At 26.8% G+C, this 70976-nt stretch overlaps 2 protein-coding genes across 2 annotated transcripts in view; both read left to right on the top strand.

The window, feature by feature from the left end:
* Positions 1 to 10949: 10949 nt before the first annotated feature.
* On the top strand, positions 10950 to 64291 carry LOC100202061 (fatty acyl-CoA reductase 1). The gene is made up of 13 exons (XM_065791237.1): positions 10950 to 11225; positions 22197 to 22372; positions 26733 to 26805; positions 30723 to 30838; positions 31760 to 31937; positions 34713 to 34757; positions 34829 to 34944; positions 46899 to 47048; positions 51692 to 51781; positions 59013 to 59085; positions 59178 to 59234; positions 60562 to 60689; positions 63736 to 64291. Exons 1-13 carry the CDS (start codon positions 11013 to 11015, stop codon positions 63893 to 63895), a joined length of 1575 nt encoding a protein of 524 aa, XP_065647309.1. The 5' UTR covers positions 10950 to 11012; the 3' UTR covers positions 63896 to 64291.
* A 3679-nt stretch (positions 64292 to 67970) lies between these two features.
* LOC100215433 (zinc metalloproteinase nas-8) overlaps positions 67971 to 70976 on the top strand; it is a 10654-nt gene continuing 7648 nt past the window's right edge. The window contains exons 1-6 of the mRNA XM_065791236.1: positions 67971 to 68139; positions 69212 to 69271; positions 69353 to 69520; positions 69801 to 69918; positions 70058 to 70128; positions 70469 to 70573. Coding sequence (XP_065647308.1) covers positions 68028 to 68139; positions 69212 to 69271; positions 69353 to 69520; positions 69801 to 69918; positions 70058 to 70128; positions 70469 to 70573 — 634 coding nt within the window. The 5' untranslated portion in view covers positions 67971 to 68027. The remainder of the gene's footprint in view (positions 68140 to 69211; positions 69272 to 69352; positions 69521 to 69800; positions 69919 to 70057; positions 70129 to 70468; positions 70574 to 70976) is intronic.

The raw sequence follows: 70976 nt of genomic DNA, 5'->3' as shown, positions 1-70976 counted from the left end.
TATATATATATTATATATATATATATATATATATATATATATATATATATATATATATATATATATGAGTGCAAGAGCGGAGAAATGCTCTCCTAAAACAAAGATGGCAAACCATGCAAGCTACTCCTCTTAACACCTTTTTATGAGAGTTTTTTTTTTGTGCTTTTGTGCTTTTGTTTTTTGTGTGAGCTATCTGTTTATTTGTTAAAAAAATTACATATTAGATACTTATTTTGATTTTATACTCATTAAAAGTATATGCTTGTAACGTTAAGATTATAATATAGGTGGGAGTTTTTTAGAAATTTTTTTGCTAGTTTTTTAAGTATAATATTGTATGTTATATTGTACTGTATATCTTATTGTAGTTATCTGTTCTTTGGCATATTAAGAAGTTGTATTAAACATTTAAATTAAAAACTTTATAAAACCATTAGGGTAAAATGATATTAAAAGATATTTATGTGTTTAAATGTAAGCCAAATTGAAAATGAATGAAAACTGGAAATAAAAATGTTTTATCTGTTTAATAATTCCGAAATTAAAATCATTACTATTAATACTTATTGATGTGATTTTTGTCATTGATTTTGAGATATCGAAGAATTATTGTTGGTTACACCATATGCTGAGTTTACATTAGATAGGGATAAATCCTATCAAATAGGATTTTTTTTAAAAGCTTTTTCAAGTTTTCATTTTAAAATTTCGTGCTTTGATAGTTTACTTAGTTATATATAGTTAATATGTATGCATAATGAGATTTGTTTACAGGGCCCTGAAAATTTATAAAATAATCTTTTTAAAAAAAAATCTTCAGCCTTTTCTTTAGGCTTTTACATTAACTATCCATTTGTTCATTAACATCTTTACTAATTTGATAGAAAGTTTGAATATAATGTCATTAATGTTGAAGTAATACACAGTTTTTCACACCAAACGACTTTAAGAATAAAAGAAATCTCTTTGCACTGCATATCTGTGTTTGAAATGGAAAGAAAAAGGTCTTTTTTTTTAACTGATTCTATTATAATTTTATATTATTATTATGTAATATTTATTTTCATTTATATTACTAAAGTTCTGCTTTACCAAAACAAAACAAGTACTGTAGTGTAGAATAACATATATTATAAAGTTGATAAGTTGTTAGCCATGTGTATAGTTGAAATATAATCTCATTCAATACAAAAAAATCAGTGACTGTGCCAAAAAAATCATATTTTGTAAACAAAAAAAATCAATCCTTAATCATAATTTAAGTTATGTTGCATTTTTTTAAAATTTTTTATATTATTGTTGTTACCAATCTTTTTTTTTATTATTCTTTATTTTTTCTCTGTGTGTGTGTTTAGGTTTGTACTGTACTAATATATTTTGCACTCAATTAAATTTTAAAATAGCAACTTAAATCTAGTTTTTTTTGGAAAAAAATGAAAAATATTTATACAAAAAAACTTTTTCAAAAGCATTACCTTCAAAATCATTGTCATTTAAGATCTGATATTAACTAAACTTCTCATACACTTCACCAGGTTTGACACCATCAAGTAATAAAAATATTGAACATGTTCCCACTTAGAGTTTGCATGGTCTAAAACATTAACCCAAACAGAATTAAAAATCAAAAATATAATTAAGAGGAAATCTGTACCTAATGTATTTAATAGAAGACTTGAAAAAAAAATCAGTATACTGAATTTCTTTAGATTGTTATTGTGAAATATTCCTTATTTCCATGATTTGAGTTCTTGTTTTGTCAAAAATCTAACATAAATTTCCCAAGTATCAATGAAATTGTCCAAATCTTTAAGGTCTGTTTCTAATAAAGATGGAATCTTTTTTCAATTCTTAAATGTTGTGCTGATCAAAAAAATTTGTTAGGGATCGTCCATAAATTACGTAACGCAAAATTAAACTTATAGACAAAAGACAAAGGATTAAAAGTTTTCCTGGGCAGAGTCTTTAATACAACTAAGTATATAAACAACCTTTCAAGTCCAGGAAAAACCGCTGCGCAAAAGAGCAAAATAAAATAAATAAGTTTTGCGTTATGTAATTTATGGACGATCCGTTATCATGACTTCTGCATTACGCACTTGGTTATCTAATATGTCAGTTTTTTTTTAAATTTTTAAAGAAGTTTTTTTAATGCTATAACATTTGCCTTATGATCCCTTTTTACTAATGATTCCTCTATGCAATTTAAATATATAGCTCTTGAAATAAAAATAAAAATTAATTGAGAAGTTTCAAGAAAATTATTCTAAATTTAGCCTAATTAGTTTGTTGTCAAATAATCCCAATCTATTAGGTACTTTTTTATGTTAGAAAAATTATTACCTTGTACCTTGCTTATAATTCTACAAGAAAAACACAATTGATTCTCAAGTACGTATCACAGTCATTTGTCACTAAAACAATAGCTAAGTGGAAATAAAAAGGTAGCACATAAGATAAAATCAGATCCGGCAAACCCAGAAAAACATCTCTTAAAAATGACATCTCAAGACACACAGCAAATAAAAGATTAATTATTCGTAAACTATGATCATATATTGCTGCTAAAAAACCAATGCCTAAACAATCAGGTTAGCTCAAACGGCTACAATTTTGAAAGAAAATTCTCAAGATGAGTGATAATCAGATAGAAAAAATAATAATTTATCGATGAATTGAATTATACAGTTCTTAATAGAAAAAACAGAGTAATAGTTTGAAGACATCATAATGAGAAGTTACATAATCAATTCATTATACTTCGGTTACAAGGTGGAGGAGGTTCAGTTGGGATCTGGGGTTGTATCACATATGATTGACCAGGACTATGCTACTTGTACACTTGTAGAATGGACCAATACAGGTACGTTAAGATGCTTGAAAATTATTTTATTCCAATATGAGACCTAATTTTTAAAGGTGTGCCTGAATGGATGTTTCAGCAAGTTAATGGTCCTTGTCACTAAGCAAAAGCAATAATGGCTTGGTTTAAAGAAAACAAAATCAATGTAATCCTGTGGCCAGCTATATTGTCAGATTTAAAAGAGTTATATGATGATTTATATATTATATGATGTGTGCGTGTGTCAGTTGGCAGAAAGCTAGATCTACTGCTTTTAGTATAGGAAATGGTGTGCAACATGGCAGTATTTTAGCACTGTTACTATTTAGGCTTTACATTAGTATTTTAGTATTTCAAATTTCTAATATGTCATTTTCATTTCCAAAATTGAGTTTAACAGGTTGCAAACTGGAATTTACTGACAGCTTCAAATACCTTGGTCATATTGTGAAAACTGACCTATCAGATGATATGGATATAAAACAAGAGATAAAAAAATCTATATACTTAAACAAATATGTTAACAATTCGCTTTTACAGGTGTTCTTCAAGCTTAGTTAAAGTAAAATGATTCAATCAAATTGCATATGTTTAAATAAGATTTCCCTGTGAAACAGTTTTAACACCAGAACATTATCACTATAATATTGCTATAATAAATGCACAAATTTTTAAATATAAAAAATATTGCAGCCTTACTCGAATGTTTTTAGAATTACGGCTCCAAAATTTTGATACTATTTTGTCTAACTATAAGATCAATTTAAAGAAACAGCTTGTCTTGTGTGCAAAAAAGAAATTTCACTGGTTCAGTTAACTAAGTGTTAAAACTGTCTGAGTGATGGGTTGTTGTGTACTTTTTATTTACTTTTTATTTAATGGTATATATATATATATATATATATATATATATATATATATATATATATATATATATATATATATATATATATATATATATATATATATATATATATATATATATATATATATATTTATATATATATATATATATATAGGGTTAGTACTATTGTAATTGTAATGAAAACAATAACAGTAACAATAATTATTGTTATTGTATTAACTTAATTTAGAAACAATAACAATACTTGTGATTTATAACTATTGTAATTCTGTAATACAATGACAATAAATATTGTATTGCAATTCATCTTTATAAAACAATAACAATATCTGGAAAAAAAAGTATTGTAATGACCCACTACAATAACAATAAATATTGTATTGTAATTCGTCTTTGTAATACAATAACAATATATTGTTATTGTAATAAAAGAAATTAACATTTTTATTTAAGAAGAATTATTATGTTTAACTGTTTGTGTTACTAAAGTTAGTTTTCATATATATTTTAAGTTCCTTTGCAGCATTAAAATCAAGAGGAAAAAATAAAAGGGTTAAATAAAATAATTTATGAATGTTATTTTTCATAATAGTAAGGCTATCATCAGACAGGCAATATTTTGCGGCCATTTAGAGCTTAGAAATACATAACAAGATAGGTGATGCAAAATCTAAATAAAAAATTGCAAAAATAATAGTAAGTTCGTCAGAGATGAGTATAAGTACATTAAAATACATTAGCTTTTCTACTTTAATGTAAAGTAATATACTACAATAGTTATTGTAATTGTTTTCATCAAAACAATACAATAGTTATTGTAATTTTATTTCATTAAAGCAATACAATACAATAGTTCTCGAATTGTATTGTATTGTTTAGTACAATAGTTCTCGAATTGTATTGTTAGAAAAAAAACAATACAATACTTATTGTAATTAATTTTCATCACAGCAATACAATATCGAAATAAATTTTTTTTATTATTTTTGTAATATTGCAATACAATATTATTGTATTGTAATGTGTAATTGTATTTAATTTTTACAATTACGATTACAATAGTCCTAACCCTATATATATATATATATATATATATATATATATATATATATATATATATATATATATATATATATATATATATATATATATATATATATATATATATATATATATATATATATATATATATATATATATATATATATACCATTAAATAAAAAGTAAATAAAAAGTACACAACAACCCATCACTCAGACAGTTTTAACACTTAGTTAACTGAACCAGTGAAATTTCTTTTTTCCACACAAGACAAGCTGTTTCTTTAAATTGATCTTATAGTTAGACAAAATAGTATCAAAATTTTGGAGCCGTAATTCTAAAAACATTCGAGTAAGGCTGCAATATTTTTTATATTTAAAAATTTGTGGATTTATTATAGCAATATTATAGTGATAATGTTCTGGTGTTAAAACTGTTTCACAGGGAAATCTTATTTAAACATATGCAATTTGATTGAATCATTTTACTTTAACTAAGCTTGAAGAACACCTGTAAAAAGCGAATTGTTAACATATTTGTTTAAGTATATAGATTTTTTTATCTCTTGTTTTATATCCATATCATCTGATAGGTCAGTTTTCACAATATGACCAAGGTATTTGAAGCTGTCAGTAAATTCCAGTTTGCAACCTGTTAAACTCAATTTTGGAAATGAAAATGACATATTAGAAATTTGAAATACTAAAATACTAATGTAAAGCCTAAATAGTAACAGTGCTAAAATACTGCCATGTTGCACACCATTTCCTATACTAAAAGCAGTAGATCTAGCTTTCTGCCAACTGACACACGCACACATCATATAATATATAAATCATCATATAACTCTTTTAAATCTGACAATATAGCTGGCCACAGGATTACATTGATTTTGTTTTCTTTAAACCAAGCCATTATTGCTTTTGCTTAGTGACAAGGACCATTAACTTGCTGAAACATCCATTCAGGCACACCTTTAAAAATTAGGTCTCATATTGGAATAAAATAATTTTCAAGCATCTTAACGTACCTGTATTGGTCCATTCTATAAGTGTACAAGTAGCATAGTCCTGGTCAATCATATGTGATACAACCCCAGATCCCAACTGAACCTCCTCCACCTTGTAACCGAAGTATAATGAATTGATTATGTAACTTCTCATTATGATGTCTTCAAACTATTACTCTGTTTTTTCTATTAAGAACTGTATAATTCAATTCATCGATAAATTATTATTTTTTCTATCTGATTATCAATTGTGTTTTTCTTGTAGAATTATAAGCAAGGTACAAGGTAATAATTTTTCTAACATAAAAATATATATATATATATATATATATATATATATATATATATATATATATATATATATATATATATACATGTACATATACATATACATATACACACACATATATATGGATCTAGAAAACAAATTAGCAAACATAAAAATGATTCAAAAAATGTTTTTTCTGGAACAACACTAACTACAATAAATTCAGTAAAAATCCTTGGTGTCCCTAGATTTATTGCTCTCTATGGACAAGCACATAAACAACACTATTAAATCCTGCAATTACCTTGCACTTCCCCACATTCGTCCATGTGTGACTAAAGAAGCTGCAAATACAATTGCTTGTGACATTGTTAACTATCAGCTTGGCTATTGTAACAGTCTTTTATCTGGTACTTATCAAAAAAATATTTAAAAACTCCAACGAATTCAAAAAAGCTTATCTCAAATCGTTTTCCATTCTCCTATTCATTTAAATTCAGAAATATTGCTGAAATCTCTTCATTGGTTACCAATAAATCAAAGAATAATCTATAAGATATCAGTTATCACGTATAAAATTTTATAATATAAATCTCCTGCATATTTATTTGAACTCCTTGAAGTCCGAACTTCAAAACAAAATACTAGATCATTAGATAGTTGTCAACTTACACGTCAACAAAAAACTTCTCTGAGCTCAAATTCTTTTTGTATGACTGCACCTCGAATTTGGAATGGTTTATCTATGAACATGTGAAACTCAACCTCTTTAGAAATATTTAAAAAAAGACTAAAATATGAACTTTTTATAAATGCTTTTTCAAACTCATAGCTAACTTGTTTTAGTGCTTCTGAATTACTTCATCGCTAATGTGATTGTTATATATATATATATATATATATATATATATATATATATATATATATATATATATATATATATATATATATATATATATATAAATATATATATATATATATATATATAAATATATATATATATATATAGATATATATATATATATATATAAATATATATATATATATATAAATATATATATATATATATATATAAATATATATATATATATATATATATATATATATATATGTATATATATATATATGTATATATATATATATGTATATATATATACAGAAATATGGAGTCCCAAAAAAACTCCAAGTTTGAAAGTCTTAAAAAGATTACTTTTTCCTAGTTTTTGGTATACAGGAGCTCTAAGAAATATAAAAAAAAACTTAAGAAATCCTAGTGGGAAATAAGTTAGGACTTTTAAGTCAGAGAAACAATCAGTTTTTGAACCTAGAGTCTTTTGGTATCACGGCAGAAAGACTCATGGCTTGAAGACAATATGTTCCATGTCATTAAATCTCATGAATTTTTTTTCTTATAGCAGATCATAAGTCAACCAACATGTTTAGAGCTTATAAACACCAAAGACAAAGAAAATGTTAAAATATTAAGCTGTAGTCCTTTTTGGTCTTCATTCTGATATATATATTTTTCGATATATATATTTTTATATACATCAGGGACGCATCCCTGATGTATATAAAAATATATATATCAAGCCTTTTCAGGAGACATGTGAGATTGCATGCCTTATATGCTTAATAATTAAGCTTGAACTATTAATAGTTCAAGCTTATTTTAAGTTAATTATTTTAATTTAAAAGCATTTCAATTAATTAAGTTTAAAGCTTATAATTTTTCTTACATTACCACGTTGATATGGTGCTTAGGTTCTTTAATTGTGTTAATAAAAAGGCGTGACTATTAATGAGGACATTTAATGAGGGTTCAAATCCTACTAACGGATAATTTTTTTGGTTTTCTTTGTTGACATAAAAACATTAATTTTATGCTTTTATTTTTTCTGGTTTTATTTTATTATTTTATTATGCCTTAAAGTTTTTATTAATTTGTTTTATTTTTTTTAGTTTAGTTTTGAATTTTTTTTTTAAGTTTTATTTCCCTTTCCAGTTTATAGTTTGTTTATTTTTAATTTTAGTTTTAGTTTATAGTGTATTCAGCGCATTTCTTAAACAATCTAACTTAAAACATGGAGGAGCTGAAGCCAAATTGTCAAAATAAAGTATTTTGTGTGGAAAAATATTATATATATATATATTTGTTGATGAATATAAATTTAGATAAAAATAGTAAAGAAAATATTTTATAAACTCGTTGCTCCCACATTAAGGGTGGGCCCAAAAATTAGGGTTTTTTTGTTCCTAAGCTCCAATCACCCTAATTCTTTGCAAAACATTCTTTTTTAATATAAGCATAAACATACAAAAGTTTAGAGTTTGCACAATGCCTGTAAGTGTCAAAACTCAAACATCTAAAAATCCAGTGTACACCACTGATATACACATGTAAGTGTATATATATGAATAAAGAAAATATTTTTATATTATCATTTATAATATCGTATACTTAAAAGAGTGATTAATAGATAAACTTGAGGTATATAGTAAATGTTACTGTTACCCGCAGTATCAGGAATTAGCTAAATACTAATGTTTATAATATAATTTAATCTTGCAACTCTGAGTTTCATGTGTTATCACAATCTTCAGGCAAGTAGTAAAAATTTTATTTTGTTAACTATTTATATATATATATATATATATATATATATATATATATATATATATATATATATATATATATATATATATATATATATATATATATATATGTATATATATATATATATATATATATATATATATATATATGTATATATATATATATATGTATATATGTATATATGTATATATGTATATATGTATATATGTATATATGTATATATATATATATATATATATATATATATATATATATATATATATATATATATATTTAAACAATTTTAAAATGTATTCTACAAAGTAGAGTGCTCAAGTTCTTAAAAGAACTTTAAAATGAATGATCAATTTTAAAATGAATGATCAAATTAATAAAACTTCAATTTATACCAAAAATTAAATTACAGGAAGTCGCAAATGTCTTAACTACTGTAAATTTTTACGCATTTGTGGAATTTGCTGAAACTATTATAAAAAGAATTCTTTGGAAATGATTACTTATGCTTTTTTTAGAAAAATATTTTCTAAAAGGGGGAATCTTAATGTAACTATTTGAGCTCATTTATTGTTATAGTTTTTTAGGAGAAACTTATTTTTTTTGTCTGCATTTAGAAATTAATTCTGATTTTTTGTTTAAAAAACATTCTTGGTTTGCATGTGTAATTATTTCAAATTTTTCTTGTAGGCATAGTATACACTTTTTGGAAATACTGTTATATGCAGGCGCTATTTTAAGGATGTACCAATTCAGTATAAAATCATCAATATTTTTATCTTTTAATTCCTATATAAATTTTGGCAGCATGGTGTCTTTTGAATACTTTTTATTTCTAAAAGATTGCTAATGATTGGTAAAATGTTTTTCTATTCACCCTCTGTCATGCTAATATATTGTTTATCAGGTACATTCTTAGAGGAAACAACACATTTATATACCACATTTTTTGATAACTTTTGAACAACTTCCACTTATTGGACAATTGTTTTTTTTGTTTACAATTACAATTTTATGTAGTTTTTGCATTTAGAATTTCTTTTTTGTTTAACAAAGCATTATTGTGACCTTTTATAATACTTTAACCAAATTACATTTCTAGTTCTATTTCGCTTTTTTGTATTTTTTATTTCAGGGTCAAATTTTTGTTCAAAATTTTCAAAACCACTTTTTTTAAGGGCATCTTCAAATATTCATTTCGAGGAATTGAATACATTTTCATTAGAGAGGTTTTGGTTTAGCCTGTTATTAATTGAAATCGGAATTTGTTTTAGAATTTGGGGTGGATGATTTGAGTTAACATTAATATATAATAATTCATCGTTTAGTTTTTTGAATGGCTTATATGAATTTTCAGAGAGATTAAATGTGACATAAAGAAAGTTCACAATTTTTAAATTTATATTTATTTGATTTGAAAGTCGATGTTTTAAAATTTTTTTATATTTTTTCTAATTTTATTGAGCTGTGGACCAGATTTTTCTTCAGGAATAACTGTGTGTCTTTTTGCAAATTCAATCGTACATCTATTATATTTAAAAAATGAAATTTTTTAGTTCATTTATTATGAAAAGCAATTAACTCTTAATTTTCAAAAAACAAAAGTTAATTTTACCCTGAATGGATATTTTAAAATCTTTCTAACTTTTGAAAAAGCAAATTTTTTATATATTTTATTGTTATAGAATTTCTAGACATTTTTTTAAAATTAAGTTTCATAACGACTTTCATTTTTTTAAAACTATTGTTCAGTTAGTAACCGAACAACAATTACGTTGCGTAATTGCATAAAAAAGCTATTTCTTTTTAATTCATTTTACTGATCGAAAGAAAAAATAAAATAGCCAAAATAAACTGAAAATTATTTATATAATTACTGCATTTAAAACCGAATTTTTTTATTTTATTTTTAATAAAAAATAAAATAATTAAAATAATTTTTGAGCATCCATACTGCTTCAGCAGTACTAAAACAGGTCTGGGTTGTATATATATATATATATATATATATATATATATATATATATATATATATATATATATATATATATATATATATATATATATATATATATATATATATATATATTTATATACACATATATAAATATATTTATATTTGTATATACATACATACATACATACATACATACATACATACATACATACATACATATATATACATACATATACATACATACAAACTTACATACATACATACATACATACATACATACATACATACATACATACATACATACATACATACATACATACATACATACATACATACCTAAATATATGTAAACTTTTTTTTTTAGGTTTAAAAAAAAATAAAAAAACAGAAGATAAGTTTTGTAATTTAAAATTACTATCATGAACTTTCCAGACACATTTTTAAACCTTACAATCCCTCAGTACTATGCTGGGAAGAGTGTATTTTTGACAGGAGGAACTGGTTTTATTGGCAAGGTTTTAATTGAAAAGTTATTGCGTGGTTGTCCTGAAATCAAAAATATTTACTTAATGATCCGTCCAAAGAAAGGAATGTCCTGTGAAGAAAGGTTAAACAAAATCTTGAAATGCCCGGTAACTTTATTTTTATTAATGATCAGAATCAGTTTTTATGTTTATTTGTTAGTTTATATTTAACATTGTCATTTAAAAAAATTTTTATGTCAAGTTTATCAGAATACCAAAATCTGACTCTTTAAATTATTCATTGCCCTGCAAACTAAAACTTGTAAATTAACATGCTTTTAAAGGGTTATAATCTTTAAAGTCACAATGGGTATATGCAAAAATAAGTTAGAGATTTTTACATAAGATTAAAGCACTGCCTCTGTGCTTCTATTGTTGAAAAAAAAGCATTTTATGTATGTAAAGAGCAATTATATGTTAGTCTACACTAATTACGTTACACTAGAAACTTTTTTGTTTGATAATGTTTACAGATATTTTTAAGTGGTGTTTTTTTGAAGTAGTTATTTTTTAAAAGCATTTTAAAAGCCGCACACTGTTGTAACAAAAGTTTAAATTGCAAATACATAAAATATGATCATTATTTACAAATATAATAAATTCAGATAACTTTTTTATCGAAATATCAAAATTATCATATTATTCAACTACAGAAGAAAAACTCGTCTATTGTTTTAATACGGCGTAAATGAAAGGAATATTAAAAAAAAAAATTAAACATAATCTAAGAAATAACCTAGAAAGCATGTGAATATTTATTTAGACAATGTTAGTTTTATTAATAAGATTTGTTCAGGTGTTAGAAATACAGCAGCAACCAACAATAAAACATTACTTTAAAAAACTTTTCTTTTAATTAACTTTGCTTAAAAAGTTAATTAAAAGAAAAGTCTTAAAAGTTTAGTTCTTTACTTTCTATATAACGGTTGATTTTATCACTTGACAGGTGAAGTGTTCCTTTAAAGCATGTACACTTAAAATAAGCTATCCCAGACTAGTTTATTTCTATATTTACATATACTTGTATATAGCTATATACAAAATGTGTTTCTCATATTTAGTTATGTAATTCTTAGGTTTAACATAATTAGTTTTAAGTTTTAGCTTGACTATTATATATTGTTCATTAAGCAAATTTTATTTTTTTATAGGAATTATCTATCGTTTAAAGGGATGCAGAGTCCTAAATAGGATGCAGAGTCCTAAATAGGACTCTAGATTTGAAAGTTACAAAAAGATAACTTCTTCCTAGTGTTATTAAATAGGCTTGTGTTATTAAAATGTGTTGCTAACACTTTTTAATAACACAAGCCTATTTTTCAATCATTTTGTAAAAAAAAAAAAAATTGATTTTACTTTAAACTGCTGGTAAAAAAATTAGCTATTGCTTGTTTTGTTTTTCCTACAATATTTTTTAATTATATTTAAATAAAGTTTTTTATTACTCGCTGGCGTTTTAAAAATTAAAAATAATTTTTATAATCTGTTTATACCTATTCACAAAATAAAACAAAATCTTTTTTATTTATTTAGTCGTGTCAAATGTCGAGAAAGTAAACAAACATTTTTATATTAAAAAAAAAAGGAATCTGAGTAAGCATTTAATAACATTATTACATAATAATATTTCTACATTCTTATAAGTTAATAATTGAATTAAATTAGTTTAGTGGTAATTTAGTAATTTCCGGTAGTTTAAAAAAGTTAATGGCAATAAATATGAAAAGTAAATAAAAAAAACTTTATGATATCAAAAAAACCATTATGCAAATGCTTTAAGTAATTTTAAATCATAGGTTTCATAATTCAAGCCTGATATATATATATAAATATATATATATATATATATATATATATATATATATATAAATATGTATATATATATATATATATACATATACATATACATATACAGGCCTTGTTAAAAAGTGTTACGCTATTTGAATTTCACGTACGCATTACGCAAAAACTTTTTTCAATTAGTTTATTTAAACAGTCTTTTAGAACAGTTTATGCAGAAAAGATGATGTTGTAATTAACGGGTGATAACTAAAAAATGAGAATAATTCTAACCCTCTGAAATCAAACCGCAAAAGTCAAAAAAAGAAAAGTACTCCTATGTGAAACTATACTCTCTCTGTTTACAAACTTATTATATGTTTTGTTTTGCATCAGCTTATTCAGTTGTGTTTAAAATGCCGTCAAAACAAGATGTACTACGCGAGTGCATTGTGCAGTTCTATCAAATGTACAAAAATCTCGAAAAAAAGTTTACTGTGAATGATTTTTAGACTGAAAATGTTCCATTTTCAACTATTTACTGTATTTTGGCATCCCTAGCAACCAATTGTAAAAGTGGTAGTAAAAGACCAGCTAAAACAATGAACAAGAAGGGACTTCGTTTGCTTCTCGGTGCTTTCAATAACAATGATTCAATAAGTCAACGAGGTGCTACAGAAAAGTTCAAGTTTACGCAACCTTATATCTGCAAATCGATGAATAAACAAGGAATAGTCTGTCGAAAAAAAACAAGAGCACTGGAATACACTGAGCAACAAATATCAACCGTGAAATCTCAATGCCGCTGGATGACCCAAAATTACTCTGGAAAATGTTTTGTTTTGGATGATGAAAGTTACTTCCTCCTCTCCAAAACGCAAGTTCCAGGAAATGATCGATATTATGCAGATAGAAGTTCTGTAACACCTATAAAAGTAAAATACAAATATAATTGATTAATATATAATAAAAATATTAAGCCAAGTGGTTTGGCTATTAATCAAGAAGTATACCAAAATCAATGTTTGAAGAAAGTATTGATTCCATTTCTTCAAAAATATTATTCAGATTGCTATTACTTGATTTGGCCGGATAAAGCATCATCGCATTATGCCAAAAAAACACGTCTTCTTGGAATGCCAAAACATCTCATATGAACCAAAAAACTACAATCTAACAAACTTGCCTCATTGTTGCCCAGTTGAAGATTTCTTTGGATATTTGAGTTCGTTAGTATACAAAAACAACTGGAGAGCTAAGAATTGCAAACAAGTGAATACCCGAATCAAAAGACGCATTCGTCAAATCAATATAAATGATGTACAATGTTCCTGTTCAAACATCATGACAAAACTACGTTGAACTGCTGATGAATGACCATATTCGACCATATGTCCATTAATTTTTACTTAAAGATAAGTAGTGTACCTTCAATTAAAATAATATAATTTTTATTTTCTAAACATTTATTTTTGTTATAGCTCGATATGAAAATTTTTATTTTTGGTTATCACCCGTTATTTGTTGTAAAAAATATTTGTGGAGTATTTTTTTATTAGATAATAACAGATAAAGAAATAAACTTTTTTCTATTTTCTGTTTTTTAAAAAAAAAATTATTTTTAGTTTATTTCATTAAATTTAAATCAAATTTATTATTAAATATAAATTTATTTTATTAAATTTAATTAACATTCTTTAAAAATTTTTAAAATGCTCTGTTTTTCAACTTTTTTTACTGCTAAAATTTTCAAACTATGTTAAAGTAAAAAAAAAAAAATTTAATAAATTCAAGTTACTTTAAAATGTTTCTATTACATATAACTTTATTTATTTGAAATTGCTTTTTAACAAAAGTTTTTTCTTTATCATTAATTTTTTGAATTGATCATAGACTTAATGTCAATTAAAAATGATTAACCTGTTTATAAGTAACATGCAAAGATTTTGTTAAAGCTAAAATGTTAAAAAAAAGGTTAATAGTCTTTATTTATTTTTTGACCGTTAAAGTTAAAAACTTTATACTTTTTAATGCCATTTTTTTTTCTCGAAGGTTAGTTCCGGCTCTATGATTTTTTTTTTTTTTAAAAAAGAAAAATGCACTTTTATAGTTAATAAATGACGTCAATACAAAAAAGTTCTTTCAAACTAGAGTTATAAATATTATGTTTGGATTTTTCCTTTGCCGTTAAATTTTATGTAGAAGAATTTAATAAGTTTTTTTTAAAAATGAACCAAACTTTTATAATCGAATAAAAATAGCACGATCAATAAGTAAATGCTTTAAAAGACCAACTTATATTTATTTTATTTTAAAAACAAAACTAATACTAGTCCTATAAATATAAGATATGTAAATTTCAAAATTATACTGATATTTGTTAAAAACAAGTTTGTTAATTACATCTTAAAACTGAATTTTTTTTTTTTTTTGGAATTAGTAAGAAATAGTGAAAAATACATTAGGTTTCATGTGTGAAAACAAAATTTTTAATGGAAAAAAAAACAACAAACAAAGCAGAAAAGCGGTAATCTTTGTTTAACTACAATTTTTAGTTAAACTAAAGTTGAACCAGTTGAACTAAAATGTCTTAGATAGTACAAACGTTTTTTTGTAAAGGGGAAAACCCAATATAATTGTGTAATTGTATATATAAGTGTATATATAATTCGTTTGAAAAACTCAGTAAGTACATTTAAATCCCTTAAAGAAATTCAACCATAAACAAGTGTCCCCTCATTTAAAAGAAAATAAACATAAAACAAATGTTTTAGAGAAAAAAAAAAACAAGTTTAATTAAGTATAAGATTTTAAAAGGAAATTTTTTTTTTAAACAATATTTAATCTTTGTTTTATAATTTTTTTAATAAAAGTATTGTTTAATTTAAAGATACTTCATAAAGATAAAAACTTACAACAATATTTAATGTGATTTTAAATTTAATTGCAGTGAGGTAATACACTACTAACGTAGTTGAACTTTTACCGATGTAAATATTTTTATTGAGTAAATTTACATTTATTTGTGCTACGCTTTTTCGTTATGCAACAAAGTCTCATAACAAGGACTGTATATATATATATATATATATATATATATATTTATATATATATATATATATATATATATATATATATATATATATATATATATATTTATGCATATATATATTTATGCATATATATATTTATGCATATATATATGTATATATATATATTTATACATATATATATGTATATATATATATTTATACATATATATATGTATATATATATTTATGGATATATATATATATATTTATGCATATATATATGTATATATATATATATGTATGTATATGTATATGTATATAATATATATATATATATATATATATATATATATATATATATATATATATATATATATATATATATATATATATATATATATATATATATATATATATATATATATATATATATATATATATATATATATATGTATCGAAATAATGAACTTTTTTCTACTGGACAATTTGTCCAATAAAGACTCAAGTTTTACAGACATGTCTAATAAAAATTAAAGAAGTGCGATCGAACGCCATTCCTGACCATGCATAAAATGTTTTGTTTTTACAACTTGACCACGTAATTTGTTTTGACAGCGCTAGGCGTTTCAAAATATGCTGAAAATAACAAGAAAGTTTGTAAGATAAGTTTATTTGTAAGATAAAAAAGAAAAAATCTAAGCTCAAAAAATTAAAATTTGAAAAGGAGAATATATTTATACTACTTTTTTTAAAAATTACTATGCAAAATGCTTTGTAAATTATTAAATATATAAATTATTATGTAACTATTTATATACATAAAATATGTAATTATTAAATGCATAATTAAATATATATAATAAAAATACAAAATTATTAAATACATAAATTACTATGTAAATATATTATAATACATAAATTACATAATTACATAAATACATAAATTATTAAGTTTACTTATTACTTTATTAAATTAAGTAACAAATTAATTATAATTTTATAATAAAACCATTTTATTTAAATTATCATATTCTTTGATACGTAATTACATTTATATAAATAAGAATTTTTTTATAAATCTTTACAAACTTTCTCTGATTAATTTTATAAACACTTTTAATAAAGAAAATTTTTAGCGCAAATTCAAACATTACAAAACAACTCAAATTTAATAGTGTAATAAAAAGTACTGGTTTCTATAGGCATTAAAATAACTATTACTTTAAAATTTTTATAAAATAAATTTAAAAGAGGTTTTAAAAGCTTAAATATTTGTTTGAAATTTATAAAAACCATCGGACAAAAAATTAAGTAAATACTAAACTATAAATTTAAATCAATAACTAATTGCAACATTTTATTATGGATGATAAAAACCGGGTTACTTAATTCAAAAAAATGTAATGCTTTGGCAGGGCTCAATTAAACGATCGGATATCAGACATTGTCCGGCTAAAACCTCAGATTGTCTGATCAATTTACAAATTAATCAGACATTTTGACCTATGGGAATTAAATTCTACAAAATAAAGCTTGAAAAGTGAAATTAAATTATTGAAAAGAAAAAAATATAATATTTTTAAGTTGTAAAAACATTAATTTGTTCATTTACAAATGCAAAGGTAGAACAAATGTTTTCTGTATAAACCAGGTAAAATTACTACGTAGTCTTTTTAAAATCGTAATTTTTAATCATTTCATGCTTTCATTAGTAAGTCAAGTTGAAAAAAAAACTTTTAAACAATTGTTGTAAAAATAAAAACAAAAAAAAAATAAAGCAGTTAAATCATGGGAAGATTTAATTTAACTTTTAACTTATTCATAATTTAAAGTAACTTAAAAAGTTAATCTTTTAAAAGATTTTAAGAAAGACATAGAAAAATAGTTTCAAACGTTTAAATTTATCATTAAAAAAAAAAAAGATCAATGGTTAAAAATAGAAACTTAACTAAAAAAAAAAAAAAAATTATTCGTAATGTAACGATTTTTAATTGTAATTAAATTGTTAAAACATCAAAACACCCGTCATCAAATTGTAAAGAAAAAAAAAAAAGCGTTGTCAGTTACAGCGTGAAAATTTAAGTCTATCTAAAAAAACATACAATATTAAATTCAAACTATTTTATTAAAAAACAAAAATCTGCGATGAAATACTCTAAATAATCAGGAAAAAAACTATAACTTCACTAGGCTAACGTTAAATAAACTGAATAGCATGACAAAGATTTCGATAGTATAACTTGGTTCCGTAAAACTGAAAAAATCGTATTTTAAAAATTTGATTGGACACTGTCCAACCCAAACAACCAATCTAAAGATCGGACATTTTGTTCGGGACTTTTTAAAAAACTAAATTGAGCCCTGCTTTGGCGTTTTTAAAAAAATTAATTAATTCAAAAAATGATGTTTTTTATAAACGTAGCTGTGCGTTTAACATCAATTTTGTTTTGTATAAAAAAAAAGTTTATATACAATACTGAAATTATTAACAATTTTAAAACAACTAAAAAGGTTAGAAAATAAATGCACATAAAATATATATTGGACAAAATGACCGATAGATGTTGTTTTTTACCGGACAAGTGCCAGACAATGTCCGATGTCCGGCACTTATTTCGAGCTCTGTATATGTATATATATCAAGCCTTGTTTTAAAGCGTAAGCTGATGCGCCATTTATGTACGCGCTAAGCCATTTAATGTGAGAGATAAGCCATTTAATATAAGCCATTTTTTATCATTTTTTAATTTTAAAAAAGTTTAAAGATATCCTTTAAGCGGTAAGATAAAAGAATTAATAATGGGCATTATAAAAACCACTTATGAAGTTTGAATGATGATTATGTAAAAAAGTTTGCATAAAAATGTTTGATATTCACATTATTTACAAAGTTCATAAATAGTATTTGTAAATTTTTACATTTTTAAATATTTTGTAAATATTACATTTTATGTAATCAAGAAAAACGAAGAAAATTTCATTTTTATAATTCTAACTCTTCCATCAAAAATGTTCAGCAAAAGAAAAAAAAAATGTAATTAGCAAGAATTTTATTTAGACAACTTCTCATAACAAACAATAACAAAAATAATTACCAAATTAAAAAAAAAATTAAAACACAAAACAAAAAATTATTTAATCAAAAGTAGTATGTGCTAAATTTTATTCTATATTAGTGCCACTTTTGATATTTTAATTTTTTGTTTGTTTGTTTTGTTTTGTTATAATGATTGATTTTGAGTTTTTTTCTTTGCAACAAGTAATATTTTTTGTTTGTTAATAACTTTTTAAAAGTAAAAAACATTATTTGTGAAGCCGCAATTTTAACAAATAATGAAAAAAACAAAACATATTTTAATTCATTTATACAAATGTTGAGAAAAGAAATTAATTTATGTTAAATGATAATAAAAAAAGTAAATTTAATTATTTAAAATAAAAAAATTAAATAAATTGAAACAAAATAGACGTTCCACAATAACTACATTTACAAAATTTGTTTTTCTTAATTAAAAAAAACTTGTTTTGCTCTAATTTATTTTAATAATAAAAAATAAAGATAATTTTATGATGTCAAAATCACAAAGAGCTAATGAGCTAAGCTGTTTTTTTAATTTAAAACAAGGCCTGCAATTAGGGGTAATAAAAAAGTTTTAAAAATTATATAAAAAAGAGACAAGTTTCTTTAAACATTATAAAAACTTGATGCAAAAAAAATTATAGCATCTAAAGCGCTTGTTTGGACATAATACACTGACATGTATTATGTCCAAACAAAAGCTTTAGATGCTATAAGTCATGTTTTTGTATAAACTTTAGAATTGATAATGCAAACATTGTCATATATTATTAAACTTAATATTTTTGCAAAAACACGAACAAGTAAATCAAATAAAAAAATTTATATCAAATAAAATAAAAAGTTTATGTTTTCATAAAAATTTTTTGTTTAATTGTTTTGCTATAAAAAAAAAAAAAGCAAAAGAAAATAGTTTGGCCTAACAAATATTTTTTTTATTTCAGATTTTTTTTTTGAAAATGTTTTGACTAGATTTTCTGTTCAATCTTTTTCCTTTTTTCCAAATAACGTTGTCAATTTGTGGACTATTGTCTTACTTTATTGCTATACCATTTGTCCATAGCATTATCCACTTCAAAATCATCACTTTGTATTGTCTTCAATTATCTGAAATAGTGATTCCAAATCTTGCCCTAGACAGCTTCTCCAGTCATTTTTTCCTGGTTTATACAGAAAACATTTGTTCTACCTTCACATTTGTAAATGAAGAAATTAAAAATAGTTCAAATATATCAAGAATATTTCAACATTCCTTGATCAAATTTGATTTAGAAAAAATAATTTCTCAAATCTTAGTCTCAGGGGTATACACTTGAACTTTTGGTCAGTCAGAATGTGGCAACTGAAAGTCACTAGCTCTTTGATTTTGATGGTCTGCTGACTTTTTGAGTTGCCCGTCGCTATTTTTTATAAAATTTTTCGCATTAAGTGGAGTTCTTGCATATTCTAGTCCTTATAGGGCTAGGTGTAGAATAGAAATAATTTGCGTAAATAGAAGTAATTTAGAAACTATTGGTAACATTCATGCCAGTTGTTAACTTTTGCTATTAACTTACATAGCCAATTATGTATTTATTAATCTCAATTATGTATTAATTAATCTCAATTTGTGATACATGTGTAATTAATCCTAACATACAGGGTGGCTACTGGTCATGGAAATGTCATGGAAATCATGGAAATGTCATGGAATTTTATTTGGTCATATAAAAGGTCATGGAAATCATAAATTGGAGTATTATGAATAACATGCTCAAAAAATGACGTCGAACTTAATGTTATTAATCAATGAATTTGAGTGCCCTTTTTATGTTGTGCACTGCATAAATGCAATGCCGAAGAGAATTTTTATTGATATTTATGCTTGGTTTAATCCCGGTCATAGAAAACAACTTTGGTTTGTTCGCTTTTTGAATGGTTTACATAAGTTGCATCGTAATCTAATTACACCGAGCCCATTTAAATCATACTCCAACTTGCAATAAAATGTCTCTCCCACTTCTTTACTGTTGATAGTCTACTCTATGATCATTATTTTCATCCATTTATTGATCAAATTTAAAATAAGTAAATATATTAGAAGTGTTTTTTTATCATTAAAAAACTGTTAGAATTGCGTTGACACTATTCTTCATTTAAACAACATTAAAAAAATAGCCACAAAAAGTGTTCATAATAAATGATTAATATTGGAATAAAGCCCTTGAAAATTTGGGTTCAGAAATTCACTTTTCTATCAATTAAACATTTTTTCTTTCCTTTATCATTTTTACAACTTTACCAAAAGTATTTTAATTTTTTTCTGTATCTAAATATTTTTTCAAAATGGTTTTATTAAATCTTTCTTTTTTCTGTTTCTATATTTTCTGTTTTTAGAAAATCTGGTATTATGGACATCACAACAGTTTCTATTAAATTTAGTTATAATAATTCTAAAAGAAGGTTAAAAATTTCCAAAACTTTAAGACTTCAAATTTTCTTTTCAAATTTTTCAAAATTTCCAGATTTAAATATAAGATTATTTGAACAAGAGAATTTTAGAAGAGTTAAACAATGTTGTTCAAATAGATTTCATAATAAATGAAACCCTAAAACTAGACTTACATATTTCTAAAAAAAGTTATACCTTGATATCGTTTTAAATTAAATGAAAATATACAAAAAATGGTATTGTGTTTTTCATATTCTAACTAAAATTTCTTGTTAAAATAGTTTTTGGTTAAAAGCTTTTCATATGTTAATAACATATAAAATATAAATAGAAACATTCTTAAACTTTGAAATTTTAGTAATGTTTGAGCATATTAAGTATATTTATTAGCTAGGTTTAGTAACTTTACTTAATGGTTGTTTTGATTTACTTTTTAGGTAAATTTAGTGTGAAGTACTTTATTGATAAAGTACATTACACTAAATTTTAACTTCTAAATAGAATTAGGCAATTATTGGCTTCCACACAAAGATATAAGTAATTAAAATTCAAAAGCGCTTTACAATAAATGAAAATTTTAATATATAGTTGAATTAAAAAATGATTTTTTTTTTTTTCAAATCAGTTAATAATATATATACAACCAAAAATAATATATATAAATAATTATATATGCAACCAAAAATAAGGAAAATGATTTCTTATCTTTTTTTTTATTTTATTTTTAAAAATCAATTTTTTATGTCTTTTTTTTTCAGCTGTTCGATAAATTGAATTCAATTAATTCTGATGCAATTAATAAAGTGATTCCTATCCCAGGAGATGTGGTTCATAAAAGTCTTGGGATATCATGCGAAGAACGTAAAACCCTATGTGAAAATGTTGAAATTATTATACATTCAGCTGCTACTGTTCGATTTGATGAGCCAATTAGGTTTAAAACTTTTTTTTTTTTATGTTTTAATTTTGTTATTATTAATTTTATTTTGTATTACTATATATTTTGTAGTTACTTTTAAGTGTATACAGCAACTTAACTAAAACTTTGAGTTTAAATCACTTATTTTTTATCTACTATTAAAAAATTTAAAACATTATGTTGTCATAAATTAGCACCAAAAAGTTCAACATCCATAGTTCCACACACAGTGGGTATGTATGTGTGCGTGTGTGCCTGCATGCATATATGTATATTCGGATGTTCTGAAAAATTTTTTTTTTGAAATTATGAGCTCCCTGGTAATTTTCCCATTTGACTTGATAAGATATAACCATTATTCAAATTTCAGGTCAATACCTGCTGATTTGACATTGCCACCAGCCTTTTAAAGTTATCATGAATTATTAAAGTTTAATCTTAATGAATGAATGGGATAATAATGCAGAACATTAATTAATACTTTTAATTGATTACAACTATGAATCTAAACATAAAAATTGCTACTAAAACACAATGATATAATTAATTGATTTAGACCTTTATGCAATTTAAAAAATAAATGTTTGAGATTCTTGTAATTACTAGTTTATAAAATGAGTAACAAAACAAAGTTATAGAAACTTTAATTTCCTTATTATTTGTATATAACTAATCAAATGGAAACAATGCTACAGATATTAAATTAAAATGTTTCTATATTAGATTCAAATTCACAAAAACATATTTAGACTTGGAAAAGCGAGATAAAATTTACAAAAGAAAATTTATAATAAAATAAAAACTGTATAAATTGTAAAAATATGTATTTCCATTATAAAAGAAAATGTTGGTAACTGAAGTTCCAACAAGTCCAACAGAGTTATATTCATGCATTTACATACATATTTATTAAAAAGAGTTCTACTTTTTCATCAACATTGATGCTTTATCAAACTTTGGTATGTTCCTTCTAGGCTGTTCCACTACTTGGAAAAGGCACTGCTTTTGATTTTCATCCCGTGTTAGACTTTGATTAAAGTCAGTAACTAGTTTAACTGACCTTTCTGCTAAATCGTTGACAACTTTTAGGTCCTTTAATATCCTAGATATGTAGTTAAATTCATAATTTTTTGACCATTCATCGGGGTATAGTGAAAGCCACTTAGTATTTACTTTCAAAAGATCAAAAAGAAGCCTGGAATTTTTTCCAATTAGAGAGCTCACTTTCACATTTTGATTCATCTGTGGCATTACTGGCACTCCAGTTTCCATATTTTCATTGTTTATTTTTTTCAGAATTGTTGAAGCAATTTTCTTTTTTTCATGGGTAGACACAGATCCTGAAAAGAGGGCAAAGGGTGCAACTTCACTTAGGTACCATAGGTGTCTTGTTTGAGCTATCAAAGCTGCTTCTGCTACTCCTAAGTCAATTTTTTTAAACATTTGCATGTTCTTCCAAAACTGTAGGTCATTGATAGGAGCACCTATGGCGTTTGAAGATGTCAACCGAACTTTTACATAGAATAAGCTTGTAAATAGGCAAAAGCGATGCAGTTTCTAAATCATATTTTTATCATAACCCAAGTACTCACTGAATGCATACATTTTAGCTGCATATAGAATGTTTGCCATACATCTAGCGTGATGGAAAGCTCCTGGCTTAAGCCATTGTTCTCCCTTTTTCATATTTTTCTCACCAAAGAGTAACAACATGACATAAATGCATTCCCCTATAATCATCTCTTATAAATGTATGTTCTTGGAGGGACAGTTTAAGAAAGTTAATCATATCTTCTTTTGTGGATTTCAACGAACGTTCATTTACGTCCAGCAATTTAAAATTGTTATTCTTTTGAGGGATTGTGTCCCAAGAGTTCTTTAATTTTAGAAATTCAATATTGGTCGGGCCTGTCGTTGGGCCAAACAGGTGTTTCCATACGGACAACAAAATAATCTCAAAGATATGGTGGCGACATGGTAAATAAAACAGCTTAGAATTCAACTTTTTTTCTAGAATGACAGAAGCTCTATTTTTCCATCCTGAGTTGGAAGCTGTGGTATAAAATATCATACCAATGATAGATTTGTTCAACTCCCAGTCTTTAATGAGATTAAAGCTTGTCTCTGCTTGGACTAATCCTGTCCCATTCATAATTTTTGGAATGCCCAGCAACTTTCCTTCTACATAATTTGGTGCACCTGCAACTAAAACTGCCAATCATTCCCCATCCCTTTCAATAATTTTTCCATCCCAATGAATTGTTATAAAGTCCGGCTTGTTAAAGTCAGATTTGATGTTTTTCGCAATGTCTTGGCGATTATATTTACTGGCATTATAGGAACTTGTCTTTGATAGTGTAACACTACTACAGGAAGCACCTCCTTCCTTCGCAATAGCTCCAAAAAATGCTGTTCTTTGTCCCAAGAACAAGTTCAGCCTATCAGCGGTTTGGCAAATGTTTGGATTCAAGAATGGATTTTTTGGCAATAGTAGCTCAACCTTATTTTCAGTATCGGTTGTTTGATTATTTTTCAAGGTTTTTCATTGATCACTTTGCATTTTTTTCACAAGTATTTCACTGATGCTTGCTTTACTTGAGGATGAATCACAATCTTGATTTGCTTCACTTTCTGACGAACTTAAATGTTCAATATTTGAATTCTTTTGGCCTTTTTTTACCAATCTTGCTCTCTCTTGCTCTGTTTTGGTTCGTTCATCTTTCATTTTTAGTTTCTTTGCGTATTGATTATCTGGTGTTCCCAGTTTTACTCTTTTGTTATCTTTGATCGCGATTAAAAACTTAATGTCTTCACTTTTTTGTTTATCGTTCCGTAGTCTGTCTTTCCGAATGGTTTCTTCAGCGTTAATGTGGGCAATGAAAAAATAATTTTCAAGCATTGCTACAAAATTATTTTGTTTAGTTTCATTTGATTTTTGGCCTCTTTTTTTTTGAACATTCCTGTATTCATCGTGCAGTTTAGTTATTTTTTCTTTGATTTTATCTTTCCTTTGGATTTCAATACCGGTCTTATGCCAGACTTCTAGAACTGCTTCACATACTGCATCAGCAACAATTGAATTTAATTTTATTGATTTCTCAGTTTTGAATTCACAGTTCTTAAGGTGAAAAAATAATTTCAAAATATCCCCATTAGTAGGAATAATTGTTTGGCTCAGAGCATTAATAGAATTTCCTATCAACCTAATATTTTGTGACTGATGTCATCTTTTCAATATTGTTGATTCAGCCATGTCTAAAGCAATCACCAATCATATACTAACAATAAATTCAAGGTATATATATGTTTTATTCATTTATATTATACATATAAATTGTATTCATATTAGGTAGTTGTTTAAACTATAAAGATAAAACTAAACCCATCCAAAGGAAACAAACGTAATATTAAACCCATTTTTGGATTCAACAACGTAAAAGTATTTGCAAACAAAAGGCTGCCAACTATAATTTAAAAAGATACATCATAAACCTGAACAATGTAATAAAACACCCACACTTAACAACAGTCAACTTGTCAATGGAGTGTAGCACGAGGGGATTGAGTTGAGATGTCAATTCATGTTATAACACGATTTTGCCACATACAATCCTGTTAATTACTATACAATTCACTAACAATATGATATATATATATTCAACTTACCATTAATTCTGTTGATATATATGTTTGTTTAGTGTTTACCAACTTAAAATGTATGGTATAAAAAGTTACATTAAATATAGGCTTTTATATGGTAAAAAACCATAAAAATACATAAATTCTATTAATTCTAGCGCACGGTGGCAACCTTAAACATTAATTCAGGCTTAAAAAAGTTTAACAATATGTTTATATAAACAATAGAAATGGGAAAATTGCCAAGGAGCAATAAAAATCGAGAAAAAAAATTTCTCCATTGAATTACGGAACGCCTTAATGTATATATATATATTTTTTTTTTTGCATAGAATAGTTATATATAGAATAGTTATATATAGAATACCACACAAAAAACAAGTAGAGCAAAAGAGTTTAAGAGAAATTTTGAAAAACTGTAAAATGTCAGGAAAACATAAAGGTGCTAAAAATTCTGAAGCATTGATGTTCAAGAAAAAAAAGTAGATTATAACAAATACCAAACATATATAAAAAAAGGATTTAGTTTAACACTGCACAAAACATCGTTGATAATGCATTGCATTATCAATGATGTTTTGTGCAGTGTTAAACTAAATTTATGCATTGCAATATATGGATTATTAAATTTTATATTTATGTATACTATGCATAAGGTTTTTATTCAATAAACAATAAAATTATTAAATTTGATGTATTTTCTGACACTCATATTTTTTTAATGATTTTCTTTTAGGGTTGCTATGGAAATGAATGTCATAGGAGTCATAGAGATGCTTAAATTAGCAGCAGAAATGAAAAAATTGAAGGTACACTTGCAATTGTTATTAAAATAATTAAATATAAAAATATAATAATGATAATAAAATATAAATAATAATATAAAATAAATAATAATAAAATAAAAAAAAATAAAATAATAATGATAAAATAAATAAAATATAAAAATAAAACACAAATAAGAATAAAAAAAATATTGCTTTTTAAAGGTTTCCATTTCAATGTCACATGACTGTATTGTTTAAAAAAGGGAAAATAAGTAAGGCTTAAATTTAATTTTTGTTTTTCTCAAATTTTTAATTTGATGACCCTTGTTATCAGAGATAAGTTTTCAACGTTTAGACCAGTACATCAATGCTTTATTTATAAGTTCTTGAGGGATGTTCCTTCATATATCTTTTATATTTCAAATAAGCCCTGTAATATTTTTTGCTTTTCGTTTTTTTAATTGATTTAACATATAACCCTATGTAAAAAAGTCCATAGGTGCGTTTTCTGGTGATTTTGGTGACCATATTTCAGGATGAATAAATTTGATTTTTTGGTCAGTTAAAAATTTAATGGTCATTTTCGAAGAGTGACTAGGTATGGAGTCTTGATGGAAATAAAAGTCGTTTTTTGGATACAGTCTTTTGATGTCATTTTTAATAAATGGTTTTAAAACACTCTCTATATAGTTACTTGAATGAATTTTATCTCCTGATCTGACAAATTTTAGAGATGTTAATCCTTTTGTACAAATTCCTCCCCATACCATGGTGGATTTTAGAAAATTTTTCTTTTTATAATAGATTTCTCTCAGTGCTTTTTGATATTTATGTAAACATGTTTCGATTTTTGATCACAATAAGTAAGGTAGAATAGTATTTCATCAGTTGTAGTAATTTTTGTCCAGTTTTTCTTAATAAATCCGTAAAGTTTTTTTTGATTTTGTAAACTTTCTCTTGATCATATAAGGTGATAATGCATGTACACATCCTTTTAAAACTTTTTTTAAATAAAATATTTTATCATTATAACGTTTAATTAACTTTCTTGATATCTTAAACTTTCTAGACAATTCAGAAATAGTTGGTGGATTGTCTTTTTTCAATAAGTTTTTCATCTGAAAACTTTGCCATAAATTTTGTTTTAATGGTTGATGTCGACATTTAGCTTTTTTGCCATTTAATTTGTCTTTTCTTTTAATTCTCGCCACATTATTTTTAACTCTACTAATAGTGCTTATTGAAACTTTGATTGATTCCTTTTCTAATAATTTCTTAATCATTCTGTATGAATATCCAAGTTGTACCAACGATAAAATACATCCTTTAATATTTTCATGATTTTTTTTGTCAACATGCTTTGTTTACATAAATCTTTTTTTTGCTGCTAACAACTTAAAGTGTGTGGTTATGTAAACAACATACTTACATATTGTTTCATTAAAAAGTAATCAAGTTTTAAAAGTGTTTCCATTTCAATGTCACATGACTGTAATATATGGTTTTAATATAATTTTTCTATTATTTTAAATATTAGATTAAAAGATACTAGCAGTAAGCAACCCGTAATACGGATTATTAGTAATTAAATCATTCATAGCGATAAAAACACATTAATAACTTGATATACCATCTAAAAAATTAAATACAAATTTATCTATAATTAATATTTTATGTTTGACTCCCTATCAGCAATGTCATTGCTTATAGTTAATGACACAAAGACTGCATTAACATCAATTAAGTTCTTTTTAAAATCTGTCACAACACAGCAGGTAACAGTAAAGGAAAGTCAAGTAAAGCCTGCAAATACCTAAAAAAAAATTTAAAAAAATTACAAAAGTTTTTTATTACAAAAGTATTATTTGCATATAAGTATTTTATTGTTAGTAGAATTAGGATAATAATATTACAGAAAATATAAAGAACAAAAAAATAGCTATAACAGCCTAGTTCTATGAACGCAAAACACAGTAACAATAGCGCATAGCATAAAATATTTGTAAGCACACATTATTATGTCTCCAGAATAATTAAATAAGAAAAGATTATAAATAGGATAGACAACACAACTTAATAACACTGGCAAATAACACCACAACTTAATAACACTGGCAAATAACACCACAACTTAGTAAGATATTTTATTAACTAAAATACTTCAGCTAAAAAGATTTTATTTTTACAATATTTGAACAATTGAGAGACAATTATAGGTATTAATTTGAACAATTATATCATAAAATAGCAAGCAACTCGAAAGATATTTCTTATAAATGGTCTTTATCAAGTGTGGTTTTAAGAAATACATAAGAGCTCAGTAATTACATAAGTTTTATTAGTTCTTCCTCTCATCTAAGAAAGAGAGAGAGGGAGAGAAAAAAAGTGTTTTCAAAGTAGCATGTTGAAAAAAGTAAAAAAACATGCAATAGATAAAAGTATCTGGCTTTATTATGTTACCAATAAACAAAATTATTTTTACCTTGATTAAAAGATAAACTCCCAACATTTCTCAATTAAGTTCCGGCTTCTCTTTAACTGTTGACTAATGATTGATATAGTAAACTTCACATCTTATTAAATTTACAAAATTAAATATATTTCAACAGTAAGCAAACTAATCAAGCGATGACAAAGACAACTTTAAAAAAAAAAAAAAAAAAAGAACACAATTATGTTTGAAATTATAAAAAAATTTAAGATGGTTTATATTATTGTTTGTTTATAAATTGTTGTTATAAACTGTTATTAATCTAAATATTACTATAAATATATATACTATAAACCACTAAATATATTACTATAAATATAGAAATAATATTACTATAAATAGAAAATTCATACTTTGCTTTGTTATCAAGTGTTTAAAGTAAAATCAAATTAACAGACATTAACACTGCTTGACACTGAATTCTTACAAGTAAGTTTGCTTTCTAAAATTTACTGCTGCAAGTGGGTCAGAGATATACAGATGATAATGTTGAGGGAATACTTGATCTGGCCTAAGATTGCCTACACAATGAAATACTTGACCACATTTTAAAACATGGTGGCCTATGATAGGATAAACCACATTATCAGTAAATTAAGCAAAATAAAGACAGGCATATTAAATTCTAATATATTTCTAATATATATAAATATTTCTAATATATATAAATATATATAAATATTTCATATATAATATATTTCTAATATATATAAAAAAGTTGATATTAAAATTATGATATAACTTCCTGTAAATCTTGCAGAAATAGTGAAAATGGAAGCAAAACTACCTTTCTATTATGGCAACATAAAAAATGTATTTCATCAAGAAATTTTTTAGCATGCAATGCTGACAGATCTGGTTCATTTCTCCTAAATAATTATAATCTAGAATAGTATCACTTCTTGCTATACAATACATTCTGATTGTCTAGCAGCCAGGGATGCGGAGTCCCAAAAGGACTCCAGCTTTATATCTCTACAATTTTTCCAAGTCTGTAGTGTCCAGAAGCTCTAAACATGTTTGTTGACTTATGATCTGCTATAGGAAAAAAATTCATAAGATTTAATGACTTGAAACTTCTTATTTTTAGACCTGGAGGCCTGGAGTCCCGGAGTCTTTGCTGCCATTATACTTAAGGACTCTGGGCTCAAAAAATGATTGTTTCTCTAACCTAATAGTCTTAATTTTTTTCCAATTAGTAGTCCAAACACTTATTTATATTTTTAGAGCTCCTGGATACCAAATACTAGGATAAAGTAATCTTTTTGCAACTTTCAAATCCGGAGTCCTTTTTGGGACTCCGCATCCCTGCTAGCAGCATTTCGTACATTTTGAGAATCTCTTCTAGGCCTATCTCTTTCATTTATGTGATAATTACTTTCAATTCGTCTAACCAGTGAAATGACATTACTACTATTAAATTAGCGTAAAATATTTTAAAAAACAATTTTAAATTTTTTGTGTTTAGGTGTTTTGTCATATCTCTACTGCTTATTCACAGTGTAATTTAAATAAGGAGGATGAAATAAAAGAGCAATTTTATCCTGTGTTTGCAGAAGCGGAGAAAATTATCAATGTCATGCAGTGAGTTTTTTATTTTATTTTGATTTACAGTGTATACACATATGGTTTACCTGCTACAAATACAGTATTAAAAACCTTACATAGTTAATATAATGTGCATAATACTTGAAGTAACATATTTTCGTATACATAATATAATGTGCATAATATTTCAAGTAACAATTTAACATAAACAATACAAATATCAACATTCAGCTTTGAGTGCGTTTAGGAAAAAACTCAACCAATTATATACATAGTTTGCATTATATAACCAACACCCTGGCATTACATTATATATCTTGCTACAATTTTCTCTGTGAACTAATAAATAAATGATTTCAATGTTATTTTACGTTGTTAGAATTTTCAGATTTAGCTTAAGGGTTGTCCATAAATTACGTCACGCAATTTTTGGCCTTTTTTTAACCCCCCATAGAGCGTGACAATTTATGGACGACCCCTTATACTAAATTGCTTGCAAATGATAAATGTGTGATGATAAGAAGTATCTCTAGATTCCAGATGATTCTCCACAATGATTCCTGATGATTCTCCGCATTTCTACTCTGCCACTACTTATTGCTGTATAATCAATTAAGTTAGCAAAATCAGGACCTTGGGAAATGGATATATATCAATGTTTTTCTTTTCATTAATTTTTTTGACTTTTCCTATTCCCTTGATAGGATTTAATTTACTTTTTTGCTTAACTTAATTTCCTTGAAAACTTTTTTTTTCTCAAATCCTAAGCATTTTCAATTTTGTTGTTTTACCCAAAATTTAAAGGAGAAATTTTTTAAATTCACTACAATTTTTTGGAATCTTAGTATTGCATAGATTTAAAACTGCATTCTTTTTGTATATTTGATTGTTTCAATATTCCTTTTTTTTTTTTAAGGTGTCTTTTACTTTTTAATTATCTTTTAATTTCTCGTTTAGATGGATGACAGATGACATGTTGAACAGTCTAACAAAATCTTTACTGGGAGGTTACCCAAACACATACACATTTACAAAAGCTTTAGCAGAGGATTATCTAAAACGTAATGCTGGTAATCTCCCTTTAATAATTGTGAGACCATCAATTGTTACAGCATCTCTTTCAGACCCAGTCCCGGTATTTAACCTTTCTTCTTTAAATTAAAAATCAGTAAATTGTATTTTTAATTTTTTTTTTGAATATTTTTTTTATCTTGATCAATTTAGATGAGGGACAGTATGTGTCAACAAAATTTTGGACACCATTTCTGGCGCACTTACGTCAGAAAAAGATGAAACCATCCCATTGACATAAAATAGAACTGCCATTTTAAAAATAAGATATAAACAAACAAAACAAAAAAACTTTTAAGCTGAAGACTCTGGTCACAGCAATCCAGCAAAAATTTCTTTTAAAAAATCAATTTAATATTGAGAGAAATTCGTATTTATTGATGTTTATAAAATAATAATATATATATTATCAGTCTTGATCCCAAGTCATTATATATATACACCCAAATTATTTTTTTTATTGACAATTTGACCACAGCTGTTAAAATGTTTTGAAAAGTTAAACATTTCAAAAATGCTTTATTTAAAGACTTTAACTCAAAAAAATATTTTTTATTTAATCTTTACTAAAAAAAAACAAAAAAACGAAAGAGATAATAAAAAGAACTTAACTAAAACTAAAACACAAAAAATATAACTCAACTAAAAAACTTAAAAAATGAAACCAGTAAGATAATTTAAATCAAATTTTTAATTACATTTGGAATAAGCATTGTATCTTTTATCTTTTCTAATAGTTTTATATAAAAATGGGAAACCCTTTAAAATAAAGTTCTTTAAAATTAGGTTCTAACAATTGTTTAACAAATATGCACATTTAATTTAGTGTTTTTTTTTTACTAGTTTAAAAATAGTAAGTTTCCATATAAATATGTGATAGTAAATAATTACTAGGGCAACAAAAAAAAATGCTTTAAAAATTTTTTTTTAAGCATTTAAATTATGTCTTAAAAAATCAATTATAAAGCAGTTAAAATATAAAAATATTTTCTATAATTTTTATTTTACACTTTTCCTAATAATCAAAATTACTTATTTGCATTATTTTATTTTAGCATGGTGATAAGCATTAAAGGCAAATTACATTTGTAAAAATAAGTTACTTGTGTAACAAAATATATTTGCTCAGTTGAAATTTTCACTTAGATAAGAAACATTTTACTTACATCGGTCATATTGTTTTTACATCAGTTGACATAAACAAATAACAATTGCTAATTTTTTTTTTTGATGGTTTCAAAGATTTATACATTTCTATTAACATTAGTTTGGCAAAGAGTGGTGTCAGAAGGTACTTTTTGCACTGTATATTTTTGTAAGAAATCTATAATATTTTTGTTGCGAATTTTATATAGCAGTGATTTTTTTAGCAGTGGTTTTTTACTTTATTTAAAAGCATTTTACTAGTATTAGTAACATTAGTTACATTAGTAAAGATCGATATTATTAAATTATAACGGCTTTCTAAAACATTTGACATTTTTTTTCAATGCAATCTCTTTTAGTGTATCAACTTTTATTATTCTTATATAAAGTTCATTAAAGTGATTTTTGTTGTCAAAAAAGTTGTCGCTAATAAAATCGAATTTTTTTTTTTAATAATACTTATTATAAAAAATGCATACTAACATAATTTTTAAAGTATAAGTAAAAAAAACTTAATGCAACATTCATTGGTACTTTAAACAAAAGTTATTATCAGTAATTTGTTACTATATTTAAAAGTCTTGCTAATATAAAAACATTAGTTAAAATGTTTTGATGTTATTTTTAAAAATTAGTTTAAAATAATTATTCAAGTGTTTTTTCCTATTATTAAATCTTATGTGTTTGCATCTAAAGTTTTGAATAAATATGCTTAGTTATAGCACATTTTAATCTTTAATAATTGCACAGTTAAATGTGCTGTGTCAAAATAACATGTTTGTTTTCCTGAGATCACTTTTAATAGAACTTCTCTTTAATTTTTTTGTAATGAGTATTGAATTCACTACATCATGTTATAAGTTTCAATATGATTCACAATACCAATTTGCAGACATCTAACCTAAAAGGTGAAACATTTTTGTACATGTTTTCTTGCATAAAGTTAAATGGTGTTTTTACTTGTTTTTCTGCGTAACCTAAGTTAAATAGTCCTAAATAATTTTTGGACCATAGTTCACTATCCTTTTTTGTCTGACTCAGAACTTTTTAGTTTATTTTTTTTTTCAGACTAACAGCTTTTATACATAATTGATAAATTATAAATTGTTTTATATACATAAAAAATACATGCATTCATAAAAAAAACTTAAATGTAACATTATTTGTTAATTTACACAAAACGCGTTTATTTTAAACAATCACTATAATTAATTTTTTTATTTATTTAAAGCCTTCACGTAAAATAAACTCTTTAGAAAAGATCAACATAACAATTTTTTTTATAGCATTTAAATTGTTAAAACATCAAAACTTCTGTGGTCAAATTCTAAAGAAAAAAAATTAAAAGTGTGGTCAGTTACAGCATGCGTTCGCACGCCATTTGTGTCATGAAAGGGCATGAAACTCAGAGTTCCATCAAAAGTTGTTTTTATTCATTTTATATAAATAAATAGATAAATATTGCTCTACTATTTAATAATATTGAGCACTCTTAAACGCACAAGAGTATTTGTATTATTATTATTATACCATAATAATACATTATCTATTTTGTATATATTTACATATGTATATATTATATATATATATATATATATATATATATATATATATATATATATATATATATAAATTATACATACATTTTTGTTTTAGGTTTTTTTATAATGTATGTTTTAATTTTATTTTGAAGGGTTGGGTTGACAACTTCTTTGGCATAAGTGGAGTTATTGCTGCTGTGAGTTTTTTTAAATTTTTTTTATTTATTTAGATGAAGTGAGATTTTTGAATATTTCAAAATTTTTACAGGTCGGAAAAGGAGTTCTTCGTACTATACATGCCCCAAAGGTGAAAAATGACATGGTTCCTGTTGACTTAGTTTCAAATTGTATAATTTCAGGAGTATGGTATTATGGTGTAAGTCAGTAAGTTGTTATTTTTTATATTTAATTTTGGAATAATTTCATTAACTATCTAGAACCTTTTGTTTTAAGGTGGTTTAGTTTAATAAAAGGTAGGTTGTTAAATTAAATGTATGTGTGTATATATATATCAAGCCTTTCCGGGAAGCCCATGCGGTCGCACGCCTTGTTTGTCCACGTTTAATGTAAATTTTTTTAGACTAACTGACCACGGCAGTTTGCATCTTTTAGCTTATAAAACAATTCAATAATTCCTGGCAAAAAGCTAAACTAATTTACTAAGAAAAAAAAAAATTCTTAAATAAGGAAACAAAATTGTAACAAAATATCAAGTTTAATTAAATAAACTAGAAAATTTATTAATTAAAAAAAAATTTTTTATAAAATTTTTATACAACTTTTTTATTCTTTTTTTTGTCTTTATGTCTTTTCGCTTTTAGAAAAGTTTTTGCTTTATTTGACGCTTGTTTTCAATATTTATATAATAAGAAAATAGAAAAATAAATTGTTATTTATTTGTAAAAAGTATTATTTGATTAACAAATTTTGTTGAAGACGGAATAAGTTAAATAAAAGAATATTATTATGTATGAAATAGTTTCTTTTATATTGCCCGTTTTCTAATGTTAATACAAATTACTAGAGATAATGAACATAACGATTTCTCTGTTCAAAAAAATGCATTTTAAAAACTTAAACAAAAGGCTACATTTAAATAAGTTAAATAATTTAAATAGGCTCCTAAAAATTTCGTTATGAAAGTTCAGCAAATTATCAATGCATTCGCCCACAAAATTTTGCAGCATCGTTTCATTTTTTTACATGAAAAACTTTTTAAAAATAAATAAAATTTTTCACAAATAAATAGCAATTAGTTCTCTTGCTTTCTTGTCCATTGATAAAAACAGACATTTGAAAAACAAATTTAAAAACTGTCCGTGTTTCTAGCGCAATTTATAAAGTATTTCCTTTATATACTGACTAAAAAAAGTTGCAAAAAAATTGTAAACCAAAAAATAAAAATATAAAATTTTTATTTTCGTTATATTTTTATCTACATTTTTCCTCGACTTGTATCAATTTTGGTAGTGGAAAAAATAACAAATGCTCTAAAAAGAAGAAAATGAAAACAGTAAATATTTAGGTATATTATTTTTTTGACAACAATTTTCTTTTGTTTATTAATAATTTTTTTTAGCTTATTTTATTGAGATTTTCTATTTTGTATAGTCTTTGGTTCTTTTCCTCAAGTATTGCTGATTTATTCTCTAGTTTCTTATAGCTTTATTTTGTTGCGAATTCTTGAAACGCTTACTATATAAAAACGTGATCAAGTTGTCTAAAAAGAATACTTTAAAATAGATGTACAAGGCGTGCGACCGCACGCGCTTCCCGGGAAGGCTTTATACATATATTTTACACACACAGGGCATTGGAGCCAAGGTCTAAAAATTGGCTCCAGCTCCATTAGAATTTTTGGCTCCGGCTCCGGAGCAGTTACGCAAAAAATAAAATCAAAATAATTTTTTCTTTGTTATATGACAGTAACCAGTGATTATCTTTCTCTGAATATTTCCAGAATTCTGGATGTTCTTCTAACTTTTAGTTTTTCTGGATATCCCAAACCTTTTCCATACATACTAATTTAGTTATATTTTTGTAATATATTTGTTTTTTAAGCTTTTTCACTTATTACTCATACAAAAATTTTTAAAAATTTGGAAAAAAAATTTAAACAACTCAGCTAAATGCAAAATTAAGAAAATAAGGGAATTTACTGGATATTTTACCCAAACAATTTTCTGGATTTTTCATAATATGACCTGAATTTATAATTCAAAATCTTGATTCATCCTTAAAAATAAAATATTATCTAAAGTATCAGGTTTGAGTGAAGAATGCAGATCGCTGGATATAAACTTTTATTAAGCAATTAGTCCTTGATTCTTCTCTAGGTCAATTTTCAATTTCAACCATTCCTTGAGGAATTCTCCTGGAGTGATGGTCATTCCTTGAAATTTACTGTCACATCATATGGCTTTTTTAAAAGTTGGCAAAGATGACTCAACTCATCCCATATTTCAGGGCGTAGAAAGAATATCTGATCAACTGCAGCAAATTGCTCACAGTGGAAGCAAAAGTAATAATTGTTCAATAATCCAGAATATAGTACCCCAGCTTGTCTTGTTATCCAAAATTAGAACAACTTTGTATTGCTTCCTTGCTAAACATTGTATGTGAGTTTCTTAGTTTCTTAACAGCATGTTATGTTTTTTTAAGCACCACGAATAATATTGGTAGACAACTGTTGACACCATTATGGGAGGACTAAGGCTAGATTTTCTTCCCAAACTGCTACACTTTTTTCCTAAAAAGCTACACTTTCTTCCTAATTTGTATGCTGTTGTAATAACTCCTCTTATTCTTTGTCCTGCAAAGCTTTATCTAGAAAATTTTAATCACTTGAATATTTGTTTAAAAGTATGATTGCTCTAGTCATGTTGGCTTCATTGTCTACACTTGCACATGCTCTTTGATCTTTGCTGATATCAAATCTATATAGAGTATCTTTCACCATTTTTTTTTTGATAGAAAAAGAATCTAAAATTAGTTTTTTTAGTATTAAAATCTTGTGAAAGTGTTAAAAATGATTCTGAAGATTTTCTTTTGGCCATAAGGCTCATTTTTATATTCTGATAGATGTAATTATTCCAAATGCTATTTTGTATTTTAAACTTTTGATTTTCTTATTTGCATGCCACATGAAATCACTTTATCATTTATCTTTTCTGTAATCTTACATGTAGCCAGTTTTCTACTTTTATCAATTAATAAATACTTATCTAGAAACCTCAAAGGATTGTTTGAACTTGAAGTCTTTTTTTAAAAAAAAAAAATATTATGGAAAACAAAATAAATGACAATTAATCATTATATAGCACTATAATTAAGTTGCATTATTAAAAAAAAAAATTTTTTTTTCTTTTTAAATAACTAACATTTGGAATCATCTTCACTACAGAAAAAAAACTTTTGTTTAGAGTTGGTGCATTATTTTGGTGTATATTTTCTAAGAGTCCATTTAAAAACTTTATTATTCATTGATTATTTATAGTCTAATTTCGATTAACAAATTAAAATCAACACATAACTTTATGGACAACTCGCACAAACATAAATACCACTAATAAACATTCAATTAAAAAATCTTTTATATTTTCAAATAAAAAAAAAAATAAAGTATAAAAGACTTTTAAAGATAATATATAAATAATAATAAAAAAAGTAGTATAGATAAAAATAATATAAATAAAGTAAAATAATCCTAAAAAATGTTGAAATAAATTTATTTGAAATTAAATCATGTGTTTAAATCTATTTTTAAAATATTTCAACGAGTTATATTCATTCTATATACACCCTATATCAACCTAATATAGAGTGTGCTTATTACACACTCTTGTTTAATGTTATAAACAATTTTTGTTATAATTAATTTTAATTATTTTGTTAAATTTCAGCAATAAATAGTTACTATTATTATTATAATTAAAAACATTAAAATAAATCATGTGACTTAATACATGGATAAAGTAAATTTTTGTAAACTAATCATTGACATTGTTTAGAAGTATTGTTTTAAAGTAACTTATCATGTTCAACAAAATGAATCAAATGACATGTTAGGGTAATTCCATGTCAAATGACCCAGGTCATGTCACCATACATCTCAGATTTTGCTGATTTTTATATAGTTGAGAGTGATTAGTAAAATAAAAATTCTTTGTAGTTTTTAGCCTCTAACTCCAAGAAGATCCTAAACTATGACCATTTTACTTTTGGCCAGGCCCCTCTTGTCCCGTCAAAATTGCGACATTTATTTAAAGGTTTCAAGTCACATAACTTTAAAAATATTTAGTTTTTTTACTTAAAAATTTGTAACTGGCTATTTCTGGGGGTGACGAATCCAAAAAAATAATCAAAAGTGTAAAAAGTTATTATTAAGTACATGTAATTATCAATTTAAATAAATTTAGGCAATTTTTTATATACTTATTTTTAATGCTCAAGAAACCCATGTGGCCTTGATGATATCAAAAAAAAAACTATTACACATCATTCTATATTCATTGATCTTTCAAAAAATGTAAAGGTTTTGATCTGCAAATATATGGATTTCCATATATGGATAACGAAGCACAGTTCCCACTTTTTGGTAGCGGAATATTGCAATTGATTTTTCACTTCTTCCAAACTAGTTGGAGCTCTGAAAATTTTGGCATTTTTGTAGTGCCAATAAATGTGCATGTTAAAATTTAACGGAGTAGTTACAGCCTGTTAATGGACTGTTACAGCCGCAGGAGCAACGCGTTGGGCCTAGGGGTGTAGCAATCTATGCGCAGTGCATGTTTTGTGCTTTGAATTTAAGTGGTTCAAAAAAACTTCAAATTGTGCAAACAATTCAAAAGTGCAGAACTTTATTTAGTTGGTGCACAAAAGTGTGAAGAAAAAAAACAACGCAATCAAACGATGCTAACAACTCATATGATCTATTTCTAAGTGTGCTAAAAAATTTTTGGCATTGGGAGATAAACCTCGAACCCTTAGTTTACTAGCCTGAGGCAGAATCCCCTCTGCCATGCATCAAAAAATATCAAAAATTGCGTGACTGAATTTATGTACGACCCCATAGCTGAAAATGTTTTTTAAAAGTGGTGCGTAATTCTGTCAGTGTTTCTTTTTCAATTTTGAAAAAATAATCCCTTTAATATTTTTTTTACAGCAGTCAGGCATTTAATTACAACTCATTATCTAGTCATTTATGAGGCTTTGTAGACTTGTATTTGCAGTTAATCGTTTTACAGTGCCACCAATACCATCACATGGTGACTTACCATAACTTGTAGCAAAAATGTCCAATCTGCATCAATGTCAAAAGTATCTTTATGGAGACAGATATTGTATAGGTTTTTGTGGTTTTTATACTGTGCAACACAACCATCTGAAAAATAGAGGATCTTTGAAATATTAGGGTGGTTTTCTTTTAAATAATTAACTTTGTCTCTGAACTTCATACATGCTCATTATCTTCTGACATAAAGCAAAACAATTTTTCTTTAAGTTTAGTCATTTTTTCAGCACAAACCAATATTTCAGGTTCAAATTTTAGCCTTTAAGTCATTTTCATTTAATAAGTAAAGGACAACGTAGTGTAACATGCATTGACTTTAACGCCAATGGTAACTTTGGATTTCATCTTGAATCACAAACGTGTAGTTTTCTGCAAACACCTTTTGCAGAAAACTACATGCTTTTTTCCAAATTTTTCATATGTCATAGCTATCTTGCTTGACATTTCGCAATGTAGGAATGTTAATGGGGATCAATGATCTGCCATATAAAATAGCCTAAAGTTTAAAAAAATGACTCTAAAAAGTTTTTTTTTTTTTTTTTAGAACTAAAAAAAAAAATGATGTTAAAATGCCTTATCTTTTCATATTCGGTTACAATTAAATTTTTTTTGTAAGTTAACTTTAAAACAGCCTGATTTCTTTGACACCTAAAAGCAAAATTGTTTAACCAATTATTTTTAACTGGTTAAAACAATTTTGTGTTTTAAGTGTCGATAGAAACCAGGCTGTTTTGTGCTGAATGTGCTGTTAATTTGTTTATTGCGTCTGATAACATCAATGTGTGTTCTTCAATTGTTGTTGTCTGACAGATCAACAACAATTGAAGTTGTTCTGTCTGTTTTCTTTCCAATTCAAGTTTTAAATTATGCAATGTGAAATTCTGGTAAAATCATTATTATAGATGGATGACTGTTTTTAATCTGTATACTTGCAAATCAAAAATCTTATAAACATGTACTTTCTTAAAACATTTTAAGAATGATCATTAAATACAGAATGATCAAAAAACAAATAAAACAAATATATATAAAAATTTTTTTTTGAAGACAATATTTTCAAAGTTATCTTATCTACTTTATTAAAAATGTTATCTTTAAAAAAAATGTTGTCTTTAAAAAAAATGTTGTCGTTAAAAAAAGTTATCTTTATATACTTCCAAAAAAATCCAAAAAAAATTTTTTTCTTGATAAAAGTGGGGTATAACTGCCAGTGCCCCTGCCTTATGGACCCTCTGGTGATCTGCCCTGGATACAATTTTAACACACGTTCATCAGGACTACAAAAATGCCAAAAGTTTCAGAGCTCCAGCTAGTCTGGAAGGTAATGAAAAATCGATTGCAATACTCCGCTATAAAAAGTGGGGACTCTACCCCATTATCCATATATGAAAATCCACATACTTTGGATCAAAATCTGTACATTTTTTGAAAGATCAATGAATATAGAATGTTGTGTAATATTTTTTTTGATACCATCAAGGCCACATGGGTTTCTTGAGCATCAAAAATCAGGTATAAAAAAAATTGCTTAAATTTATTTAAATTATCTATCAACAAGTACTTAAAAATAATTTTTTACATTTTCGATAATTTTATTGGATTTGACACCCCTGAAAAAACCCAGGTACAAATTTTTAAGTAAAAGGACCAAATATTTTCAAACTTAAAATCTATAAAAATGTTGCAATTCTGAGGGGACAAGAGGGGCCTAGCCAACATCTGTTAAAATTAAAATGGTCATATTTCAGAATCTTCTTGGAGCCAGAGACTAAATTATCAAGAAATTTCTATTTTACTAAGTACTCTCAACTGAATAAAAATCAACAAAATCTGAGATATAGGGTGACATTTTTTAAAATTTCTTGGTCATTCAACATGGAATTACCCATCACGCAAAACACCTGGATAAAAATTAAGCTTTAAAAAAACGCTTTCGAATTTTTGAAAGTAAACAAAATCAATTTTATCTGCTAAAGTATAATTTTTAAAATATACCAATCCTTCGTGCTTCAAGTTCCTTCAAGTTTTAATATTTAACAGTTTTATGTATTATATATATATATATATATATATATATATATATATATATATATATATATATATATATATATATATATATTATCAATATCAAAATATTGTAAAGCAAAATATTTAGTATTATAATAATTGCTCATTTACCAGTTGTTTTTTTATAAAGCATATGAAAAAATTATATATTTTTAAAAAAAATAAAAAAAAAATTATATATATTTACATATACACTTCAGGCTTGAACAGGAATGGCGTGCGATTGCACGCTGTAACTGACCACACTTATAATTTTTTTTCTTTACAATTTGACGACAGCTGTTTTAATGTTTAAAAAATTTATATGCAATAAAAAAATTGTAAACTTTTAATCGTTGACCTTTTCTAAAGTTATAAAAGAATAAAATGATTTTTTTTGATGATTGTTGAAAATAAACGCATTTAGTGTAAATTAACATAAAATCTTATATTTAAATTATTTTATGTAGGCATGTATTTTTTATGATAAATTTAATTGTTTGAAACTATTTTTCCATGACTTTCTAAAAATATATTTTTTTGATTATTTTTTTAAGTTACTTTAAATTATGAATAAGTTAAATTAAATCTTCCCATTGTAACAAAATGATTTAATTGTTTCTCTTTTTGTTTTTTATTTGTTTCTATTTTCACAAAGAGTTGTTTAAAAGACAAAGAGTTATTTACAAAGAGTTGTTTAAATTACAAAAAGTTGTTAAAGGGGTAAACAGATTCTATCTGTTGACTGGCTTCGCACCCCTTCTTCATCTATTAGGCTGGCGCAGATGTATTTTTAATACATTGTTTCCAGTTTAGGATGTTGAATGCTGGATCTTCTTGACTCAATGCATGGGTTTTGCTTGTGTCTTTGTTTTTATGACAAGGCAACTCATTCTATTATCTCCTAATGAGGGTACAGCTCTAAAACTCAGTTTTATGGTTCTGAGGCCGGCTGGCAGTCAGGTTTCCCAAACTCTGTGGTAGCTCTCAGAGAGGCTAATTCCATCAACTGCTGAAAAGTATCAAAGTATTAACAGTGCCATGTTGCGCATGGATGGTGTCCCTGTCTTTACTTTTGGTGTGCATTGCGGAGGCCACATTTGGAGCCCTTTGTTACGGCTTAGGGTTTATTAGTAGTAATGAGGCAATTGCTTAGGCTATTAAACAGTGTTCTGAGTACTATCTATGCTTTGAGTCAAGTTCTTCAATCTAATTTTAAAATAAATAAAGTAACAAAAACTATGTGCTTATTTGCTTTTTACATAACTTCGTGGATTCAGGCTGGCATGGAATCTTTCATTCCCTCTCGACGATTCCAGGTCAAGCCTCACTCTCCATGGTTTTCCTCACACTGTGCTGCTGCGATTGCCAATCAAAACCGTTACTTCCATATTTATCAGCAAAACAATTCTCCAGAAAACAGACGCCTGTTTATTACTGCTATAAACCATTGTAAAAAAGGTTTTGTCTAATGCCAAAGCCCGCTATTCTCAGGTCATGAAATGAAATGAAATCTCATCTCAAAAATTAGGCTCTCATGACTTCTGGAGAATCTTTAATAATATCAATAATAAGGGCAAATCTTTAATTCCACCCCACTTGTATGGTTCAGACTTTGTCACCTTACCTAAAGACAAAGCTGATTTGTTTGCTAAAAACTTTTCATCAATATCATCTCTTGATTCCACTAGTTGCGTTCTACCTGATATTGCCAACAAACAGGTTGATCCATTGCTTGACATTCGTATTACTCCAGCTTCTGTATCTAAAGTGATTTCCTGCCTAGATACTTCTGCAGCTTGTGGCCCGGACAACATACCTGTTATTGTCTTGCAGAAGTGTTCTCCGGAGCTGTTGTCTATACTCTCAAAACTATTTAACAAGTGCTTATCAGAGTCTTATTTTCCAGCCTGCTGGAAAGCGGCATCCGTTATCCTTATCTTCAAAAATTCTGGAGAGCGATCTAATTCGTTTAACTACCGTCCCATTAGTCTTGTTCCTATCATAAGCAAGGTTTTTAAATCTTTAATTAACAAACACTATCTCTCATCTTGAATCTAATAACTTACTTTCTGACCATCGATATGGATTTCGATCTTATTTTACAGCTGATTTGCTAACAGTAATAACTGATAAGTTTTATCCTGCATTAGATAAAGGTGGAGAGGTTAAGGCCATCGCTCTTGACATTTCAAAGGCTTTTGATAAAGTTTGGCATGCTGGTCTTCTCCATAAGCTTTCTTCTTATGTTGTATCTGGCAACATCTTTAAGATTATCGAATCCTTCCTTTCCAATCGTAGCATAAAAGTTGTCCTCGATGGACAGCACTCTTTATCTTATTCTGTAACTTCAGGAGTTCCTCAAGGTTCTATCCTTGGCCCTATACTCTTTCTAATTTACATCAACGATCTTCCAGATATTCTCACATCTATGGTGGCATTGTTTGCTGATGATACTACCATTTATTCTTGTCGTGATAAGAAACCAACACTCTCTGATTGCTTGGAGGTAGGGGCATTTGAGCTTGAAAAGGATCTCACTTCTGCTACAGCATGGGGCTCACAGTGGCTGGTGAACTTCAATACAGATAAAACTCAATTTTTTTCAGCTAATCGTTATCACAATAATTTAGATCTTTCTATATTTATGAACGGTGATGTACTGGATGAGTCATCTACTCTTCATCTTCTAGGATTAACCCTTACTTCCAATCTTTCTTGGAAACCATATATCAAATCAGTTGCAAAATTAGCATCTGCTAAGGTTGCATCTCTTTATCGAGCTCATCACTTTCTTACTTCGAATTCTATTCTCTATCTCTATAAATCTCAAATCCGGCCTTGTATGGAATACTGTTGCCATATATGGGGTGGATCTTCTAACGATGCCCTTTCTCTTTTAGACAAGGTGTAAAAACGCATTGTAAACATAGTTGGAACTGCGCTTGCAGCCAACCTCCAACCATTATCACATCGTCGTAATGTTGCTTCTCTTTCTCTTTTCTACAAATACTATAATGGGCATTGCTCTAAAGAGCTAGCATCTTTTGTGCCATCTACTAAAATTCATTCTCGTGTTACTTGTCATTCAATTAAGTCTCATCCTTTTGTCTGTGACTATTCCTAAGTGCTCCAAACACGCTTATTCATCTAGTTTTTTTCCTCGAACATCAGCTCTTTGGAATTCGCTTTCTTCATCTTGTTTTCCTGATTCATTTCTTTTTTCCTTGCATTTCTAAAATCATTTCTAAAACATATGAACAGTCGTGGTTAAGATGTAAAAAAAAAATCATTGATGTGATCAGCAATAGTGCTTGATCACGTGCCATTCCTGTCCAAGCCTGTTATTTATGTTGTTAGGAAAGTTTGTAGAACTCCCCTATAAAAAAAAAAATAAGAGTTTTTTTATTTTTATGCTATTAAACTTTCAAAATAATTTCCATTATTATACAAATTTGCATCCTTTCAAGACATTTGTCAAACATTTTTTTATACTCTTCTTTGGGAATAATTTGAAGTAGCTTCATTATGCAGTTTTTTTTACTTTCAATATCATAATTGTCATCAATATTTTTCTTATCAAGTCGAATACCCAAAAATCAAATTGAGCTCTGAAGTCTGGTGACTATGGCAGGTGGCAAATTATTGTAGTTCCAGCTGTAATAATGTAACACAGTCTTGATGGGCCATTTCTGAAAAGGGCTAAATTTTCCTTACATGCTTTAACTCTATTCTTGCGATTTTAATCAGTTTACCTGTGGGCTATCCAATGTGATGTTAGTTTTCTTTTTTTAAGAGTATTGTGAATGATTTCATTGATTGTAAAACGGTTAATCAATGTCAGGGCTTCAATTATATCATCTGTTGAATAAGGATTTTATTTAATAATGGTAAAATAAATTTCTTTAGTAATGGTAAAGGAGATAAAACAGAAAATATATTACACAATTGAAAACTTTGCAAAATCTAACAAGATTAGCAATGCAACACAGTTGTCACTTCAGTAATGATATCCACTACAAGAAGAAATGTAATACATTATCTAGATTTGTCAAAACCATGTTGATGCCAAGATAATGATTTTACTAGTTGTTTAGTCATAGTATCACACATTAAAATCTCCATTAATTTATCAATTGCAGTGGTGAGGGAAATAGATCTGTAATTTCCATGATCAGTACGTGAGCCCTATTTGAATATGGGTGCTATATTAGCCAGTTTCCACTCCAAACAAATCCCAAGTCAAACAACTTGATAAATAAGAGAGTGAGGCACATCGAATTTTTTAGAGAAACTTTAGAGCACCCGAGGATTGATTTCATTGATACCAATGCATTTTGAAGTTATCAAGCCCAAATGTTTTTCAATATTGCGACAACTTTAAAAGGAGTTTAAAACAAGAGAACAAACAACTTAGGTACTGTAAAGAAAATCAGGCGCCATATTATCTATAAATAATAATGTCGCCTAATAATGAACAAATGATGAAAATGCTTTAAAAAGTTGTGTCTGCATTAAACTTTTTATTAACTAATTGGACTTCATCGTGATCAATGTTCTACTTATTTATCACTCAATATATGTACACTCCTTGTATGTTCTACCTATTTGTCAGTTTATATAAAAAATAACAACATTCCGAATGTTTTTGTTTTTATTTTTGTTAAAAAAATAAAAAAACAGTCTATTAAGTTGCATTTTTGTGGTTTTTTAAAAAAAGTTAAAATTTGTTAGTTTTCTTAATTAAATTTAATGGTTTTTACATAAGGTTTATTTGATTTTGTCATCTTTAAACACAAAGAGTTGTTAAGAGCCATATTTTACCACAAATAGTAATCAAAGCGTTTATTATATAGGAATATATATATTCCTATAGTAAAGTTTCAATTTTTGCATTTTTGTTATTTGCAATTTCTTTATTTTTGAATGGATGGCTATGTAAACTTTTGTAATAATATTAGTTACATAATTAGCATTTATTTGTTATGCTTTTCTTTAGATTATCTCAACCATTGATTTGTAATTGTACATCTGGCAATGTAAATCCATCATATTTTGTGAATATGGATAAAACATGTAGTGAAGCTTTGTATGAGTATCCATTTAACAGTATTGTTCGAAGACCTAACTTTGCTTTTGCTGCATCAAAGTATGACTTTCTTTAATATTTTTTACTGTATTTCAGGAGTATGTTAAACTCAATTTGATATAGGGGCCTCTTTTGCCTAAGGAAATGTTGTGAGGGCCGCTCAAGCTAATATATATTTTCCTGATGAATGAAGTGTAACTCTTCAACCGATGCTGTCCTTTTGCTACGGTTTGATGTGAAGTAAACAAGATTATAATCTTAATAAAAATTTAAAATCTATCAAATCACTGCAATATTATTAAAAAGACTACAGAAGTTTAATTTTGCATTATTTATTTCACACAAGTGACAATAACAAAAAACAAAAATAGTTCAATGTTAAACAACAACAACAAGATAATAACTGATCTATTAGGCCGAGTGAATAAAAAAAAGCAATTGCTTTTCCTCAGCCTTTTTGGAGCAATTGTTCAGCTTTACAATAATAAAAATTTGACCAATTTTGATCAAATTTTTGTTCACGTAAAGCAAAGCAATTACTCAGCATTTTTGGAGTAAATTGCTCAGCTTTACCAAATAAAATTTTGAGAGATTTTGCTTAAATCTTTATTCACATAAAGCTGAACAATTACTCCAAAAAGGCTGAGTAAAAGCAATTGCTTTTTTATATTTACCCGCATTATTTTCTCATATCGATTGTTAAAATTAAAATATATAGTCATAATTTTAAAAATTTTTTTATGGTTTTCAATTTTCATAAAAAGTTAGAAAATTAATTTAGTGTTCATGTTCTTTTTAATAAAGGAGTTCAGAAAACTGTTTGTAATTTTTTTATCATTGTTTTTAATAAAACATTTTGAAATGCATGTCTGGGGGCCGCAATATGTAATAAAATGATTAAAATGTTGGGGGCTACCGTAAAAGGTTTTGCGGGCCGCATGTGGCCCGTGGGCTACCACTTTGACATGCCTGCTGTATTCACTTTCCTATGGCCAAGGAGGCTGTTCTTATCTTTATTTATATATATATATATATATATATATATATATATATATATATATATATATATATATATATATATATATATATATATATATATATATATATATATATATATATATATATATATATATATATATATATATATATATTGTAACCCTCTCAGGTGCATTACTCTAAAACGCAAAGCTTGATAAACAAGGCTGCTGTGCAGAGAAACAAGATTATATCATTAGGTATTTTATATATTATTAGGGGTGTGTTGAGAATGCTACATCACTACTGCAATAATGTATATTAACTGTCCTCCAAAACTAAAAAGCATAAAATATTTTAAAATAAAACATAATGGCATAAAAACATTTAAATTTTAATTGCTGGTAAATGATGAATATTTTTTTGTTTTGTTCTAACTCGTATGACTGTTTTTTTAAAACGGAAATAAAACATTGGTAAAATAGAACTTTTATCTTAAAGATAACAAAACTGCAATTAAATTTCTATTTCAAAACTTGGTTTTAGTTTACAAGGACATATTTAGTTCATAATTAGTATTTTATGTTATATAACTTTGTATTGGATTATATAAAATAGTTCCATACAAGTTTAAAAAAAACACTATTTATATTGACAAAAATTAAAAAGTGCACTTGAAGTTTATGATTATGATCCATTGAGTTTAAATTTAAAATGAATTGTTTTGATGGTAAAAAAAGTGTTAAAAGGCCAGCTGGAAAACAATTAAAATCAGTAACAAAAATTTTTATGATTTTTCTGGATTGGGAGCACTCTATTGCATTAAAGGAATAATAACAAATACCTATATAATAAAACTCTATAGCATCAATTGTTACTTTTTTGTAGAAGAAAACATACCTCTACAGTGGACATTCCAACAGGACAACAATCTCAATTTGTGTTAATTTTTGCAAACAATTACACAAATTGCAAGGAACAAATTATTTGCTTTATGCAGATGTATTGAGATTTTTAAAGACAATGGATATGCAATCAGTTATCTTATATTCTTTCTATTGTTTATTATCGATTTATTTAATGTTTATTTTATGTTTCTGTAGTATTATTCTGAAGTGAAGTGTTCATAGATGATTAAATTTTGATTTAGTGAATTCTTAAAAGCTTCTTAAGTTTATGTAATAGTTGCTTACACAATATTTTACTATTTTTCATGAAAATATGTTGATTTTTCTCATATTACAATTTAATGGAAAAATTGTTTTAAGTTTTTTTTCTTCATTTTTATTTTTTATCAGTAAAATAGCCATACAAAAAAAATTCAAATTCAACTTAAAACTAATTGAAAATTTATAAATATTGAAATAAATTTTAACATTTAATGAATATTATACTTTATTACTGCTTTAGCTGATTTTTCTACATTTATTGACTTTTTTTTTCATTTTTAAATTTTTTTCATATTAAATTTCATTTACTGATTATTTGTTATACTCAACTAAAAAAATAGTTTAAACTTCACAAAACAATATTTTAATCTCTAAAAATTGTCATATACTAACTTGCAGTATTTCAAATTTTGTAGTACTAATGAGTTAAAAATCAGTGTTAAAAAGCATCAAATAACAAATTATTGAACTTGTCAAATCAGAAGGGAAAACAAAAAAAACAGACTTGAAATAGACAATCTTGTCAGTGTTTCTGAATTTTAAGTGTGATTTTCTAGAAGCTGGCAGGTGGATTTGTTGACATGCCTCATTCTAGAAGACCATAAGAAGCTCAGTGACTATGACAAAAGTAGCATATTTACAACCAACAGAACATTTCCAAGACACAGCAACAAAATGTTACTATAAATATTCAACTAATTCTTTTCTAGTTAAAAGTAAGCAGAGAACTTGTTAGAAGAATTTTAACAAAAAAAAATGTTGGGTCTTACATTGCCATAGGAAAATCCATCCTGACAATCATGAATGGGTACAAAAGATGAAAACGATGCAAAGAGCATTTTTATTAGGCAGTAGAAGATTTTTAAAAAAATGTGATTTTGGACTATGAGTTACATGTCATTAACTATAAAGAAAGAGTCTACATTAAAAGAATTGCAAGTGAGAAGTATTGCAAATGCATTAAAAGTAAGACAAATGGATCAGTGAAATCTTATTAAGCATATGGGAATGTTTTCTCCACAAAGGCATGCGTGACATGTGAGCTGTATCATTATATCTAGTATACTAAAATCATGTTTGATCATTGAAAACAAAAATATTTGATAATAATACTACTGATGCTCAGTAAACTATTAAATTAAGAATCAAATGAGAAATAAAAAAAAATGAGAAAAGCAACTTTTGAAAGAGTATTGGTTAAAGGTGTCACAAGATGTGCATAAAACTAGTAGATGCAGAGATGAGATGATCAGATGATCAATGCAGAGATGAGATGTCAATGTCAATGCAGAGATGAGTCCTTCTTTGCTATTAAGCAAAAAGAGGACACTATAAATATTTTTTATTCCAATTTTCTGTTTTAAATCTAAACTTGATTTAACTTTTAGATTATGTTTTTGGAATTCCTTAACTATTTTATGTTATTAATATTAATTGTATAGCTAAATGATTTTTCTTTTTAAAACAGAAAAAACTTGTTAGCTATTAATTTATTTTATATTATACTGTTATATTTTAGTTTTTAATTTTTTTAATCGATAAAGAAACAGAAAAAATTGATTGAAATTCAAAGTGCATAACTCTCAATATATTTTTATTTGAATTAGTTTACTCGCTAAAGTTAAGGTATTTTTCAAGAAATTGCTGTCGGTCATTTATTGCTTCAAACCATCAAAATATTTCCATATTCCATAGTGTCTGGGGTAATAAAAGGTTTTATACCTTTGATCCTGTTGTTTCTCATCTCTCTATTTGCTGATGACACAACTATATACTCCAGTCTTGACAAAAATTCATCCTCTTGATCACTTAGAACAGGTAATCAATACTGAATCTGGTTTCACTGCAACAGTTTGGGGCTTGCAATGGGTGGTAAACTTACAACCCAAACAAAACTCAGTTGCTGCTAATAGTTTTTACAATATTACAATGTTGTTGATATTCCTATATTGATGAGTGGCTTTTACTTAGTCTTCTCCGTCTTCTTGGATTATTATTTAAAACTGACCTCTTGGGAAAATTACATATATAATCCATTGCAAAGTTAGCATTTGGTAAGATTGCTTCTCTTTATCGTGTTAGCCATATTCTTGCTTCTGATTCTATTCTCTACCTCATCTACTATTCTATTCTCTTTACAATATTCTATTCACGTCTTTGTATGAAACAGTGTTGTCATATATGTGCTGGTTTCTCTAATGAGGCTCTCTCTCTATTAGACAAGATCCAAAAATGCATTGTAAATGATGTTGGACCTGCTCTGCTAAGCTTGAGTCTCTGTCCCATTGCTATAAGGTCTTTCAATTTCCTACTATTACTACCATGAGCTCTGCAAATTATCATCACAAGCAAGTTATAATCACAAAAGGCTGGTATTTTAAAGTATTCTTTAAAATACCAGTAAGTCTCTTTTTTGTAAGGAGTAGAAACCTTTTAAGGAGTGTTGTTGCAACCTTGTAAGGAGTGGAAACCTTTTAAGGAGTGTTGTTGCAACCTTGTAAGGAGTGAATTTGTTTAAAAAAGCAAAAGATTATTTAAATTTTTTTTTTTTAAAATTAGATTTATGAATCGTTATTGGCAAGTTATAAGTCATTACATTCCTGCTATTATAGCAGATGGATTATCTATTCTTGTGGGAAGTAAACCAAGGTTGTTTTTTTGTGTGTGTGTATTTAAAAGTTAATTTTATATATTTAATTCATGTGCATTTTTATAATGTGAAATGCCTATAGTTGTATGTGTGTATATATATATATATATATATATATATATATATATATATATATATATATATATATATATATATATATATATATATATATATATATATATATATATATATTTATTTATTTATTTTTATATATATATTTATTTATTTATATATTTTTATATATATATATATTTTTATATATATTTATATTTATATATATTAGGGTGCTCCAAAAAAAATTAAAATTTCAATAGTTATGTTTCCTGCTCTTTTTCCTATTATTTTTATGATTATCAAACAACTTTTTTTTATTTTTATACTTTAGTTTAGCCTTGCCACCAAGCCAATGATAAGTACAAAAATAACTAAAACTTTACCATTTTCTAAATTATTTAAGTAATCAATTACAAATATTATACAATAAAAGTCCTGGAATTGTTTTCTTGAGTGTTTACAGTTTGTAAAATTAAAATATATACTCATACTACAAACAACAAGAGATGTGCACTGCACCAATAATTTAAAAAAGTATCAACACTTCCTTTTAAATACTAGTGGCATTATCTGAAGAAAAGCGCAAGTAGTGCTATTTCTTCAGTGAGATACCACAGATATCTGTTAAGTGCTATCGTAGCTGTTCAAAACTTTTATACCAAATGAGATCATTCCACAACTGTAGATCATTCACTGATGCTTCTGCAGCTGAACATGCTGAAAGCCACACTTTTATGTAGAAAAAGGCATTGAACAAGCAAATGCGATGCAACTTGTTCATTTTACCTAGGTCATATTTCAGCTGCTCACTGAATGCATATCTTTGCACTGTATAAAATGGCCACCATCAATCAGGCCTGACTAAATGCTCCAGGCTGTAACCAATGTACACCAGGAGATGATTCTTCTCCCTCTAAAGAAGTGTGGCTTTGCTGCAGTAAATGATACTTTTTGTATGAAGAGCCATTTCTGTTTGAATTTCCTTCTGGTACTTTACTTTGACAGTGTCACACTTTTCGAATCAGCGCCACCCTCTGATATAACTGCAGCCATCAATGCTGTTCTCTGATAAGCAAGCAAATTCAACATATTGGCCATTGTAGATATTTTTACACTCTTTAATGGGTTTTTTTGGAAAGTGTTACTATTGACTTACTTCTATGCCACACTTTTCAAACTCTTCTCGTTTCATGACATTCAAACTCCTCGTTTACTGGTAAATCAGCAGAACTGCTATCAGTACTTTCATTTTCTGAATGTTGACCTGAGGATTCACCAATCATTGAAAACAGGTTTTGCTTGCTTTGCTTTTGATTCATTTTCTTCTTTAAGAAGTCCTTAGTTCTCTTCATGTTATGGTCTAATTTTCTTGGTAGATCTTGTATTCTGCACCCAGATACCTTTTTTTGAGCTTAAAGAGCACTCAGGAATTCAAAATCTTAGTCTTTAATTTTTTTGGTACGAATTCTGTTGGTTTTTTATTTTCGTTTGTGCATCTTGGTGTGCTATGAAAAAGTACTGTTTCAACCCTTCACTAAAAATCTTTTCCTTCGTTTGGTTTTAACCCTTTCTTCTGCATTGTTCTACAGCTATCATACAGATCAAGAATCTTTACTTTTACCTTGCCTTTATGTTGTATTTCAATGCCAGTTTGAGCCCACTGCTGCTGAACTTCAATAACAACTTAGTCTGCCACAGCATCATTACAACTGCTATGGTTCTCGTGCTTCATTAGTATATCTTTCAAATAAAATAAAAAAAATGCAAGTAACATCTCCTGTTGTGGGGACTCTGCAAACTGGTTGTTTCAATATGGGCTTTCCTATCAGCCAGATATCATCCTTCTTCAGAGTCATGACACACTGATCCATTTCTGTTATTAATTAATTAGCAATAAAATACACAGTACTATCTAGTGAATTTAAGTTTATAAAATTTTCAATCGCGTAAACCTTAACAGGAAGTTCGCCATTTTGCCACTTGTTACTTATTAATTACCGTAGCTAAAGAAACTTTTCCAATATTACCGTAATTATGTGTTTTACATACATTATTACATTTTGACTTGCTGGTGGCAAGGCTTATAGTTTTTAAATTAAACCAAAAATTTACCCAATTAATTTGCATCCATAAACAGATGGGAAAAAAAAGACAAGTTTTTTACAAACTTTATTTCCTACCATTGACTTCTGGAGCACCCTTATATATATATATATATATATATATGTATGTATGTATGTGTATATATATATACAATGAAAAATGTATGTCAAACAAAATCTCAACTTCAAAAAATTTTTTTTATATATTTCTTTAAAGGTTTGTAAGAAATTAGTACAAAATATATTTAAATATATTTTGTACTAATTTCTTACAAACCTTTAAAGAAATATATAAAAAAAATTTTTTGAAGTTGAGATTTTGTTTGACATACATTTTTCATTGTATTGGTTAAAATTATATTAATAGTTGTTTATTTTGTGCCATTTGACATAGTAATTAACTGTGCAAAAAATCTTTCCAATCAGATAATGTTTAGGGGGTGCTCAATGACCATAAAGTTTTACGAAAAATGTGAAAAACATGGAAAAAGTAACAAAGTTCCACAAATTTCTAAAACCCGGTTAATTAGATTTTTCAGATTTGATCAGTTTTAATTATCTCTAAATATTAAATTCTGAATACAAATTACAATCCACATCCACTTTAGACTGGTTTATTAGCAGAGAAATTAATGAAATAAAATACTGCAATACGACTAAAGTTCTGCGGTTTTTGGGGGCGACTGAATAAGTGCGAATTTCATAACTGCGAATCTGCATAAGTGCGAATCTGCATAAGTGCGACTGGCATAAGTGCGAACTGGCATAAGTGCGAACTGGCACAAGCGCGAACTGGCATAAGTGCGAATTACTTGCAAAAACTGGCATAAGTGCGAACTAGCACAAGCGCGAACTGGCATAAGTGTGCCAAAAGAATTTGCACACATTGGCATAAGTGCGAACTGGTATAAGTGCGAACTGACATAAGTGCGAAACAATTGCAAAAACTGGCATAAGTGCGAACTGGCACAAGCGCGAACTGGCATAAGTGCGCCGAAAGAATTTGCAAACATTGGCATAAGTGCGAACTGGCATAAGTGCGAACCAATTGCAAAAACTGGCATAAGTGCGAACTGGCACAAGCGCGAATTAGCATAAGTGCGCCGAAAGAATTTGCAAACATTGGCATAAGTGCAAATTGGCATAAGTGGCGAATTGGCAAGTTCGCACTTATGCCAATTCGCACTTATGCCAGTTCGCACTTATGCCAATGTTTGCAAATTCTTTCGGCGCACTTATGCCAAATCGCGCTTGTGCCAGTTCGCACTTATGCCAGTTTTTGCAATTGATTCGCACATATGCCAGTTCGCACTTATGACAGTTCGCACGTATGCCAATGTTTGCAAATTCTTTCGGCGCACTTATGTCAGTTCACGCTTGTGCCAGTTCGCACTTATGCCAGTTTTTGCAATTGATTCGCACATATGCCAGTTCGCACTTATGCCAGTTCGCACTTACGCCAATGTTTGCAAATTCTTTCGGCGCACTTATGCCAGTTCGCACTTATGCCAGTCTTTGCAACTGCTTCGCATTTATGCAGATTCGCAGTTATGAAATTCGCACTTATTCAGCCTTCTCGGTTTTTGTTATATCAGAATTTTTCCAAAATAAAACACTAGGATTTTTGACTCTTTGTCATTGATTAAAATACGAATTATAAACAAAAAAACATATGAGCAATTAACATTTAATTATCGTAATGTTATAGTTCGTGCAATGTAAATGCTAGCGAGGACTATAACTCTTCAGAGTACACTTTCTGGCATCTGGCACTCGCTTTCTGTGATCCTCAACCACCTGAATTAACCTCTGTATTTCAGATTCATTCCTTGTAATCGATTCATTAAACATCGACATTAAAGCCACAGATCGTTCGGCAGCATCATTTACTACTTTCAATGAATATACTAAATTTTTTCCTTCTTGGTATTCTGGGGAATCATTCCAGGTAGCTGGATCGTTGTTGAACAGAAAATCAATATCAACCTTCATTGACCGCAACGCACTTGCTGAAACTGATGTCACCAGCATGTCCAGAGATTTCTTCTCTAGACTTTCAATGTTCTTTAATTTGATCAACCTTTCAGACCAGTTCTCACCGTGAAATTTCATGTTGGAAATCATTTTTCGCTTCTCTTCCGTTTGAAGTTTGTTTGAAAACAAAGCTAGTGGGACCAATTCTGGTGAAAGGTACCACAAATGGTTTTGAAAGTTCTTGACTGCTGCTTCGGAAATCGTTTTATTCACAACTGCAAACTGCTTAAGTTGCTAAAACAGAAACAAGTCATTAACTGGAGCATCGCTGGCATTTGTGCATGGTATCCAAGATTTTACATAAACCAGACTAGCAAATAAGCAAAATTCACAGAGATTTTTTTCCTCTTTTGTGGTCAACTTGAACTCTTCACGAAATAAATAAATCTTAAAACAATAAATAACCTTGGCCATCCAGCGAGCCATGTGATAAGCACCTGGGATCTTGAAATGATAATTTTTCTCTTCTTGAGCAGGCAGTTTTCCAAGTATTAACAGACAGAGATCCATGATTTCTTTGTAGTCATCCCTTGGCATTTTAACATGCAGGTTTTCTTTGAGGAATGCAATCACTTCATTTTGTAGTTCTTGCACCAGGGGTATTTTCATTCGAATGTCATCCAGAGGTTTAAAATTTCCTTGATTAACTTTGGGCCAATATTGCTGAAATCTCTGGAAAAGAGGTATGTTGGGACCAGATGATGGTCCAAATAGTAATCCAAACACTCCTGCTACTATGATCTCATGAACATGGTGTCTGCAAGCGAAATATAACAAATTTCTACCTATATGTTTCTCTAGAACTACACATGCACCATTTTTGGAGCCAGTGTTAGAGGCTGTAGTATCAAAACTCATTCCAATAACATCACCAATTATGTCCCAGAAATTAAGCAGATGAATAACTGCTTTTGCTTGGGCTTCTCCAGTTCCAGCTGATAGTTTTGCTATTCCAAGTATTTTGTCAACATTGTGACCTGTCACACCTACAGATAGCCGGTCAACATTTGCTTTAGGGGCTGCAGAATTTGTACGATCTATCATCAGTTTGCCATCCCAGTGGACGATTAATGGTGGTTTGTCCAAATCGCAGAATTCAGTTCGAACAGTGGCTTCAATATTTGATCGATGATAGGTTCGTTTTCTACGGACTGTAGAACGTGACAATGATCCATCATCGAGGTTCTGTCCACCAGCCCTTGCAATTGCTGCTGCTAGTATAGTAAATTTTGTGTCAGATAGATTAATTCTGTCTAATGTTGATGAAACATCAGGCGAGTCAAGAATTGTATCTAAGATACATTGTCGTTTTGGAGTACTTGCTAAACTTGATTCAGCTGACCCTGAAGAACTTGCTTTACTGACTTGTTGTCTGTAATAAACAGGGATTTCTATCTCAAAATCTCTATCAACCATTTTGTCATTATCAACAGCATCGTTATCGTTGTTATCACTATAACTTTCGTCATGTAAAGGTTCAATAACAGGAACTATTGCACTCGCACCAGATTGTCTTTGCTCTTCTTTTAGCTTTCGTTCTCTCTCTGCTTGTTTCCTTGCTTCATTTCTTTCTTCTAATTTTGAAAGTTCTTTGTCCTCTCCAAACATCACCATTTTTCTCTGACATCTCTGATCCAATAAAAATTCTTTATCTTCTTCAATTCTGATCATGGTTTCAGCATCCTTGTGGGCAATGTCAAAAAGTAGGCCAATGGTGTCTGTAAATGATTTCTCTCTCGATTTCTGAGAATCTGACAATCTGGATTTTATTTTTTTTATTAATTTAAATTCCTGGACTAAAGTTTTTAACTTTAAGACTACATTCGGATGAAATGCTGTCGGAATACGGGCTTTATTCCAAATAATAATCAGTTCATCAACAGTTGTTTTAAGACTTTCAGGCACTGACTTTTTGGTTGAATTAAGATGATAAAAAAATGTTTTTAAAACATCAGATGTTAAGGGAAGAACTTTATCTGGAAGATTTGGCTCTGGTTGTCCAATTAAAAAGATTTTGGTTTGAAGTTGTGTAGAGATAGCAACACGAGATGATGCTGCCATTTCAATGATAACTGAAATATTATGAGAAAATCAAAACTCAATACCATATTATACAAACTTATCATTCAGTTGTTGGTTTATGCAGCTGCAGCAATATATTATAATAATTATTACTAAAGAAATTAAATAAATATTTTCAAATTAGAAATTATTATTATCTGCACTTAATAACAAACAATACACTACCAGACTACCATGCTAGTTTTCTGTAATAGGTTACTAAGGTTAGGTACTATCAAAATATTAATACATTTGTTGTCAAACTGAAATTCCAAATAAAAATAATATTTATACTTGTAAACCTTTTTATTCTGTTTGAACAAATTCTAAATTGAGTTAAATAATAGTATTAAAATTATGAATACAAATTTTAACAAAATGATATAAACACAGTTGTTTTAAATACTAGCAGACATTTTTTAGTCTGGTGCCCTGATGACAGTTAATCTGCTGCACTTTAATTAATCTATATAGCACGCAATCAGACAATATTTCAGTGGAAAAAATCTAACTAACCAGGTTCTAGAAATTTTTGGAACTTTGGAACTTTTTACACGTTTTTGACGTTTTTCGTAAAACTTTATGGTCATTGAGCACCCCCTAAACATTATCTGATTAGAAAGATTTTTTCCACAGTCAATTACTATGTCAAATGGCACAAAATAAATAACTATGCATTCAAATCCGAGAAAAAATTTTTTTTCCTGTGTTCACATGAACAGCCCTAATATATATATATATATATATATATATATATATATATATATATATATATATATATATATATATATATATATATATATATATATATATATATATATATATGTATATATATATATATATATATATATGTATATATATGTATATATATATATATGTATGTGTATTTGTGAATAAATTAAAAAAAAATTAAAATAATTATTGTAAGCATAAAATAAAACTTGAAAATTATTCCATAGAAATCATTTTCTTCTTTTAGGTTCATGAACTTGTATCGTTCCATAGACAACAATTTGTCTATCCTGGAGTTCTTTATATTTAATGAATGGAAGGTTTACTACTTTTGTTGTTATTGTGTTTTATTATTATTGGTTTTTTTTTTGTTTTTTTTTCACACACTTTTATTTTGGTTCTGTTGATCTAGTGGGGAAACCAAGAATATAACCGAATTCTTAAAGCTCTTCCTGATGAAGATCGTGAAGTAAGTTTTTTAACATGATAATAACATAAATTATAATTATATAAAAACTACAAATATTTTAATTGTAACCTTATAATTTTTTTTTAATAGTGTAAATTATAAAAGTTTTTAGTGAAATCTTAATAAAGTAGCAAATTTAATTCTGAAAATAAAAATTCTACAAAACCACATTTTACATTTGAATAGAAAAAACAGGCAATATTCTTTTAAATAAATTTTATATTTTCCAGAGTTGGAAAACAAAATTTTGCAGTCTAGTAAAAGTATGTTTATTTGAGTAACAGTTTACTCAAGTACAAGTGAAAAGTATGTTTATTTGAGTAACAGTTTACTCAAGTACAAGTGAAAAGTAGCTCGTTAAAAATGTACCAAGAGTAAAAGCTACTGCATTACTTTTTTAACAACTTTTTAAAATTTTTTTGAAAATTTTCTTTAAAAACTCAAATAAGAAAGATTTAAGTTCTAAATGTCAGCAGTGCACTTGTTTGATGTCTTTATAAAGGGTCATCCATAAATTACATCACCAATTTAAGACTTTGAATATACTAATAATTTTCTTAGTTGCTTTTAGTTAACTAATTAATACATTTCAATACATGTAAAAAAAAAGGTTTATATTATTATAATTTAATAATATTTTGAAAGTCATTATTTTTACTCGCCTGCAAATAATAAGTCTTCAGTAAAGATTATTTTTCAGTGTTTTTAATATATATAGGCGTAGAGCCATTGTTGTTTATTAGTAATTGTATTTATTTATTGTTTACATTTTATAAAGTTTTTACAGAATAAGTTATTTATTAAAGTTATTTACAGAATAAGTGCATCAATGCATACATAAAATGACTAATATAGCCCTAGTGCATGACATAATTTGTGAACAATTCTTAACTTCATTTAAAACATTAGGAAACAAAGTTGTAAAAAAAGTGCTGTTTTTTTATCAAATAAAAAAATTATACTTTTTGTGATATTTAGCAATAGTAATAATATAATATGATTTAAAATGTAGTAAAATACTTTAAAAATACTTGCTTAAATAAAAATAAAAGTACATAGTTAAAATAATACTTAAAACATACAAAATTTACAAAAAAAAAACTACTCAAGTACAGTAATGCAAGTAAATGTAATGTTATTTTTCTGTTACCTATTTTAATGTTATGTTTTTACTAGAAATTTAATTTATAAGTTGTTTTTTTTAATTAAATATATAGTCTTTCTTTTTTCAATTTAGTGTAAGACATTATTATAAAAAATCAAAATATTAAAAGTTTATTTCTTAACCTTTTGTTTCATTTGTTTTATACTTGTTAAATTTTTTCAGAATTTTGACTTTGATATGAGAAGAATTGATTGGGAAAAATACTACCAGTCTATAACACTCGGTGTGAAATTATATTTAATTAAAGATGATTTAAAAGAGTTACCCAAAGCGAGGCGACTTCATAAAAGGTAATGTGTTTAAAGTTTTAGTCTAAGCTATTTTTTAGTTTATATTTTAAAAAATGGCCTGTGGAGCACATATTGTACTTATTATTTTCTACTGTAAACTACTTTGTACTGTACTATACTTATAATTATGTATATTGTATTATATAATTAAAATTTTGACATAAATTTGCTGATCGGTCACATGTAAACAGTGAACACCTAAGGAAAAAATAAAGTACACTAGAATAAAGTAAAATTATTTTTTCGAACCAAGCATATTTAGACTAAAGTTGTCAAGACTAAAATAAAGACTAATAAAAGAGTATGTAAAATTATATGAAGACAATAATAAGACAGACAGTACCAATACAATACTCACATTAATAAAAGATATACTTTTTACAAACACTTAAAATAAACAAAGATACAACAGATATAACACCAAACAAAAACAAAATAAAATATTGACTGCAAAATTGACAAAAAAAGCATGCATACAATAAGAGTATTTACTGTGCTATATTTATAATAATGTATATTGGATTATATAGGTATTAAAGTTGAGCTTTTATCAATAAGTTTTGTGGGCATTAAATGTATAATATATTTTACTACTTACTGCAGCAAGCAAAATAAACACTAAAATGGGCCTACAAACTGGTCTAAAATAAATTTAGGTTTATATCTATGTCATCTCATAAATATCAAGATGTATGTTAATCAACACTATCTAAATGCATAAAAAATGACTTCTAAATAGTGTGTGTGTGTGTGTGTGTGTGTGTGTGTGTGTGTGTGTGTGTGTGTGTGTGTGTGTGTGTGTGTGTGTGTGTGAGTGTGTGTTTGTGTGTTAGGGTGTTAGGGCAGGACAGTTTTTTTTTTTTTTTTTAATAGTATTTTAATTAGTTACAGCAAAAGTAAAAATTAATTGACATAATACAAAGTGTAGATTGTCAAATTATAATTAGTAATTGTAGAGCTCCTAATGCAGCTTCCACTTTGGAGAGTTGTGAGCTGTAGTAACTTTGTAGCCTAACAAGGCTTTCTTTCAAGCTGTTAATGAGTGAAAAATTAGCTGTAGAATTTAGCAAGCTGTTATATGTCCACACTCTGGTTGTTGAAGAAGTTGAAACGTAAAGAATAAAGAGCATTTGGTTAAATGAGGCAATGATACACTGGCTTTCTACTTTAAAGCTGTTTGTAGTTTGAATTCTCAAGTCATGATCGTAGGTTGTTGTTTCCAACGTAGTTTGTGTCATTATCGAATTAGGGCCCGTTTCTCTGTTGAGTACTCAAAGGGAGTTTTTGAGATTTTTTAACTTTTCTACAAAACCTTAACTTTGGCAAACCTTCGGTTAAAAGTTGAGTTAATTCAAATTTGGCAGCACTCACTCGTTTTAATCTTTTTTTTTCAAGTAATATGTATTTTTCGTGTACTTGTGTATGTGTAATTATATATATATATATATATATATATATATATATATATATATATATATATATATATATATATATATATATATATATATATATTTATTTATTTATTTATATATATATATATATATGTAAACATATATATGTGTATGTATATATGTATACATATATATGTGTATATATATATGTATACATATATATGTGTATATATATATATATATGTATATAGTTATATATGTTATTGTTAACGCTATGTTATTAACGCTGTTATATATGTATATATATATTTATATATTTATATAAAGTTTAATAAGAGTCTTTTAATTATGCTATATATATAATTAGGGTGGGGCAAATCTAAAAGTTTTTCTATATCGAGCTGTTTCTAAGGCGAAATATAACGCTGGATTTAAATCTGAAAGAATTTTTGGCATGTGATAGCTATTTCGTTTAGAAATTTCGGTTAGAAAAAAAACTTTCCGCAAATATATGCGTTTAATGTATCATTCTATATGTTTTCTTTGGTGCTGGATCCAAGTATTACAGAAATTTGTGACAACCAATGTCTACTTGCTTAATCCAGATTTTTTAGTGTAACCTGGAAGCAAGAAGAAACTTTGGAAATGGGAAGTGACTTATTGCGAAGTAGGACAAGTCAGGATACAAGAATACTTTCTTATCTACAGTGAAACAGGCTCGTCAACTAGCAGTGATTAAATGTCAAAAAATGAAGGTAAAAAAAAACACATCGAAAACTTGAAAAGTGCAAAGAGCACAACTTCAAAAACTGTCGATGTTTTGGACTCGCTCAACAAGAAACAGCTGATCAATGAAATTTCGCACCTACGTCTGACGATAGCGCCCGAAATCAAACAGCGACGACGAATAAAATTTGATTCTGGAGAATTCAATATAGTGAATTTTACAATTGACGAACTAAGACGTTCCATTCGTAACGCAATAAAATCAGAAAATGAATTCTCGAACAACATTGATACACTACTCAGTTCCTATGAAGAGTGATGACATGTGAATGTTTGTTCATGTGATTAATGATATTGATTAAAGTGGTCCGAGTTTATTACTTTTAAACAGCTTGCAGAGTTCTTAATTCATTCAGTTGATTTTTGAGTCGGGTTACAAATCGTCGATCGAATATTGTATTAGCGCCTCGTCATTTTTTAACTGTAAAAAGTTCAAATTATTACGATATCGGGCTTGTCATACTTTGGTATGCGAACGACTGCAATATTGCAGTCGTTTCATGCATACCAATTTTCAAGATTCAATTTGCAATTGAATCTCGAAAAAATGCACTTTTGTAACCTAAATCGTCATGCTAGCTGCAATTTCTTTCCTGAATCGAATTCTGCGTCAAATTCCGCCTCAGAAAACACTCGTTAACTTGAACTTTTTGAAAAAATGCTATTTGTCATACCCTAATATAACATTTAATAAGACTTAACTCTTATAAGCATCTACAATTAAATGAAATTTATATATATTTGAGTATATAGGTTTAATATATATATGAGTATATAGGTTTAGTATATAGGTTGATTGATAGATATATAATACAGTGAGGAAATAAAGATATTTCGTTTATATATTTTTATAACATTTGAAATTTCAGATACAAGTTGGTTCGTTGGTTGTCGTCGTTATTGATTACAATGCTATCTTGTAGATTTTTTTTCCTAAAATCGGAAAGATTTAGAATGCTGTGGTTTGAGGCGCTCTTTGCCATTTATAAATTTCTTCAATTTTTCAAAATAGCTAGCTTTAATGCATAATTACAGAAGAAATGAGCCATCCAAAATCTCATGGAGAAATTTCACGCAGCTATCGGATGATTTACATCGGCAAGCGATCCTATTATAATAAAGTTACTTCCATTTGATCAAACTAGAAAACTGAATAAGTTTCGCTTCGTTGCAGTTTTACGTTGCGTTTTTAGCGTCGTTTTTTATGCATTTGTAGCATACAATTAATTTATTTTGTTTAATTTATTTAAACAAAAATACAAATACAACACTAGAATTTTAATTAAATGTGGGAAAAATCACAAAAATACTTTTAGATTTTTTTTTAATTTTTATTATTACTTTATTTTGTCATTATTATTGTACAATATTTTTTTACTATCTGTACTTGGCTTTCTTATTGATTGATATCTATTTATTTACAAATTTTGTTCTTGTTTTTTAATTGTTAAATAATTCGTTGTTGAAATTTGCCTAAATGTGAATTTGCCTACCTGCGCAAAAAAAAAAAAAAAAAAAAAATTTGTGCTAACACTGTACAATACTGTCTTAACTCAAACTCTGGCGTGTTTCGAACAGTTTTGCAACTTGAAAATTAAATATGTTTTGCTACGCTGCTGTTTTACGTTGCGTTTTTAGCGTTGTTTTTTATGCATCTGTAGAACGCAATTAATTTATTTTGTTTTATTTATTTAAAGTTGCAAACACTGGCGTATGTGCTATAATTTTAGTTGGTTGTTTTCATTGAAGACTGACACTGATTAAAGCCGTTAAAAATAAAATCAACTTGAAGTCTTAAATGAAACAATGACTAATACAAAATAGTGAATTTGTTAAACAAAGTTCAATACTTTTGTTTTACAAATTCAAACAAAAATTTTTAATAAATTTAGTTTTTAGGAGTGTTGTCAAAATAAAAAATCAGTCGTATATGAATTTTGCAAATTTACAAATTATAGTATATAAAAAGTGTAATCTATCATTATTTAGAACTATTTCTAAACGTAGCTACATCTACTTTACAAGTAATCATAATCGCAGATTTAATTCTGGGAGAAAAAATTTAAGATTGAAAAGTTGGTCATGGACATTTTTCGTTCATGCTTGTAGAATCCTAGACAGTCTGACAATCCAAGAGCAAATAGATAAAACATCTCATTCTTTGGTGTAAAAAGACGATACATTCTATGGTATTTGCTCTTAACAAAAAATGTTGAAATCTTTCCACCCGTTCACCCACCCCCTAAAAAAGACGACTGTCAAGTTATAGTCTGTTTTTTTACAATTTAGTCGGCTAGCCGGGTATTTAACACAATTTAATCGGGTAAATTTTAGTTGTAAGGACTTTTTTATTTAGAAGCCAGTCGGTACTTTTTAAGAATTCACCCTCCCCCTACTTTATTCGTAGAATCGCCTCTGTATGCAATCAGCATTTTCAATACAAATATTTGTACTTTAGGTTAAGAAAAAAAATAAATATTTTTTCAGGACAAGACTGATAAAATGATCTACTAAATAGAATAATGAAAACAAGTCTTCTAACAAATATCCCTTGAAATTGTGTTTTTAATTTATTTTAGTGTTTTAAATGAAAAAAAAACAATGTACATTACGGTTTTTCTTAAAAACTCACCTTAACTTAACTCTTATTCTTACTTAAATCGCCAAGTTAACCTATTTAACGGAATTGCAAATACATTTCAACCAAATGCAAATATTTAAGAAATTTCTTAATCAAATACAGTATACATATAAGTTAGCCTATTTTTACCAAACACAAATAGTATTTGACGCAAAACCCTGTTGGTCACAAATTTTATATTGGTATCAAGCATGGAGTCGTCAGCGATAAATATCAGTATATTAAGCAATACAAGTATACAAAAAACATTAAATTTTGGCAAAAAATGTAGATTGTATAAGAAATGCAAACTTCAAATATGATGAACTCCGATCTCTACAAGAAGTAGATCTTAAAACGCATCTTTTGTTCTTCATGCTATCACTTCCTAAAAGGTTTTGGCCTGATTAAGCCAGCTGTCATGATTCTGAATCAGTTATGAAATAATACCGAAATAATAGCATTGAAATCATTCAACAATAAATTGAAGATAATGTAAACAATTTAAGTTAATTATTTAAGTAAAAGTTAAGTATTTAAGTAAGTATAAATTAAATAAGAAACATGGTAAAGTCAACGCGGAGTCTGAGCAGCTCAAAAAGTGGAGAAAAATTTGACGTCGTGTTGGTTACTATGTTTGGCAAATAAATGAAAATTGCGGTTGGTCCATTTGGCTTTAGAAACAGCTTTTTAAAATATTTTTGTTCTAGGTCTGAATATAACTAGGCCTGAATATAACTTAGAATACGGTGACGACTAAAACCACTAACATCAAACGAATCACATGTTCCATTTCATGTCTTGTTTATCATGTTTTAAAATATCAACTAAGCGATAACCATATTAGACGATCGATATCGCTTGTGCACCAATAATTCTGACAGATGGATTTTTAAATCTTTGAAATGAATAATCATCAAAATCTAATAAATGTTTTAATATTTCGATAAAAAAAATTCTATTAAAAAATTTAACTTAAAAAATTATTATAATTTTAACTGTTTTTACTATAAACACACACACACACATATGTATAGTAAAAACAATTAAAAATATAACAATTTTTCAAATTAGATTTTTTAATAGAATTTTTATATATATATATATATATATATATATATATATATATATATATATATATATATATATATATATATATATATATATAACATAGCGGTTCTCTTCTGCAAGGTAATGGTCTTCATACACCCTTCCAATAAAACTTAAACCAATGCCAACAATAGAATCAGAAGAATGCTTTGCTGGTGCTTTCAAGATATTACAAAACTCCACAAATCTTTTTCGTCTTGTTGCTTTGAAATATAATACATTTAGGCAATGTGTCTGATTGTTTATTTCTAAATGAAGGGGGTCTGGTTTTATTCGGTTTGAAAATATACCGATTCTTTGATCACTTAATTGACGCAATCCATTCTCAGCCATAAAATTCAAAGATTTAAAATGTTTGGCAATTAATTTATAAATTCAAAGATGTAAAATGTTTGGCATTTATTTACCACTCTCCTTTATGGGATGGCGTTGGTGCGTTCCATATATGGCTATAATGTTTATCCGATTAAAACCACACTAAATAAGAACAAAAGCCGCATTATTTTTCTACAAGAGAGTTTTAACAAATACATAAACAAATCTTCTGACTTGTTTAAATATCATATTTAAACAAGTCAGTAGATTTGTTTACGTATAGAATATACAAATAATTATGCATATATACCTATACAAATAAGTATCATGCTGTATGTATACTTATTTGTATAGGAATACTAGTTTAAAAACTTAAATGGAAAAAGATCATACTTTTTACTTTTATTTATAATTTTATTCATAGATAAATATATATGTACAACAACTTTTTATTAAATTTTAAAAATTCATTCTATACGGATAGGGAGATTTTTAACTCAAATTAACCACCGTGCACTGATCTTGTTTTATATCCTCCTAAAATAATATTAGGAAACGTGTTGGTACTCAGTTTCTTACTAGTGCGTTTGAAGTTAAAATTATGCTCTCCCATAAATTACGGGTAAATTAAAGTTCTTATGTTAATAAAAACTATTATTGAAAAACTATTAAAATCATAAAAACTTAATCTCCACCATGAATATAATGTCCACCAAAATATTGAATACAAAGTAGGTTTCAACAATATAATTACGCAAAAGTGATTGGGGAGAAGTGGGAGATCAATTGATTTTATTTGACCGCATAAAAAATTGGTTTTTGGGAGTACTTTGCAAAAATGATATTTTTACCACATAAATGGAGGCGAAAAAATCTAATTTTTTAAAATTAGATAACAGTGATTAGGGAGCTAATCATAGTTATCTAATCTCCTAATTGGAGTTTTTGAAATGTCCCTCATATTGAAAAAGTCAAAATAAAAGTCTCATTTAAAGTTTTTTTTACTTTTTTATAACGCGGTGCATTCACTTAAGAAACTTTGATGCCTCCTGTTGCGCATTTATTTTATTGAGCACAATATTAATTTTTAAACATTAATTTGTTGTCGTTAAAAATATGGATTTTTATTTATTATTCAAACTTTTTGTATTAACTGCAATCATTAAATTTAACGCCATTAGTTCTAGAGCTGTAAAAAAAACAGTTTTGGGGCCGATCTACGGCAAAGGTAAATTAAAAACTGCATGCAAAATATATTTGATAACAATTTTAAAAGCTACCGTTTAATTTAAACCGATCGTAAACTTTGTATCAATAATATTTATACGACTTTAAATCATATTAGTAGTATACATACCCAGAGTAAAAGAGTGCATACCTTGTTGCATGTTACCAAATGTTTCGATAATGGCATTTTAGCCGTTGAGCCAATGTTTGATCAATATAGTTGACTATCATACAGCTAATAATACGATGATTACATTGAGTAATATAGTATTTTTTTTATCTTTTTTTTTTTTAAATAGTAATTTAGGTGCTACAAAAAGTCCGAATGGACTTATTACAAAGCCCTGCAGAATAGCATTTAACCAGGAAGTTCGTGCCTTATTCTTTATCAATGATGCATATATGGCAAAGCCGGCTTTAAACCACTGACCTCCAGTTCTGAAAACAGAGCTCTTACCACTACATCACGGCCACAGTATTTTTAAATGTAAAACCAATTCATCTTTAGCTTCCTTTCTCGATTTTTTTCGAGAAAGGAAGCTAAAGAAAAAAAAACCCTCAAAGAATCATTAAAAATGATGCTTTAAGATAGATTAAATCTGATCTTTAGACTGCCGCTGATCATTAGACTGCCGCTTCTAAATCTTTTAATGGAATAGTTGAAAAATGTTTAAAAATTTAATTTTATTTAATACCACGTGTTAATAGAAACATTGCTAACCCTTCCTTTTGTTATTGGGCTAATAAACCGGTCAATATTGGCCCACCATAAAAATTTGGCTTGGTTCGACTGCAATGCACGCTTGGTTTCAAACATTCGATCAATATTTACTAAAATGCAAAACATTTAAAAAGTTTTTTTTTCTATTTATTTTTTTTTAAAAAGAAGCATTTGAATTTTGTGTTTTTATTCTACAAAGTTAAGCCTTGTTTCTTTGCTTTGCAAACTTAGCGAACCCTCAATTAGTAAATAAACAAAATACAGAAAAATGTTAAAATTTACAAAATAATTCGACTTTACTTCATTTCATCATTTTAAATAAATTTTTTATTTAGATATATTTATTTTTTAGATATATTCTGTCCTAAAACAAAATCTGAGCTTAAAACTGAATTAAAAGCCGAAGAAAATAGTAAGTTTATCATTTATAAAGCAAAATTTTTTTTTAATGTCAAAATTAAATGATTTTTATACAACAAAGTTTTATATTTAGCTCAAAATAAACTTCCTGAAGGGATGATCTTAGAGGGAGATATTAAAGTAAATCAATTTTTTAACAATGTACGTCAAAGAGCTGAATATAACTCAAGAGATTTTTTGCAAGTTAGTGGATATACCTGGGAAACCACCAAAATACCTTTTGAATTTGAAGAAAAAGCTTGTAAGTTTTATCATTAAAAACTTTATTTTTTATCAATTAATGATGAAAAATTCCAGTAAATCAAAAATATAATTTTAACGACTATTTAAAGACAACGACAACAAATAATTTAACTTTAGGAAATGCCAAGTATACAATATCAAAACGATTACAAATAGAATTTTTAGTTGTGTTACTCTGTATTTTTCTTCTCTATTATAAATTCTATGACTACCATCTTTTTAAATAACCCAATAATGTTATTATTCTGATAAAACTCGTTTTTCATGTTAACAACTAGCAACTAAACTTAAAGAAGTGGTGCAAGCTGCTATAAATGACTTTAATAACTACACGTGCGTCCGTTTTATTCCAAGAACATCCGAAAACGACTATATTGTATTTGGATCTTTAGGAGGGTAATTTCTTTATAAAGGCATTTGTTTTTAGTAGTATCTATATTTTGAAAATAGGTTTTAAAATCTATTACTCTTTCGTTTTTTTAAAGTTTAAAGTTGCATTGTTTATTATAAAGTTAATTTTTAATGAAACTGTTAGATGTTATTCAAACGTTGGTAAAGTTGGCGGCAAACAAGACATTAGTCTTGGCGACGAGTGTTTATGGAAAGGTTTGTCAAATATAAAACTTTTTTATGTGGAGAAAAATTGAACTAAATTTAATCGCTAAATAACTTAAAACTTTTAAAACTTTTGAAAAATGGCTAGTATAAGTTAAGGAAATAAAATAATATTTATTTTGGATATGAACATTCCAATGCAAAAACAATGTAAAAAACAAAACAAAACAAAAAAAACTGGTTTATGGGCTGATCTGTTATATAATAAGATTAATATAATTATATATATAAGTGGTTATATATAATATACTATGATATAAGTGTTTGATAACTGATATAAGTGGTTGATAACTGATATAAGTGGTTGATAACCAATCCTTTTAAAAATTAGGAACGGCTATTCATGAGATGATGCACGCCCTCGGCTTTTTTCATGAGCATACACGGTTGGATAGAGATGAATATGTTACTATCAATTTCGAAAATATTGAACCCGGTAAGTAACATTAAATAAAGTTTTTATTTCTTTAATAAAGCAGTCTTTTAAATTTCATTTTTGAGTTAAGGTTCATGTACCTGTAAATATATTTTGCAAATATTGTGTGAAAATATTTTTTATTGTATTTATTGCTTATATTTTATTATCATAACTGTGCCTAACCCTAAATCAGCCAATATATATATATATATATATATATATATATATATATATATATATATATATATATATATATATATATATATATATATATATATATATATATATATATATATATATATATATATATATATATATACAGGGGTGGGCTGCCAAATTTTGAACAACCGGCTCGCTATTATTTCAAAAAAAAAAGGTAAATGCGTACATTGTCTTCATTAATTTTTGTACAGTATAAAAT

The sequence above is a fragment of the Hydra vulgaris genome, chromosome 02, assembly GCF_038396675.1.
Source record: "Hydra vulgaris chromosome 02, alternate assembly HydraT2T_AEP".
In the NCBI taxonomy this organism is placed as follows: domain Eukaryota; kingdom Metazoa; phylum Cnidaria; class Hydrozoa; order Anthoathecata; family Hydridae; genus Hydra; species Hydra vulgaris.
The sequence above is the reverse complement of the archived record's forward strand: the minus strand, read 5'-3'. Positions and strand labels throughout refer to the sequence as shown.

What these genes read in the sequence shown, in the direction of transcription:
- LOC100202061 (XM_065791237.1), top strand. Translation starts at nt 11,013, where the DNA reads ATGAACTTTCCAGACACATTTTTAAACCTTACAATCCCTCAGTACTAT. An exon ending in TGGTATTATGGTGTAAGTCA is followed by an intron (nt 34,945 to 46,898) that starts GTAAGTTGTTAT and finishes GCTTTTCTTTAG; the next exon opens with ATTATCTCAACCATTGATTT. An exon ending in TTTGCTTTTGCTGCATCAAA is followed by an intron (nt 47,049 to 51,691) that starts GTATGACTTTCT and finishes TTTTAAAATTAG; the next exon opens with ATTTATGAATCGTTATTGGC.